Source organism: Elaeis guineensis, chromosome 10, assembly GCF_000442705.2.
Source record: "Elaeis guineensis isolate ETL-2024a chromosome 10, EG11, whole genome shotgun sequence".
Lineage (NCBI taxonomy): Eukaryota > Viridiplantae > Streptophyta > Magnoliopsida > Arecales > Arecaceae > Elaeis > Elaeis guineensis.
In genome coordinates this window covers 28,560,790-28,632,580 of record NC_026002.2, presented here as the reverse complement: position 1 = coordinate 28,632,580, position 71,791 = coordinate 28,560,790, and the positions used below count along the sequence as shown (strand labels likewise).

At 38.0% G+C, this 71,791-nt stretch overlaps 5 protein-coding genes across 6 annotated transcripts; 2 read left to right on the top strand and 3 right to left on the bottom strand.

Annotated features, from left to right (window-relative positions):
* Positions 1-21,148: 21,148 nt before the first annotated feature.
* Positions 21,149-26,025, top strand: LOC105052550 (large ribosomal subunit protein eL19y). The gene is made up of 5 exons (XM_010933390.2): positions 21,149-21,345; positions 24,360-24,482; positions 24,565-24,878; positions 25,707-25,756; positions 25,833-26,025. Exons 1-5 carry the CDS (start codon positions 21,234-21,236, stop codon positions 25,852-25,854), a joined length of 621 nt encoding a protein of 206 aa, XP_010931692.1. The 5' UTR covers positions 21,149-21,233; the 3' UTR covers positions 25,855-26,025.
* Positions 26,026-29,526: 3,501 nt separating this feature from the next.
* LOC105052767 (uncharacterized) lies at positions 29,527-30,567 on the top strand. The gene has a single exon (XM_010933706.4). It carries the CDS (start codon positions 29,878-29,880, stop codon positions 30,424-30,426), a length of 549 nt encoding a protein of 182 aa, XP_010932008.1. The 5' UTR covers positions 29,527-29,877; the 3' UTR covers positions 30,427-30,567.
* Positions 30,568-37,482: 6,915 nt separating this feature from the next.
* On the bottom strand, positions 37,483-40,231 carry LOC105052548 (uncharacterized). Of its 2 annotated transcripts, none has more exons than XM_010933388.4 (6): positions 39,912-40,231; positions 38,723-38,804; positions 38,557-38,613; positions 37,987-38,031; positions 37,841-37,897; positions 37,483-37,751 (listed from the first exon to the last, which is right to left on the bottom strand). In XM_010933388.4, the coding sequence occupies exons 1-6, from the start codon at positions 40,115-40,117 to the stop codon at positions 37,659-37,661; spliced, it is 540 nt and encodes a 179-aa protein (XP_010931690.1). In that variant the 5' UTR covers positions 40,118-40,231; the 3' UTR covers positions 37,483-37,658. The 2 variants fall into 2 exon arrangements, with proteins under 2 accessions (XP_010931690.1, XP_010931691.1); XM_010933389.4 differs by having other exon boundaries at positions 38,723-38,801; positions 39,912-40,227.
* Positions 40,232-44,679: 4,448 nt separating this feature from the next.
* On the bottom strand, positions 44,680-46,569 carry LOC105052547 (uncharacterized). The gene is made up of 3 exons (XM_010933386.4): positions 46,132-46,569; positions 45,963-46,002; positions 44,680-45,881 (listed from the first exon to the last, which is right to left on the bottom strand). The coding sequence occupies exons 1-3, from the start codon at positions 46,485-46,487 to the stop codon at positions 44,859-44,861; spliced, it is 1,419 nt and encodes a 472-aa protein (XP_010931688.1). The 5' UTR covers positions 46,488-46,569; the 3' UTR covers positions 44,680-44,858.
* A 4,980-nt stretch (positions 46,570-51,549) lies between these two features.
* On the bottom strand, positions 51,550-55,553 carry LOC105052546 (F-box/LRR-repeat protein 3). Its single transcript, XM_010933384.3, has 7 exons — positions 54,582-55,553; positions 53,890-54,015; positions 53,270-53,374; positions 52,783-53,182; positions 52,561-52,690; positions 52,164-52,458; positions 51,550-52,082 (listed from the first exon to the last, which is right to left on the bottom strand). The coding sequence occupies exons 1-7, from the start codon at positions 55,218-55,220 to the stop codon at positions 51,795-51,797; spliced, it is 1,983 nt and encodes a 660-aa protein (XP_010931686.1). The 5' UTR covers positions 55,221-55,553; the 3' UTR covers positions 51,550-51,794.
* Positions 55,554-71,791: the final 16,238 nt, after the last annotated feature.

The following is a 71,791-nucleotide window of genomic DNA, read 5'->3' as shown; positions in this document are numbered from 1 at the left end:
TTTAATTTAATAAAAATTTAATAAATTAGTTATATATGAATAAATTTATTTATACATTAACTATATAAATAACTCATCGATTTATAATTTAATTTAAATAGTTATTTAATTTTATGCAACTAGTTAACTAAAAATAGTAAATATGAATAAAAATAAAAGATAATTGTTGTTGGGTATAAAATACCCACAGCCGAAGTCCTCAATGGAATCGACTACGCGACAACTTCGCCCAGGCTCCGTCACCAAGAACTCCAACAACTTCAGCCGCAAGCAGACTCCGCCCGGACTTCTACGGGAGCCGGGCTCCGCCGCCGACATCAACTACAGGACAGCTCCGCCCGGACTCCTACGGGAGCCGAGCTCCGTCCTCAGCATCAACCGCTGGTAGGCCTCGTCCGAACTCCTACGGGAGCCGGACCTCCCCTCTGACTTTAATTGCAGGGAGACTTCGCCCGGACTCTTATGGGAGCCGGGCTTCATCCTCGACGCCAACAACTTCAGCCGCAAGCAGACTCCGCCCGGACTCCTACGGGAGTCGGACTCCGCCGCCGACATCGACTACAGGATAGCTTCGCCCGGACTCCCACGGGAGCCGGGCTCCGTCCTCAACGTTAATTGCTGGTAAGCCTTGACCGAACTCCTACGGGAGCCGGGCTTCGCCTTTAACCTTGACTGCAGAAAAACTTCGCCCGGACTCCTACGGGAGCCGGGCTCCGTCCTCGATTCCAACGGCTGCAGACAGTCTTCGTCCGGATCTCTACGGTGGCCGGACTCTGACCACTGCCGAACTTCAGCCGACAGATCAGCACTCCCAGGCCACAATCGCGGCCACGATTTTGCTACATTTCCTGCGGCGGATTCCGCGCAGCTCCACCACTCCCTGACAGGCCGTAGTAACGATCGCAGCGCTGCTCCACTCCCTATGACGGATCCCACGCGGCTCCATTACTACCTGACCAGCCACGATAAACGGCCACGATCCTGCTCCACCTCCTGCAACGGATACTGCGCGATTCTTCCATCCACTGGCAAGTCACGACGACAAACGCCGCTCCACTTCATGCAGCAGACTCCACGTGGCACGCCCCAGCGATAACCACGGGTCCGTTCCACTACGCTTCGCAGCAAACTCCGCCTGACCCCGGGCAGTCCACTACCAGACGGTTACAAACGTCGCCATCAATCCGTTGCTTCCTCCGTCTATAAAAGGGGGATCCAGATACGTTATTCTATAAGCTCATTTCTTATCTCAAAAACTCTGCTAAATTCTCCGTTCGAGCACTCCATTCTTGTTGAGGCAGAGAACTGACTTGAGCGTCGGAGGGTCTTACCGGAGCAACCCCACCTCCGGTTTAGACTTCCTTTGCAGGTCCCGACGGCGACCGCGGCTTCCCCAACTCCAGCGTCTCCGGCGCAAGCAGATTTTTGCATCAACAATTGTAATTATTTACTTACAATTATGAAATTATGTGTGGAAATTAAAATAAAAATTTAATAATATAGGATTAATAGTATAGGCAAAATAAAAAATATATAATAAAAATAATTAAAAATAAAAAAAATATATATTAAGATTTTGTCAAAAAGTTAATAAAGAGTAACTATGTTGATGTAGAAAGCCACTCGTCATATGCTTCATCTATCTTTATTTATATTCTTTTAATTTGGAAGGATGCAAAATGGTGGACTCGGATGGATGAAAAATTTCTTATTTTCATCTATCCTTTCTAAAATTTTTTGAACTAAATGATAAATAGAAGCTATCCATTTTTTCTCTCGTGACCCAACTAAACCCAGGGTTAGAAAGTGAAAGGAATGGATTGCTTTTTGATTACTATTATATGAAGCAAGAATTTGGCAGAAGCATTGTCATGCATCGATTTGCTTTTGTTCAAATTTTTTATCTAGAATTATACCAATGAACAACTAAATCTTTTAACAATTTAATCTAAATTAATTTTCCTTATATGTATATACTTATGTTGCTCCCTCATTTACAACCGTATGAGCTTGTTTTGATAATTAGAACAAATAAGTATTTAACAATTTAATCTAAAATAATTTTCCTTGTATGCCTATACTTATGTTGCTTCATTAGTATGTATAGTTTCATGAGCTTGTTTTAAATTTTTGTTTATTATTTTGTGAAATTATTTTGACGGGTATAGAGATAAAAAGGAAAGGGAATGATCGGTGGTGAAGGTGGGGGAGAGGGACAAGAAGAAAGAGGAGAAGATTAGGTGGGTGCCAGAGGACAAAGAAGCTAAGGCCAAGTAGAGGCTGGAGATAAGATGAAGGATGAAAGGTAAGACGGGAGGCAAACGAGTCACCTTTTTGTAATATTTTCGCTTTAGACCTTTTGAACCCATTTTATTAAAAAAATTTGCAGTAATGCTATTGATTTGTGAATGACTCACAAAGTGACAAGGTAAAACAAATCCATAATCCATCCTGATTTCACTGATTTATTTTTTAATATTTTTTTACATAACCATCCAACAGCTATGGAAGAATGGCTCTACTTTGAGTTTGTATTTGGCGTTTAAATAAAATACAATAAAATAAAACCTACCATTCATGTTAGCTATATAGTTGAAAGGATCCCAACATATAGTCTTATGTTTGGGGCAACAAGAAATTGATTACTAGTAGTATAATAAATTTCACCAATGTCTTCTACAGGGTTCCAATAGCAATCTACAATGGTTGTAGCTCAAAAGAGAGGACTACCTTGTTTTTCTTTTTCTTGATCCACGACAAAAATAACTTCGGTGGTAGCTAAGAGGTTGCATAAGTTGTGAACAGACCAAGAAGATCTCAATGACTGTTTGTTGTGTCTTTCGCTACCTTCAAATTGTTTGTTTTCTTTATATACTTAATAGGTGTATACTTTATTATTATGGTTGATTTTGATTTATTTATTCATTTATGATGCTTTTTCCCAAGTTACACCATTCTATCCTTGCGTACAAAAGTAGAGATAGTTAAAAATACCAGCAAATAATCAATCAAACAGTTGTTGAGAAAGTAAAACTCTAGTTGCAATCCTCATGTTTAATAGCCCAATCTACAAGTCAAAGCTTTAAGCATGTTATTAGAATCAAAGCTCTAATTCCAAAGTATCATATATATTCTTCACATTGGGTCTTTTTTTTTTTAATTTATTTGTTTTAAGATATATATATATATATATATATATATATATATATATATATATATATATATATATATATATATATATATATATATATATATATATATATATATATATCTTCTCGAAATCCTTGCTTTTAAGTTCTGGTAGTATGTTCTTATGATTGGAGTATGAAATTTGTTTTGATGTTTACCAAAAAAAAAAAGAAATTTGCTTTGATACCGTTGGTGCAATTAACCAACCTCTGACCATATGATAATATCAGGAAGCATTATCTGAGAATTATATTGATCAAGTCAACTTCAAAGTCAGATTGGTGAAACGCCGACCTGATTTGACCCTCAGCTTGATTGCATACTGATCTAAATCGATTTGGATTGACTCAATTGAGTATTATGGTTAGCTAAGCCACCAACCGATATGTCACCTGGGACATCAGTCCTAAGTCGATGTAATTCAAAATTAGATATACTACAATACTCTCTAGCTCTATTACAGCTATCTTCCAACTATATTACAACTACTTTCCACATGGGATGAACAGCCTACAATCTCTGGTTATTCTGTTATAACAAATTAATGGCTTAACAAATAGATCTTCTGAATCAAACGATTACTAACCATCTAACAAACTCTCTCCATGGCTTAACAACTAAGCAATCTCTTCTATATAAAAAGGTGGGTACTCTCCAGAAGGTAAGTCATAACTCAAAGAGTAGAGATTCTGTTGAATTCTTTTTGAGTTCTCTCGGAGAACTCAAGCTCTTACTCTTTCCACTTAAAATTACTCTTCTTGCTTTCTACTTCTTTAATTTTCATTATCTGATCTCAAGACTCTGGCTGATTTAATTAAGCATTGGAGGGTCGTAAATTGGAGGATATCCTATCGATTTTAGAATTTCTTTTGCAGGTTCATTCGTGATTTTCATCGATTTGACCCTTAATAACTCTCTAGCTCGGTTCAAGACTGACCTCATCAACTCTCTTCCAAAGCCTTGCAGTAATAGATACTTTATTTTCTTTGGACCATTAATGTGTTTGCGATGAATTATCATGAATATAAATTGAAACTATTAAAGTACGTTGAATGATAGATTAAGTAAGAAAGCTTCACACTAAACATGTCATAGCTACTTATCAAAATTATCCCATCTAAGCATGATTGTTGCATTAGTTACTCAGAAAGAAATTGAAATTGATTGCTAAATTAATCGAAAGTTTTAAATCTTATAAAAAAATAACTAATCCAATGAAAAACTCACATTGGCATATTTATTTTGTGGCAAGTTTATGTGTCATCGAGCATTTCTTAACCAATTTTACCCATATACACTATGGTAACATGCTTTCTTTTGCAAATCAAGTGGCCCTATGCAAATATGACATTAAGTAATTGAAAAAAAACATTTATGCAGTATTTGTCCAAAACTTGAATCAAGCAAAGTACTCATCATGAGGCACTTAAGGGTTTTTTTTTTTCTTTTCTTTCTGTTGAAGCCTGCAATATTAAGAAGCTTTAATATAAATACAATCATAAGCATCGAACAAAATCAAATCAGCCAAATATAAATCAAGTCATGGAAACAATATGGACTCTAGCAGTGACTCAAATTATAATATCTATATAATAATAATAAAATGATACACAGATATTAGGAGTGGCATTTCATATTGACACGTAAGATTATAGAATAATCTTTCATAACATCACATATTAAATTTTATTTTTTTATTTTTTATATTTTTAAATAAGAAATCAAAATATAAATAGTATGATAAAAAATAAAAAAATATTTTAAATTATTATAACTCAATTTTATTCTAAAAAGAAGAAGAAAATAAGAAGTAGACAGAATCGCGATCATCAAATTTATATAATAATAGTAAAGTGATACACAGATATTAGGGGTGGCATTCCATATTGATACGTAAGATTATAGGATAATCTCTCGCAATATCACATATCAAGTTTTATTTTTTTATTTTTATATTTTTTAAATAAAAAATATAAATATAAATAGTATGATAAAAAAATAAAAAAATATTTTAAATCTATATAATAATAGTAAAGCGATATATAGGTATTAAAAGTTACATTCCATGTTGATACATAAGACTATAGGATAATCTTCCGCAATACCATGTGTCAAATTTAATTTTTAATTTTTATATTTTTTTTAAATAAAAAAATAAAAGCACAAATAGTATGATAAAAAATAAAAAATATTTTAAATTATTATAACTTAATTTTATTCTAAAAAAGAGAAAAAAATAAGAATCAGACAAGATCGCGGTCATCAAAAGTCAGAACCTTTTGCCCTCCTCTTACCCTACCGCCAATGTCACCTCCAATACTGTTGGGAATAGTATCCCAAAGTCAATTGTCAGCCTGTTGACGGTTGTGCTCCTTTTGTATTAGTACATGAATTATAAATAAATAAAAGTTATTTTGATATTTTTTCATCACAAATGTTTCATCTTCTAATGAACTCCTGTGTTGTGGTGAAGTCCTTAGGACTATTTAGACTCGACAAAGGAGGATTTGTCGCTTAGTCCTTAAATCTGTTCGCGACCAAATGATACGTTGTTACCAAGGACGACAACGTTTATCGAGCATAGGTCGTTGTGTGCCATATGGGTTGGTTGTCCTTATAATCAACTTAGTAAATAGGGTGTCAACCCGTTTCCCAATACACAAACGGGTTGACAGTTTAACCCTGAGTCGTCCTAAACACAGGGGTCAAAAGGGATGAATTATACAGTAACCATATTCACGTAGGTTCTGAATGTTGCGATTGCGACTATTCGACCTATCCGGTTGTCGGGTACCATTGCTAGATGGTCACTTCGATTAGTACAGAAATTGGTTCCTGTGCTACCGTCTTAGGTTCGAACCTGCAGGGTCACACACATTAGAGGTTCCTTTCTGATCTGATGACTGATTATGAGTCTTATGTGTCTGGGACTCTATGATTGAGAATTAGGATTCTCTGATCATGAGTTCCACACATTTTGGGTACTGGGGTCAAAATTTTAAATTTTAAATTTTAAATTTGAAATATGAACTCTTTGATCAGGGTTTCATATCGATGGTCTCTGATGCCTAATTGCCCATTGGATTTGGACTCAATATTTATGAGAGGTTTAATTAGTGATTTGATCACTAATTAACTCAATTTGATTGAGTAATTATTTTTAGATCAAGTCCAATTGAATTGGATTCAGTTTGGATTGACCCGATTAGGTTAAGTGTTGATCTAATCGCTAAGGTGGTTTAGTCCCTGATTTGATCAGGGGTTAGGCTTAGTTAATTCCTGATTTGATTAGGATTTTATTGAGCCTAATTAAGCCTAATTGTGTTGGATTTAATCTGGTCTAATTGTGCTTAACCTATTTTATTAGGTTGGCTCAATTTGAATCAAACCATCTTGTTTTAAATTCCCTGCGCCACCCAACTTCTTTGCGCCCATTTGAATTCACGAGAAGAAATTTTCTCATGAATTTTCTCTCACGCAAAGCTCTCTCACGCCCATGTTTCTGTGCACCAATTATTTGGATTAACTTGGTTTGTTACCCATCCAAATTCAAAGGGGTTTTGAATTTGAATGGATAACCAAATAACCATGCGCCAGCTTATTCTCTTTTGTGCGCCCCATATTCCACACGAGAAATGGTTTCTCGTGAAAGTCTCCACGCACAAAAAAAAAAAAAAGGCCACGCCATCTCTTCTTTCTCGCACAAATGGATGAGGATAAGATTGGTTGACACTTGAATTCAAATTTGATTTGAATTTAAGTGAGCAACCACCTCTTCTTATCCACTCACACGCTTTCAACATCTCTTGCGATGTTTTATAAAATGAGAAAGGGAGGGGGCATGGGCAATGAAAGAAAGAAGAGATAAGGGGCGTGGGGAGGTTCTGAAAAAATTTTGAAGTGTTCAAAATTTATCGAGAGGAGAGAAAAAGGAGAGAGAAGTGGGTGTAAGGTTTTTTGGTGTGTACCCTAGGGTTTCTACCTAGGGTTCGGGAAGTGAGATTGGTGTGCCACGAGTGTCGTGAGTCCACCAAATTTCAGGGAGAGATCCATCAGCCTCTTAACCAACCGTGCAGATGATCCGAAGCATCCGAGGAGTCGGCACACATCGATCAAAGGAGTTCGATCAACATTAGCTATCAAAAGGGTGAAATCACGAACTAGCATTCGTGAGGAGCCGATCAGATGGGAGCATCGTGTGGATGATCCGCAGAGATCAGACACTAGTGTGGCTGCGACGTGACGATCAGAGCCGTCCGACGATGATCAGATTGTGGTGATCGACTACCCGCAAAAGATGATGTGTTCTGAACACAGTACAGTAAAAAGTTTACTGTTTCAAATTTGAATTTCAAATTTAAATGCATGCTATTGTATCATATTTAGATCCTAGTGTAGGGTTAATTAGTATTAATTAATGAGATTAATTAATAATTCTGCTGTAAAATAGTAATTTTGAAAAAGTTTTAAAATTATCATTTTGCTCCTGCACTGAATTTTCACTTCAAATGGTATCAGAGCATGGTTCTAGAATATGATATACATATGCATGCGTAGATTAAGGTGTAATCTATAAGTTTAAATTTAAAATTTGAAATTCTAAATTTGAAATTCAAAATTTAAAATTTAAAATTTAAAATTTGTTAGAAGTTTCAAATTTGAAATTCAATATTTAAAATTTAAATTTTGAAATTTAAATTTTAAAATTTAAAATTTAAAAATTTAAAATTCAAAGATTGGAAATTCAAAATTTGAAATTTAGTTGAAATCTCAAATTTGAAATTTAAAATTTAAAATTTAAAATTTGAAATTTAAAATTTAAAATTGGTATATTTAGATATACTTGATCCAAGTAGCAAGTAATCTAATTGGGTTGGTTGCCATGGCCGTCCGGTCATAGGAGAAAAGTAGAATTTAAAGGCCCTCTCTTCCCATTCGATGGAGTCTCCTATGGCGATAGGGGTGCCGATGCAATTATATCCCATGCCGATGAAGCAGCGAAAGGACTTAATTATAAAATTTATCATGAATGTGTTAGATTAGATCTAAAAGAAAATTCATGATTTATTTTGAGTTATTTTCTGTTATGAAATGAGCAATAGGATTGCTGTTTATGAAATGTGCTGATCCGTTTGTGAAATGAGTCAACACATTTGGTGAATAAAAAATAAAATCTTTCAAAATTTGAAAATTATTTTCGAAATGCCAAACCCTGACCCATCAGCCCAAGTACTTAATTAAAAGAATTAAGTATTGTCTAGTAGGTCTAGAATTGTGAATTAAGACCTAAGACAATTGCATAAACTTGTGGGTCAATGGGTTAGATGAATTAGGTCCATAATTGGGTTAGACCTAAGGTTAGCTTAAAAAATGGACTAAATGGAGTAATTGGTCAAATCTAATCAAAAGTTGAATTAGATTAGGTCAAGGATACTCTAGACTCAACTTCAATAGTTGTAGTTGAATGGGTCCATGTCTTTAACTAGACCAAGATGGACTTAATTCATGGCTACGCGGTGGAACCCTATTTACTAAGTTGATCAAAATTAAAACTAATGAACCGGTTGGTGTCTAAGGTAAGTTCGACAGTTTTGACCAGTGGTTCTTAAGCGGGAGCTACTCGCATTGATTCGATCATTGACGAGTTAATGGCAAATCCCCACCACTGATCTCACTTACCTGGCCAATCTGGTAAGTTAGATTTTGATTAGATCACTTGGTGATTAGAGCTCACCCATGTCATTAGGTAAATCTGTGTGACTGATTTAGGTGCTCCTAATGCTTTAATTAAATCCTTTTTAATCTGACTTGGTGAAGTCAGTGGGAGGATTGAAATTGGCTGGATGATTTCTTCTCTACTATCCTTTAATAAAATCCTCAAAAATTATTAGGTCCCTAAAATGATTAAGTTATAATGATAACTAAGTCAATGCCTCCCATTAAGTGAGTGATAATGAGTCCATTAGTTCAATGATCATTGGAAGCCCAAAGGCCTGGTGCTCATTGGCTAATGGAATTATCATTCATAATATGATAATTTGGTTGAGTCTTTCTGATGGTGGTTAGGTTGGCCGGCCAAAGTCGGGCCTGATCATTTATTGGTCTGATTCATCAAATTAAGTCATGTTAATGGTTGGACCTAACCAGATTTTTTCAGTGGAGGCCAAAACCTACTGATTAGGTTCTGGGGTAAAATCAATTACTAGAAATTGTTTAGAGAAACATCTGGTTAAGAACCTACCCATAGATGCACATGGGTTGACCAATTAAAGTTGGGCTCGTGTGTAGTCTGTGTGGATTCTAGTACCCATTAAGGAATTAAAGTAATTCCTCGAATTGGAGGTTGAGGCTACCAGTTCGTAAAAATATTGGAAAAAATTTTAGACTAAAGTCCAAGTCTTTAGTATTAATTTATGTACTAATAGAGGTCTGATTTTTCTTTATACAGCTATGGCCACTACCCTGTCGCTCCGGTCATTATTAGATAATGACAAGCTCATGGGACCTAATTTCGATAGTTGGTATCAAAAATTGAAAATCGTCCTTGAGCATGAGCGGATCCTTTATGTAGTAACGAATCCAGCACCTGAGGAGCCAGCTCCGAACGCTAGTAAGGCGATCCGAGACACTTACCAGAAGTGGCTCAATGACCGCACTACCGTCCGATGTATTATGCTGGCAGCAATGAATGACGAGTTCAGCCGCAGGTTTGAGAACGCCCAGCCACAGGAGATGCTTCAAATGTTGAACGACTCCTTTGGCATGCCTGACGATGTTGAAAGACACAAAACTTGTTGTGCCATTTTCAATGCTCGGATGAGGGATGGGGCCTCAGTCACTGATCATGTACTGTACATGATCGAGATGATTGAGTGCCTAAGCAAATTGGATTTTCCTCTGCATGAGCAGCTCGGTAAGGATGCGATCCTTAATTCCTTGCCCAAGTCCTTCCTCCCATTCCTTACTCATTTTTGAATGACAAAGCCTGCAGTAAACTACCACGGGTTGTTGGAGTTGCTGCAGAACTTTGAGAAGGATCACCAGCTCCATAAGGAGTCGGTGAATGTAGTGAGAGGATCTTTTTCTCATCGTCAACCCTTTGGGAAGGAGAAGAAGAACAAGAAGAAGAAGAACAAGAAGGTGCAACCTCATGCTGGGACGGTTGCACAGGGTCAGACCAAGAAGCGCAAGCCCGACCAGAGCCAGGTGGAGTGCTTCTTTTGCAAGAAGCAGGGACATTGGAAGAGAAACTGTCCTCAATACATTGCCTCCCTGGACCCGAACAGGCCGAAGAAGAAGCAAGGTAATTATATGATAACTCTTTGCAACTTTTCCATTTGTGATACTACTGCCTGGGTATTGGATACCGGAAGTCCTTATCATATTTGTAATTCGATGCAGGGTCTGCAGGTCAGTAGGAGATTTGATGAAGACGAAAGGTTCCTGAACGTTGGAGATGGAAGCAAAGTTTCAGTTCTAGCTTTAGGAATCATGAGTCTTGTAATCAATTCTCGTAATATAATTCTGAGTGAATGTCACTATTGTCCAAGATTTTTATTAAATATTATTTCTGTAGGCCTTTTGGCCATGTATGGTTATGATTTTTTAATAAAAAAAAATATTTGCAATATCATTTTGAATGGTGTTACAATGTTTGTTGGATAATTAAATAATAGAATTTACTTACTATCACAGCCTGTTAATGTGGTTCAAAACTTCGGTAAACGTCCTAGAATAGATAATGTGTCAGAAGTCTACCTTTGGCACTGTAGGCTAGGTCATATCAATAAGAACAGGATAAACAGGTTGGCTCAAGAAAGAATTCTTGAACTTGGTGATTGTGAATCACTTCCAACCTGTGAGTCTTGTCTTCTTGGAAAGATGACCAAGTCACCTTTTACTGGAAAAGGTGAGCGAGCCAGTGAACTCTTGGGTCTGGTACATTCTGATGTATGTGGACCTATGAGCTCAAGTGCAAGAGGTGGATATTTCTACTTCATAACCTTCACAGACGACCTATCAAGGTATGGGTATGTCTACTTAATGAAGCATAAGTCGGAGTCGTTTGAAATATTCAAACTATTCCGAAATAAAATAGAAAAATAAATTGGAAAGTGTATTAAAATTCTTCGATCTGATCGAGGAGGTGAATACCTTTCCAATGAGTTTCTGACGTATCTAGGAGAGAATGGGATTCTCTCTCAGTGGACTCCTCCTAGAACACCACAGCATAATGGTGTGTCCGAAAGGAGGAATCAAACCTTATTGGACATGGTTCGATCCATGATGGGATTTGCTGGTCTGCCGATTTTCCTCTAGGGATATGCGCTCGAATCGACTTGTTACCTTCTAAATAGAGTTCTGAGTAAGTCTGTAGCCAAAACGCCATATGAGATATGGATAGGACGTAAGCCAGTACTCTCGCACCTTAGGATTTGGGGGTGTCCGGTTTATGTTAAACGTTTAATTACAGACAAGCTTGGACCTAGGTCTGACAAGTGTAATTTTATAGGATACCCAAAAGAGACCAAAGGATATTATTTCTACCTTGCTGATGAGCAAAAGGTGTTTGTCAGCCTTAAGGCAATCTTTTTATAAAAGGAGTTCCTTAGTGAAGGAACTGTTGCCTCTAAGGTCGAACTTGACGAAGTTCGACAGGTGGAAAAATCGACACATGTTACTGAACCTGAACCGAATTTGATTAGATCAGATCCAGAGCCCATTGATTATGCACCCTTAAGGCAGTCTGGTAGAGTACCACATCAACCGGACAGATACTATGATTTCTTGGTTCGGGATGGCGATCCTGTCGAACTTGATGAAAACGATGAGGATCCGATCACCTACATGGATGCAATGCAGAGACCTGACTCTGAGAAATGGCCAGAGGCCATGAAATCCGAAATGGAGTCCATGAAGGTCAACGATGTATGGCCATTGGTTGACTCACCCGAAGGAGTGAAACCCATAGGGTGAAAGTGGGTCTTCAAGAGGAAGAGGGGCACAGACGGAAAGGTGGAGACCTATAAAGCCCGTCTGGTTGCCAAAGGATATCGTCAACGTTATGGTATAGACTATGACGAGACGTTTTCTCCTGTGACAATGCTCAAATCTATTCGGATTATGCTTGCGATAGCTGTCCATCTAGACTATGAAATCTGGCAGATGGATGTGAAGACAGCTTTCCTAAACGGAGAGCTGGACGAAGAGGTGTATATGATACAACCTGAAGGGTTCACATCCACAGATGAGTCTAAGGTATGCAAGCTACAAAGATCCATTTATGGACTTAAGCAGGCATCTCGGAGTTGGAACATACGTTTTGATAGGACGATCAAAACATATGGCTTCGTTAAGAACGGAGAAGAGCCCTGCATTTATAAGTGGGCTAATGGTCCAGTAGTAGTATTTCTTGTATTGTATGTGTGTTAGGATTTGACGCCTTGAGATTCAGCCCACATTGAGCCCACAGCGAGGTTCGCGGCAAAAAATGGAGTCCAACGAGACCAAGATCACCTGAAACGGAGCTCGGATGGAGGAGATATGAGCTTATGAAGTCGGCACGAGAATCGAGGCGGCGGAGGACCGCCGGCGACCGGCGGCGGGCACAGCGGCGCGGCCGCAGGCGGTGGCGGTGCGGGACGCGCGGCCCAGGCGCGCGTAGGCCCACGTGCAGGCGCGGCCCAGGCGGGCGTGCGGCCCAGCCAGGCGCGCGGCCCAGGCGGGCGCGCGGCCCAGGCGCGCGCAGGCCCGCGCGCAGGCACAGCCCAGGCAAGGGTGAAGGACGCAGACTGCAGTGGTGGTGAGCAAGACTGAAGATGGAGAAAACAAGAACAATCAAGATGGAGATCAACAAGTTCGATGGTAAGAGCAATTTCTCCTTGTGGCAGGCAAGGGTGAAGGACGTGCTCATCCAACAGGGGTTGATCGATGCTCTCTTGTGCGATGAGAAGCCGACCACCATGGAGGTGCAGGATTGGAAATGGCTACAGATGCAGGCGGTGAGTACCTCCGCATGTACCTGACGGATGAGGTGGTGATCAATGTGCTGAGCGAGACTTCTCCGACGGTGCTGTGGTCGAAGCTCGAGAAGTTGTACATGGCGAAGTCTCTCACCAACACTCTTTTCCTCTGGAGGCAGTTTTACCAACTGCGGATGACTGAGGGACAGAGCGTGCAGGAGCATCTGAGCCACTTCCAGAAGATCCTCACCGACCTTCTTAGCGTTGGCGAGAACGTTGAGGAGAAGACCAAGGCGCTGGTTTTGCTGGCGTCGCTTCCTTCTTCGTACGAGTCCTTGGTGACTGCTCTTCTAGTAGGGAAGAGCACTATCAAGATGGACGAGGTCACCGCGGCGATACTCCAGAACGAGGTTCTCAGGAGGGAGAACCCAGCTTCGAGCTCAGGTGGCAGTAGCTCAGCTTTGGTGGCTTCTGGAGGAGCAGGAGGCGGTAGACGGAGCGACAGGAGATCGCATCGAGGGCGGTCTAAGTCCAGGAGGGACTTGAGCAAAACCAGGTGTTACCGGTGTGAAGAGTTGGGGCATCTAGCCAGAGATTGCCCTCAATTGAAAAATCGGACGGTGGCTGCTGTAGCGACGGCCGGCAGCGATTCAGATGGAGATGTCCTGGAGATATCTGACGAGGTATCTACTTCTTCCCAGCAGTGGATATTAGATTCTGCATGCCCCTATCATGTGTGTTGCAGAAAGGAGCAGCTTGACTCTCTGGAGAACAGTGAGGGCACTGTATATCTGCCGGATGGATCGAGCTGTGCGATTAGAGGCATTGGGACGGTCAGCTGGAGGACACATGACGGTGTAGTGAGGAGATTGGGGGAGGTCCGATACATACCCGATTTCAGGCGGAATCTTATCTTACTTAGCAGACTGGATTCGAGAGGCTATAGGACGGTAGCTGGTGGAGGAATCCTGAGGGTGTTACGCGGCGATAGGATTGTACTGGAGGGGAAGAAGGGGAGCAGAGGACATTATTACCTGGCAGGGAGCCCAGTGCGAGGTGAAGCATCGGGAGCCAGGTGGAGCCCAGAGCGAGATGGAGCTCCAGGAGGCGGATCGGGCACGAGACAGGAGACTCGGGAGGACGAGAGGCGACGTCGCAAGGTAAGATTCCTATTGCCGCAGGATGATGCCCCGAGCAGGTCTCAGGTCAGGAGGAGCACAGCATACGACGGAGATGGGATCGAGCAGCCTGGCTCGACTCCCATGTTTGCCCATCCATGATCAGCAGGCGATTGCCCCAGGGCATGGGGGCGAGGAGATCCAGAAGCTCTCGGAGTTTGGAGGAGGCCGAATATCGAGTCGAGGTGGAGATTGTTAGGATTTGACACCTCGAGATTCAGCCCACATTGAGCCCACAGCGAGGTTCGCGGCGAAAAACGGAGTCCAACGAGACCAAGATCACCTGAAACGGAGCTCGGATGGAGGAGATACGAGCTTATGAAGTCGGCACGAGAATCGAGGCGGCGGAGGACCGTCGGCGACCGACGGCGGGCACAGCGGCGCGGCCGCAGGCGGTGGCGGCGCGGGGCGCGCGGCCCAGGCGGGCGCGCTGCCCAGGCCGAGCGCGCGGCCCAGGCGCGCGCAGGCCCGCGCGCGCGGGCCGGCCTAGTTGCCCCGGTCCACCGTGGACCGGGTGGTCCACGGTGCGGTCTGTGGACCGCGTGGGTGTTTTCCACGCGTTTCTCGCGGTCCACGGCACTATTCCGTGGATCGGAACGCGATCTGACGGCCCAGGGGGCTCCCGATCTTGATCCGACGGTCCAGGAGGTTTTTTGGCTTTGTTTAGGACTCCTAATCCTTCTCTAATCAAGGTTTAAAGTCCGATTAACCCTTTAAAAGGGCTGTGCGTGAAACAGAGAGGGGTGTGCTCGGGATTCTCATCGTACAGCCGTACAAACCAGCGTGAAGAGAGAGAGAGGCACGGGCGTGCTGTGAGAGAAGGAGCAGAGGCTCCTGGACAGCGGTCGCCAAGCTCTTCAGGGGTTCAGGGGGGTCTCCAAGAGAGAGAGAGCTTTTGTGAGGGAAACTTCATGTGAGAGAGAATTGGGTGTACAAGGGTTGAGGGTGAGGTCTCCTCTTGTAAAATTTTTTTTTTCATAGTGAAGTTTGCATGCCCCGTGGAGGCGAGCCCTTTTGTGGCTGATCCACGTATTTTGATTGTTTTTTCTTTTATTTTGTTTCTTCTTTCTTCCTGCTGCATCGCGTGGTACTGAAAGGATCTTGGGAGGTGGTGTCCTGGCCAGACATCCACCCAACAATGTGGATGACATTCTCTTAATCGAAAATGATGTCCTTGCATTACAGGGAATAAAGATTTGGCTATCGTCACAGTTCTCCATGAAGGATCTGGGAGAAGCTTCCTACATCCTAGGGATGAGGATCTATAGGGATAGATCCAAAAGGTTGCTTGGCTTATCCCAGTCTACGTACATTGATACTATGCTGAAAAGGTTCAGCATGGAGAATTCCAAGAAAGGCTATCTACCGATAGGCGATGAAATTTCTCTCTCGAAAAGAGATTGTCCGACAATACCTCAAGAGAGAGAGCGTATGGGTAGGATTTCATATGCTTCGGCAGTGGGATCTATCATATACGCTATAACATGTACACGACCAGATGTGGCATACTCACTAGGGGTAGTGAGTAGATACCAATCTGATCTAGGGGAGAATCACTGGAAGGTTGCTAAAACCATCCTGAAGTATTTAAGAAATACTAAGGACCAGTGGCTTGTATATGGTGAATCGGACTTGAGACTTATAGGGTTTATAGACTCTAGTTTTCAGTCTGATCGCGATGACAGCAAGAGTGTGTCAGGATTTATTTTTACCCTTAATGGTGGGGCTGTCTGCTGGAAGAGTTTCAAGCAGCACACTGTGGCTGATTCAGTATGCGAGGCGGAGTATATTGCTGCATCAGATACTCCCAAAGAAGCAGTGTGGCTGAGAAAATTCATCACCGAGCTTGGAGTAGCACCCTCCCTTGTTGGTCCAGTTTTGCTCTACTGTGACAGCTCTGGAGCCATTGCTCAGGTGAAGGAACCGAAGGCACACCAGCGGACGAAGCATATTCTGCACCGCTACCATCTCATCCTGGAGATCATGGATCGAGATGACATCGACCTTCAGAAGATCGACGGGAAGGAGAACCTGGCCGACCCATTCACTAAAGCCATTGCGGTGAAGGAGTTCAACGACTACAAGTCGAAGATGGGTATTAGATACTGCACCGATTGGCTTTAGGCCAAGTGGGAGATTGTTGGGAATAGTGTCCCAAAGCCAATCGTCAGCCTGTTGACGTTGTGCTCCTTTTGTATTAGTACATGAATTATAAATAAATAAAAGTTATTTTGATATTTTTTCATCACAAATGTTTCATCTTCTAATGAACTCCTGTGTTGTGGTGAAGTCCTTAGGACTATTTAGACTCGATAAAGGAGGATTTGTCGCTTAGTCCTTAAACCTGTTCGCGACCAAATGATACGTTGTTACCAAGGACGACAACGTTTATCGAGCATAGGTCGTTGTGTGCCATATGGGTTGGTTGTCCTCATAACCAAGGAGTGTGGAGACATTGGTATGGCATACAGGTGAGATGTAATGGTACATCTGCACTGAACGTGACCTACTCCGGAGCTATTTCTGCTGTCAAGATTTGCTTCGATGGGATATGGGTATAAATATCCCTCTGACCTGAGACCGTCACGGTGACTTGCAAGCAACTCACTGCACTTAGGCACTGGACTACCTGAATTTCTAATTCAGTGACGGAAGGCTGCTGGGTATAGTCAAGTACTTGACTTGTCGGTGCGTGTGTCAAGATGGGATTGACCACTCCAGTTTAGGAGCTGTGTACAGTCGTGTTTCAATTTAGTAAAATCTTGACCAGGGTAGTCCTAGTGAGGAGTCACAGGACTAATTGAGTTGAGCACGATTCGGATGATCTCATCAGGGTTGACAGTTTAACCCTGAGTCATCCTAAACACAGGGGTCAAAAGGGATGAATTATACGGTAACCATATTCACGTAGGTTCTGAATGTTGTGATTGCGACTATTCGACCTATCCGATCATCGGGTACCATTGCTAGATGGTCACTTCGATTAGTACATGAATTGGTTCCTGTGCTACCGGCTTAGGTTCGAACCTACGGGGTCACATACATTAGAGGTTCCTTTCTGATCTGATGGCTGATTATGAGTCTTATGTGTCTGGGACTCTATGATTGAGAATTAGGATTCTCTGATCTTGAGTTCCACACATTTTGGGTACCGGGGTCAAAATTTTGAATTTCAAATTTTGAATTTGAAATTTGAACTCTTTGATCAGGATTTCATATCGATGGTCTCTGATGCCTAATTGCCCATCGGATTTGGACTCAATATTTATGAGAGGTTTAATTAGTGATTTGATCGCTAATTAACTCAATTTGATTGAGTAATTATTTTTAGATCAAGTCAAATTGAATTGGATTCAGTTTGGATTGACCCGATTAGGTTAAGTATTGATCTAATCGCTAAGGTGGTTTAGTCCCTGATTTGATCAAGGGTTAGGCTTAGTTAATTCTTGATTTAATTAGGATTTTATTGAGCCTAATTAAGCCTAATTGTGTTGGGTTTAATCTGGTCTAATTGTGCTTAACCTATTTTATTAGGTTGGCTCAATTTGAATTTAAATTTTCTGCGCCACCCAACTTCCTTGCGCCCATTTGAATTCACGAGAAGAAATTTTCTCGTGAGCTCTCTCACACCCATGTTTCTGTGCGCCAATTATTTGGATTAACTTGGTTTGTTACCCATCCAAATTCAAAGGGGTTTTGAATTTGAATGGATAACCAAATAACCATGCGCCAGCTTATTCTCTTTTGTGCGCCCCATATTCCACACGAGAAATGGTTTCTCATGAAAGTCTCCACGCACAAAAAAAAAAAAAAAGGCCACGCCATCTCTTCTTTCTCGCACAAATAGATGAGGATAAGATTGGTTGACACTTGAATTCAAATTTGATTTGAATTTAAGCGAGCAACCACCTCTTCTTATCCACTCACACGCTTTCAACATCTCTTGCGATGTTTTATAAAATAAGAAAGGGAGGGGGCGTGGGCAATGAAAGAAAGAAGAGATAAGGGGCGTGGGGAGGTTCTGAAAAAATTTTGAAGTGTTCAAAATTTATCGAGAGGAGAGAAAAAGGAGAGAGAAGTGGGTGTAAGGTTTTTTGGTGTGTACCCTAGGGTTTCTACCTAGGGTTCGGGAAGTGAGATTGGTGTGTCACGAGTGTCGTGAGTCCATCAAATTTCAGGGAGAGATCCATCATCCTCTCAACCAACCGTGCAGATGATCCGGAGCATCCGAGGAGTCGGCACACATCGATCGAAGGAGTTCGATCAATATTAGCCATCAAAAGGGTGAAATCACGAACTAGCATTCGTGATGAGCCGATCAGATGGGAGCATCGTATGGATGATCCGCAGAGGCCAGACACTAGTGTGGCTGCGACGTGACGATCAGAGCCCTCCGATGGTGATCAGATTGTGGTAATCGACTACCCGCAAAAGGTGATGTGTTCTGAACACAGTACAGTAAAAAGTTTACTGTTTCAAATTTGAATTTCAAATTTAAATGCATGCTATTGTATCATATTTAAATCATAGTGTAGGGTTAATTAATATTAATTAATGAGATTAATTAATAATTCTGCTGTAAAATAGTAATTTTGAAAAAAATTTAAAATTATCATTTTGCCCCTGCACTGAATTTTCGCTTCACATGCCACGTGTCAAGTTTGAAAGTCACCACTTTGGAGAGAGACGTAACTCTGATCTCTTTCCGTCTCCTAGGCTAGAATTGAAGGATTTTAGAGGAAGAGATGGGAGGAGGAGCAATGAGAACCGCTATGACATTCATCATAGTTGATGGCTATTGGATAGCTGTGGATGTGACATTGATAGCCCGAAAGGCTTCTAGTCCGTCCCAGCCACCATCGCCGTCGTAGCAACGGTGGCCGAGGGGTTGCCATTGGTCTCCATCCTTTCGTGCAAGAACAGTCGGACAAGTGTGCCAATAGTCTCTGGGAGCCAGCTCTTAGCAAGGGAGATTGATGATTGGGTCTTTGCCGAGGAGGAGCTCCTTGATTCGCTGCATCCGATGCCCAGGCTCATGTTCGGGCATGTCTCGACCCTCAAAGAGGCCATGGCGGTGTCCATGAAACTCAAAGATGCTGTCGAAAAGTAAGCTCTAAGTTCCTCTTGCTTAATACTTTTTTTCTATAGTTTAATTCACAATAATTCTTCTGATCTTCTTTCTTAATACCTTTATTTAGCTATAGTTAATTCATAATATTTTTTTTTCATGATGTCTTCAACAAGATTCTCTTGGGACAATAAAACAACTCTAAATCATGCCCAATTCCAAAAGATTCAATTTTCACATGAAAAAATGGTTTTCATTGGAACCCATGTGATCTTTTATACCAACCTTTCTGATGTAGTTTTGTAGTACATTATGATATTCTTGAATGCGGTAATGATCACTCAAGAGTGGATGATATAAAAATAACTTTTTATTTAGAAACGCTCCATGAAGTTCATAGATGTAGAATTTAGGTTTTTAGAAAAGATTTTGGTTTTTCATCTATCTTGAAAAATATATTGCAGTTAGTGTATCATTACAAATGGGCTTATTCAACAATTGGTTATGAGTAGTTGGCGTGTCGAGATGCTTGAGGAGCCTCAATCAGGTGGAAGGCTTGGAGCGGCCGAAAGGAAAGCTTAGATGATGGCTGGGTTTAATTAATAATGATGATAATATTTTTTTTGCTATTAATATTAGAGGAATCGAGCTGTGCATCGAATTAGGACACCGGAGGAAGGAAGGGAGATTGGGAAAAGTTGGGGGAATAGGAACGGAGGGGATCGAGGTGACTAAGGGGATGGTCTCGAGCGAACGAGCGGTGAGGGATCAAGTGGAAACATCCAGAAATAAGTCCACGGATGTATAGGATGTGTACATGTGGCGTCATACGTGACTCCCATACCAGGGTGCGTAATGGCCTCCATGATCGTCTCTAAGCAGAGTGATGTAAGGACATAGTTTGTTCATATATCATATAAAATTATTGTATAGTAACTTTTGCATTTTGCTCTAGAAGATGTCTGGGTTAATTACCTACATTGTGTCCTTTAATTTTTTTTTTTTAAATTTTAGAAGCCAAATGCACCATCCTTTATAGCTCTCATTTTTACTCTCTATAATATTAAATTTAAAAATAAAAAATCTTTTTCATTCTCTGTTATCAATAGAAGAACTCAATCAAAAAAATCAATAAAAAAAAAAAACAAAGAATATTGCTATGGTTCCTTATAGAATGTATTCTACAAATCTATCCTGTAACATTTTTGATTTTTAGATTTACTAACATTAATAATAAAAATATATTATCATTATTATCAATTAAACCTCTGCAACATAAGTGTTAAGTGCTAGTTATCTACTATCTCAAAACTACTTACACACCAATTGAATATTACCTAGCTTATGCATCAAGTAATAAAAAAATATATTTAATTTAATTTTATTTATACTGTTTAATTTTTGACCATTTAATGCATCGGCTATTCAAATCATATGATTTTTTTTGTGTGCAAACGATTTTGAGTTAGTAGATTATATTCAACAGTTTGAAATATTAATATAGGATCTTTATTATATAATTTTAATCTGATCAAATTTGAGTTCAAATCCAAATAACTTGATTCTAATTAGTACTATCAACTATTAAGGTTGCTACCTAATCAATCGTGCTATTTTTCTCTTTGTAGATGGAGGCAAGGATCAGAGTGGATCGGACCAACGTGAGGGATAAGCCCACCTGCAGACCAGCCCAGCCCAGCCCATCAATCCGCTGGGCAGCGTACAAGAACCCTAGAATCATTGCCCCAGCGATAAGGTATATAAGCCTCACCCGCCGGTGTTGAAAGGCCTTTCGGAGAGTGGCGGCGAGGGGAGGGTGAGAGAGAGAGGACGAAGATGGTATCTCTGAAACTCCAGAAGCGGCTCGCCGCGAGCGTCCTTAAGTGCGGGAGGGGAAAGGTCTGGCTTGATCCCAATGAAGTCAACGAGATCTCCATGGCCAACTCTCGTATGCTCTCTGTCTCTCCTCTCCTTCCTTCTCCTCTTACCGATCTTATGACCCATGAATTCGAACCCTCAGGGTTTGGGTTTATCCTTTTCATCGTCGTTGATGCTTGTTATTTTCTGCTTTTATCGGATGTTCCAATATCTTATTGAGTCTCCTTTTGTAGATCGGCCGGCAGAGTGATTTTACTTGATCTTGTTTTGTTTTGTTTTGTTTTCAGAAGTATTGTCGTTTACGTTTTTTTAGGAGATTTATACTCTTGATTTGCTCGAAAATATATTCTTTCTTGAGATGTATATGACTTGGGGTTTTGGTTTGCTGGTGGTAATTCGTGTTTAGAGTAATTTAAATCAAACCAATTACTTCACATTTGCTATGTATAGATTTCTTTTATGTGGCATGACTGTGGGTAGAGTGTGTCGGTGGGAGTGGGGATTTCGGGATCCTCAGTTTTAACAGTCATGTTGTTGAGATTCTCTTTCTTTGTGCCGACTATTATTCGATCTTCTTAAATAAGATGGATGAGATGTTGTTTTCGTGTCATGCTGAGGTTGATATGATCACTGCTTCATGGCTTTTTACTGAATGAGTAGTTTTCAAGTGGAAACTTATAATATCAGTATAATCTTTTGAGTTGATTCTCTTAACTATTGCTTTCGAGCAATTCTAGATTTCCTGTTAGGTTTTATGATTTTTTTAATGCATAATCTTTTCTTAGCCATGATGAATAACGTTGCTTGGTGTACTTTGTTGTCTCTATGGTTAATGTGCGATATGTGACTCCTGGATGAAGTTCATGAAGCAGTTCTAGTTTTTGATCCTTGCTATGATTCCTATTGTTAATATACCATGTTTCTCTGATCCTACACGAATTTCGAATTATTCCTGTAATTTTATTATTCCTTTTATGCATTTAATCATTTAATTTGTAAATTTTCATGTCAAGTGGTGAATCAGTCTATCCAAGCTATTTTTGAATGCACTAAAATAAAATTGCTGTTGGCTAGGATAAATTAACAGAATTTGCACAAGTGACCTGTTCAATCTTGACAAAAGTAATTAAAATACCTGTTGATGCTAATTGCCATTTTTGTGAAAGGATGTTTTCACTTTGGTATTTCTGATGTGAAATTTCACCAACTAAAGTGAGTTAGAGTAACTTTAAAACCTGCTGTGTAGAGCATGTGCACCCTTATTTTGCACCTTTTTCTTCCATTTCTTTTTGTTGGGGTGGGGGGTATCTTTAAAATATTAATTCTATCAACGCTCTTTTTAAACTCCTGGAACTTCATATTACTTTATATAGGTTATATTAGGGAGCACTTTTAGGCTACCTAATTCATAGGCTGCTTTGTTATTTCACAAACCATGGTGTTGTATTCATGATAAAAATCATGCTTGTATTCAATCTTCAGCTCAGGATAAGTCATAAAGAATTTGCCAAATTTTTAATGTTATATCCTCAGGAATATGGCTTCGCTTGTTATGATTTATGCAAAGTTAACAACTTTACTGTTGCTCATACAATTGCATAAATTGTAAAAGATTTGCTTGATTAGCTTTAATATTAGTCAATAGCTTTCTAAGGAGTCTTGGGGAAGGAAGAACTTCAAATTTTCAATCATATTTCAACTTATGGTTTAATTTAAAAAGAACATATGCTTTAATTGGTTAAACAAGCATGTAAACCCTCGAGAAGTATTTAAATTTACAAACTCTTCGTAATATTTCATTTTAAAAAAATTCTATTATGTACGGTGTTATTATTTTTAAAATTATTTATATGTGACAAAGTTTTGTAACTTGTTTAAATTTGTAAATTTACCTGATTATTGGCTCCAAAGAAACATTTTCTCAGTGACCAAGTTGACTTGCTTGAGCTGAATATATAAGAGAAGACGAACTGAGAGAGTCACCAGTCTTCCAAACTCTGGAGAAATTGACTCTTGGAAGCTCGAGAAGAATAAGCAATTAATGTTTTATTTTTCGCATAATGAAGCATATGATTTATATGGTGGATTTCTAAATCTACTCTATGATTTATGATTTGCTCTAGGATTTATAATTTGGAGTATTCAAATCAAGTAGGAAATGTTAAGATGTCAGGTGTGGGTAAGAACATACTTTTTTCTATATTGAGGAAAATGAATCAAGTCCAGTAATGATATACTGGTTCAAAAACCATATTGTGACCTTTTCTTGTACCAAACAGCTTTTTGGCTAATTTTTCAGCAATAGATTCTCGTTGTTGTCTTGGAGTAGCTACAAGATACATGTTCATTATCTCGTGGTTGGGATAAGATTCAGAGAAGGAAGAGAAGAGGCTAAAAGGAATCAGGATATCCTCTTGAATGGATACATCATCAAGATTGGGTTTTTCAATTGAAATATTGTCACTGAATGTTAAGTAATACACCCTTTATGTCTCTTGATGCTATGTATGGAGACATTGTCCAGAGGAATGCATTATCAAGTTATGGGATTTGTTTGTGTTTTTTCTCAATTAGTTTGATGTTAAATCTCTTTCTACCTCCTTTGATATTTTTTTCACCAATGCCCGTCCACTTCTTTTTGGCAAAAAAAAGGAAGAAAAAGAAGATGTTTGTGAAACTCATTATCCTTTTTTAGCGGCCACCTCCTTTTTTCTCCTTTAGAGTCCTGCTTCCTTCACCATTGTGGTTATGAGGGTTCATTATTTTCTTCATGGTGGTCGTATTATAGAGGGATGATGTTAGAAAGAGTTCTGGTCTTTATGTTGCATATGAAGATCTGACATCATTCTTTATGAATACTGGAAGCTGAAGATCCAATTTTACTGGTTTGAGCGATCATTTCATTCTTATACATAGTTCTTTAATATGTATGCATCTGCATCCAGTGGTTTGTAGGCCTAGTTGAATTTGTTGTAGCATCAGTTTGTCTGAATGCTGTTTATGATGTGTAATTGAATGTTTACTTGGTATTGGAATAGTTTTTGTGATCTTGCTCTTGAATGATTTCAATGCTTGTCAATGCAGGCCAGAATATAAGAAAGCTGGTGAAGGATGGATTTATCATTAGGAAGCCCATGAAAATTCATTCACGATCTCGTGCAAGGAGGGCATTGGAAGCAAAGAGGAAGGGACGGCATTCTGGATATGGTATATCTGTGCCAAACGAGAGTGTACAATGTATATCCGACTTTGAGTTGATTTTATTCATCGATGTTTCTAAATGCTGCAGGTAAGCGCAGGGGTACAAGGGAAGCTAGGCTTCCCACCAAGATCCTCTGGATGAGGAGGATGCGAGTTCTGAGGCGTTTGCTGCGAAAGTACCGTGAATCGAAGAAGATTGACAAACATATGTATCATGACATGTACATGAAAGTGAAGGGTAATGTCTTCAAGAACAAGAGGGTGCTGATGGAGAGCATTCACAAATCCAAAGCTGAGAAGGCAAGAGAAAAGACTCTATCTGACCAGTTTGAAGCGAAGCGGGCAAAGAGCAAGGCAAGCAGGGAAAGGAAGTTTGCCAGGAGAGAGGAGCGTTTGGCTCAGGTGAGATAAAGTTTTATCCCTTCTGTTAGTGGATTCTACTATCTGATGAACAAAAATAAGGTTTTCTCTTCCATGATTTGATTTTTTACTTATCAGTTCTTCAGGAATAACTTCCCAAGAGTAGGCTTGTTAGATCCCAATGTGCTTGATGCTAGATGGTTATCATCAAATGCCATCAAGAAAATTTATATGTTGAGGATAACCTACATAAGTGTCAATTGTACGGGTTCCTCAGAGGCATATTTAATTGCACTCACCACTTAAATCTTTTAGTCTTAAAGAAGTTGTGGTGTGTATGATGAACCCTGTTAGCCTTCCTAGATGTTGGAAGGTTGGTTTTCCCAGAAGGGTACAGAGAGGTAAAGTTAAATTCCGGCTCTCTGGGACCATCATTAGCAGATAAATCAGTTGAGGGAAACAAAGGAGTGGTTTAAGGTAACAGATGGTCTTGCTGAGCTGGATTTATTGATTATAAACAGATAGTTGGCATTACGACTCTGTTATGAGGCCCATCTTCCATTGGAGTGTTCATACTCCTATTCTTGCTTGATTTGTGTTCTAGAGTGGAAATCCAAATGCTCTATCATATTTATAATCCTAGAATCTTTCACAACCTTCAGCCGTCCCACAAAAACAAGAATTTGTTTTCATGATGTCGGTTTTTCTGCCCGGCGTTTACAAAAGATTGAACAATAACTTACTATTGATATAGTTTGTCAGGCACTGTAACAGATTTTGGTTCTTGCAGTACGCAGTGTACTAGGTTGGGAAACCAACTACTTTTATGTTCTGATTTTTCTTGATTATGTTTGTCTTTTATGTACATAGGGTCCTGGAGAGCGACCACCTGTTGCACCACCTGCGGCTCAACCTGCAGTGTAGGGATTCTTGCCTGTTCTTTTTATGCTTTTAATATTTATTGGATTGTGGGTTAATGCTGTTTTTCCGTTGCAGGGCTCCCAAAAAGGCCAAGTGAAGATCAACTGCAAGTAGTGCTCAAGGACAAACTATATTTTGAGTTGCAGGATAGGTGTAAGTGGGAACTAATGAAGCATTTGCTTTTTGTCTGTTTTGTTTTTTCAAACCATGAGTTGGTTGTTTAAAATACTGAAAGATTTTAGTGGAGACTTCTTTGTGGTTTCTTCGATGTTGTTCCGTCTGGTGTTTGTTTGGAGAAACTTGCATGCTTGTTCTTTTTAATTTTTTTCCCCTAAAAATGATGGTGAGTTCATAAGACCCTGGAATGTGGTATATGATTTATAAGCCATGTGAAGACCATTAGATGGCCATCATTTTTTAAAGCTAGCAATTGGCTAACCAAACAGCATTCTCTCTGTGAACACTGCATGGTTCTGTATTGGTAGATGCCAACATCTCGGTTTCATGGTTCCGTGCCATGTAAGATATCACTGATGCTTGCTGGGATCATCAACTCAGCGTGATGGGTGATTTATTCACTCGATTATTTTTCAGGTTATCACCCTTAAATATCTTTACCATGGAGAAGCTTCTGTTCCCTTATTTGGCTTAAAGTAGTCAGGCTTTGGTTGCATTCGGAAGAGTTTAACCCTTTCTCTACATTGTTCTTTTTGCAATGATGTCGATTATCTGATGTTAGTACTGTGCTTCTAAGCACTCATGTTGTCGGAAGGATTGAAATTATTCGATAAAGCAGAGCACTGGCAAAATAAAATCACACCCTAGGGCTTCGGGTTAAACACCTACTCTTTTGGTGGGGACTGAATTTTTATATCACTGACCTTTATATTGGTATTCGATCTATCTTTGATTCGATTTCAACTTAATGGTGTTGCAATAGCCTTCACCAATTCCTTTGAATCCCTTTCCCTTTCAACCGTGCCGCATGTTCGTGTAGTGGAAAAAAGTTTTTGAAAAAAAGGGTGCATATAAAGATCTCAAATGATCGGGTGGCCATCCAAACACGTCTTCACTGTAAGTATAATCCCTGCGTACTTGCTGACCAAGGCAATGGCCGTAACTGCTAACAAAGTTCCCATCACGAGACTTTTTGTTTCACCAATTCTATTTCATTCCCTCGCGAACAGGAACATCACCGTTCCTTCCCGCCTCCCAGGGCTTGAACCTCCAGTCACCAACCCACCCAGCTCTGCTTATAACCCTCACCAAGCCAAGCTTATCCACAGAATCCCAGAGCCTTAACCATGACATCAGGTGGATGTAAATCATTCCGGAACGTGGTGAACATTAACTTCTCCAGCAGCATCGGCTTCCCGGTGGCAAAGCTCCTGATCATTGGCGGTTTCATCGCAATCACTACTGGTTTCATCCTCTTGATTGCTTGCTGGATGGTCTGTTTGTTCTGTCGAATGGATAAGCCTATCGATATTGCCACCATCGATGCAACTACTGCAGCCTTGATCTCTACCGCTGCCACCACCACCATCAGGTTTTCTAGCTCTGCCACCTTTTCCTGCCATGGTGGAATTAACCCCAAGGTCAGTGGATCTCTGGAGGTCTTTGTATGCTCCTCTTCATCTCTAAAGGAGAAGATAGAGTGTGCCGTCTACCTCATGGTGATAAAAAATGGTGACAGGGGGAGGCTCCTCTCAAGGTGTGGCCATGGGTTCTATTGAGGTAAATACTCATATACCCGACTTCGATAGCAACTGAGAAGCTAATTCGGTATTTAGCCGAGGACGTTTGGACTCACCCTGTATACTATGATTGCTCATTGATTCGGCAGCTAGCCAACTATTCTATTCGGTGGTTGGCCGAGTATTCACGATGATTTGATGGGAAGCAATAACCCTCGATCCCGAGTGATTAGCGGTTAGAGAATGGTTACTCAAATGGGCATTAACTGCTCATAACTCCCATGTTCTGGTATCGAAACCGAAGGGAGTTACCAAATAACCGCCACTCTACCCTATACAAAGGGAGGTAAGGAGGGGAAGAGATAGGTTTACTTTCTGAGCTCTTATATTTTTGATTTTTTCTACTATTTTTTTTACTCTGACTATTTAGGTATCGGAGGATCCCCATCGAAATATCTCCTGCAAGAGAATTTATTTTGCAGGTCCACATTTCGTTCGAAAGCAAGGCGCACTTACTCGATAACTATCCGACTCGTCGGAGTTTAGCGGCAACAGATTTCATGCTCCGTGCATTGACATGTAGATCCACTCCCACTTTACTTGCCCCCTCTGCCGATCAAATGTCGAGTCTGAATTCACTGAGCCCCTCATCTGACGTTTGCCGGAGATGACTTTGCTGATTGGAATTCTTTCAAATGCCATCACTCAAATGATCTACATATTCTCGTAGCGTGAGATAGTGGAAGTGTCTTGCAGTGCAGCAACTTCTTAGAGACCATAGAGAAAAGTTTTTTGCAACCTGCCCTTGCAAAATTATAAAGCATCTTCCTCTGTGACATTTTCTTGTTGGATCTCAGAAGTAGCCAGCATAATTTCTTATAAGATTGATTGATGTTCTGCTAAAATAATTATACTAACCTAGATCAAATAGGGATTTCATAATTTTGTCATTGCTGCTACTTTTAGCTGTGCCAATGCACTAGCGCAGACCCTGTTAAAGTGAACAATAATGGCCTCTAGTTGTTTACGCTGCAAGTTTCTGACCAGGTCCTTGAGAGCAAGTAAAATATTTAGCCTGTTTTTTATGGGAGAGATGGTTAAATTTGAATGCTTAGTGGTTATTTTGAAGATGTATTCATGTCATAATTTTTACCTTGTAGCTCACCTGGTGCATGATTTAGAACATATGAGGAGACTAGAATCACAGATCAATGTTGTCTCCCTCTTCTTTTACCCTTCTCTCCGGAAGACCGGGTCTTTTATTTATTTATTTTGCTTCCTTTCTTGCTTCCTTACAAGGAATCAGTAAGCACGTTGGTGGAGATAGATGCAAGCAAAAGACTAGCCCTCTGCTATTACAGACTACCTGTTCATTGGAGGAGCTCTAGCTGCAAGGTCCATGTACACTCTCCTCTTTTTGATAGAAAAGGAGGCAAAAAGCCACCTATCTTTTATTTAGGAACACAAGTTATATACAAGAGAAAAAATATCAGACTCTCTTCAGCACTCTGCTATATATATGCTCTTCAGCACTCGGGTGTGACACACATACTCTGCCTGTACATACCAATGAGGCAATGAAATGGGACAATCAGACTATCAGGATGGTGACCACTTTAAGAACAAGAACTTCTCAGTAGGCATTATTCCTTATTTTGAAGATCTTAGATGGTGTTCAAGGAAATTTTGAATAAGGAAGGTACGATTATACTGTGATTCTTCGGATTTATAAGGCCCAAATCACTGACATCTTGTGGTAACAAGATTAATTTTGTCTTCTAACACAGGATGAGTTAAATGATTTGGGGCACATTTTTGGTGCATATTACATGAATGATGGACCAGCATTATCTGATATTTTCATTGTTTATTTACATATTTTGAAATTTTAAAATGCTTAAGTCAATTGGAAAAATTAATATAACTCCATGCAACATTGGCTCGAGCAAATAATCCCATTATATATTCTTCCATTATTTTCCATTTTTTATAAGTAAAAATTATCATACAAGTTATTACATTATTAGCAAATAAAGAATTGAAATAGGTCTACATATGATGGCCATAATTTCTGTTATAAAACTTCAACAGATTCCTTGGAGGTCCCCTTTTTTAGGATCAACTCTCCTTACTTGTGTCCCCCCCGCCATTCACGCGCTCCCATGCACAGTTATTCTCTCCTCACCACGCCATTATTTGTGGTTAAGAAACCTAAAACCAAAAGCAAAATTAAATCCATTCCCCCTGGTCCAAAGCCACCTTGTTCCGCACGACTACCAGCCATCCTCTTGTGCACCATCATACATACCACTCCCAGCTCCAAATCCCCTGAAACAATCCTTCATACAAGTTTGGATCTCTTTTCTTCTCTTCAAGTTTGATAGCCACCAAAAGAAGAATAAACTCTTCCAAAACCTATACACATGGCGACCATCCTCCTCCTCCTTTGCCTCTCCATCGCCATCCGATCCACCGCCGCCTCCGAAGCCAATTGCAGCACCACCAGCCACCTCAATGAAGCCTGCAAGCAGACCTTCGACACCGACCTCTGCGTCAAGGCCCTCTCCATTTATCCCGAGAGCCAAACCTTCGACTTCCATGGTCTCGCCGGCCTCGCCATCAGGGCCGCCGCCTCCGCTGCCGCCGACACCTCCTCCTACATCTCCGGCGTCCTCGACGAGGGGAGTGTCGAAGATGAGGACTTCCAGCAGTGCCTCTACGACTGCGAGGAGAGCTTCGTGGATGCAGTCGATCAGCTCGACGAGTCGACGGTGGCGATGGACAAGAAGGCGTACGAGGACGTGAACTTGTGGGTGACGGTGGCCAAGACGGATGGGCAGGTGTGTGATGAAGGGTGCAAGAATGTGCCATCGGACACGAAGGTGAAGCTTGTCGCCAAGAGCGAGGAGTTCAGCAGATTGTGTGGTATTGTTCTCAACATGACCAGCTTCCTCGCCGCCAATCATTATTAAGACTTTTCTGAAATATTTTTGTGGCTTTAATTAGATTTTGTTTAACTCAGGTTCTGTCCCGACCATTTAGATTCCAAGATTTTGGATTCGTTCCAATGTTTCAAATGTTGTTCTTATAACTGCAGGATGTCTGACTTGATAGTTTTTGCGTTTGCTGGACACCATTTCAACTATGCTGTTCTTAATTTTTATAACTCTTTTGTGGTATTGAAATTAATTTTATAGTAATTTTTTAAATAAAATTATAAAAATATTTTCTTAATTTTAATTCAATTTTACTTACCTCTTTTATATTTTAAAAAATATCAAACTGTTCTTTTTAGCGATCGTTATTTTTCAATACGATCCAGCCATCTATCTCTACTAATAAAAATTTATAAAATGACGAAAATACACTCATCTCTTATCCTTCCTCCTCTCTCTTCTCCGATTGATCCTCTTCTCCTCCATCGCGAGCGTCCCTCTTTCTCTCTCTTTTTCCTCCTCTCTTTTCTTCTCCTCTTCTTCCTCCTCATCCATTTTTTCTCCTTTATGGCGGCTTCCTCTACCTTCACCAATTCCTACATCTTCTCTCCTTCTTCCTTATCCACCTTTTTTTTCATCATCATCCTCCTCCATGCTGCCCATAAACCATTCTCTTCCACGATGGCCTTCTCCACTTCCATCCTTTTGTGCTTTTCCTCTTTTCTTCCTCCCCATCTTCTCCTTCTTGTCCTCTTCCAACCCATTCTTTGTAGGCGGGCTCTTTTCCCTCCTCATCTATTTCTTCTCCTCATCCTCTTTCTCCTCTTCATCCTTCCAACCCATCCATCTCTTCATGATGATCCCTTCCATCGCTGTTCCTTCTCGTTGGCAACCCATCCTCCCCCCCCTCCTCTTCCTCTTCAACATTTTCTCCTTCTTTTGTCCTCCTCCTTTAACTCATTCCTTGCCGGTGGCCCTTTTCCCTTCCTCTCCTCTCTCCTTATCAATTTCTCCTTTTCATTCTCTTCCTCTTCTAAGCCCAATCAAGTGAGGGGTATTTCCATCTATTGAGAGGGAATGCTAATACCGTTTATTGGTAAAGCTCCATATCGATAACTAGAAAGGTCAGTTTGATATTTTTTAAAGTACATAGACGTAAATAAAATTGAACTAAAGTTGAGAAGATATTCATGTAATTTTTTTAAAAAAAAATTTGAATGTATTATAGATTTAAATTTCGGCTACACGGTGTTGCCTGTTGTGGTCAAAAGGTCATGACTTAGCATGTAAAATATTATCCGCTCTGCAGGTCTCATGAGCATCATAATTTTGTCCTTCAAAAAATACCTCATAAAAAAAAATAAAATCCCATCATCTACAAGCTAAAACCTCCTTTGACTCACAATCAATATAAAAATAATGATGCCATCCCTCCACAATATTGTCGATGATTTATAGATGTTCTAAAAGCCACATCTCTCTCCCAAATGAACATATTCTTGTCTACCAACCATTTACAAATTCCAAAATACTGTAGACTAATCCTTTCTATAAAATTTGGCTCCTTCCAATCCGGCTCTATATCTCCACTCCCTCTTCCTCAATAACGAGGCCCAAAGAACTGATATTACTTCAAAAGCCAAACCAAATCTATTTGGGAGAAATTCTTTGCGCGCTATGGGTGGTGCAAAAAATCCGACGTGGAGTGCACTATTTTGTATGATTGGTCCACATAACCATCGCTTCTCAATGCACATTTAATACCTACAATTTTATATTTTTATTTAAAAATTTTAAATGATGAAAATACTCCTGCACTTTAAAAAAAATTATGACATCCCGTGCATATTATGACTAATATTATGGCTCAGAAAATTATAATATTCTATGGTATATTATGACATTGTATATCAAATTATGATTTTTTGCATACAAGATGTTATAATATGATTCAAAATGTCATAATATAGAAGGAACATTTTTGTCCAATCACTTTTCAATGCGTATTTAATGCCTGCAATTCTTCTTTTTCGTTTGAACATTTTGAATGACGAAAATATCCTTGTTCTTTGAAAAAAATAATGACATTGTATGACATATTATGACATTCTGTGTCAAAATTAAGATGTCATAATATGGGTATAAAATGTCATAATTTTTTCAAAGAATGATATTTTCGTTATTCAAAATTTTCAAACAAAAAAATGAAACTGCAAGCATTAAATATGTATTTGAAAAGCGATGGTTATATAGACTAATCATATAAAATGATACGCTTCATATCGGATTTTCTACACCACCTGCGGTGCACAAAGAATTTCCCATCTATTTGGTTTTATTTTTTTAACAATTATATGCATCAAGATTTTTATCCAAATTATTGGAATTCAGGTACTTGAACTTTTATTTTCTACATACTTGTTGATGTTGATCAAATTAATATCAACCCTCCATCTTTTTCATCAAAGTATAAGATTAAATTGTAGTCAGTCATGGCATCACCAACACCTGTAAATTTGATTATATCCTCAAAGGAGTTAGACTCTTTGGTTTCGAGTTGTCTGCAACAAAAGCTGTGAGCTTTATTGCAGCCTGGGTGATCATTCCACAAAAAGAGACGCAAAATTTCCTACTAATGCACAGGATTTTTGCTAGGGCTGCAAGTGATTGTAATCAGCCTGAATTCAACCATAGAGCAACCAATGCTTGTACAACAGTGGTAGCTTTTAGTATATTTCTTCTTACGAGATTGCTGGACCAGCCTGGAGCACCCTTTGCATGATTACCCTACTTTTGAAGCACTTTGTTTCTGAGGGTTGCTCAAAAATGTTCTCAAGCCCTGCAATCACTGTGCGACCAAGAACAGTTTTGAGAGAGCTTGGGGAGATTGAAAGCCAAATCCTTCAATTTTAAACAACCGAGGCTGATTGATCAAAACTTTTATACTCAAGCCTTATGTCACCAAAGCAACTAGGCCTGGCCTGATAAATTCGCTGCTTCTTTCTTCAAGACATGAAGGGAGGAGGTTCTCTGATGCAATCTCCAACTTCTTCCAGATTGAACACGCCCGAATGTTTGGCAACCCAACTTCTCCAAGGTTGATCCATTTTGTTTCACATCTAGCCCTAGAGTTATTAGCATGGTGCTATTAACTGTTTGAACTTGGGTAGTTGATCCATTGCACGGCAAGACAAAATACTTGCAACCATTGTCCACAGCTAGTAACGCCTGTTAGTAATATTCCCAGCATTCAGTATTTGCTGCGGTTGGCAACTCCTAAAGTAGTATTTCCCCTATGCTCATGTAACGTTGACCGGTGAGGTAGCAGTCAGCAAGATTTGTGCTTAAGAGGGCATTAATCCAGGTTGCTAAGATTGCAAACGTATCATTATCTAGTTAGACCTTGAAGACTTGGGACATCTAGGACTCTCCCTGTACTCATATAGCATTCATGGGATCTTTTATCACCTGAAAAACCCCATTTGAATTTTTTTAAGATCAACTTTGACAATAGTATGATCGGCAACAGTGATGAAATCAGATTTGTAATTCTGATGGCTGGCGGGATCCACCTTTTGGAGACCATTATGTCTAGAGTGAAGCTATAGACAGCCTAAGAGGGCATAACTCGTTGATTCTAAGAGATAGATTGATTTTAAGAGCTGATTGATTGGTTGTTGAGGATAACTCTGCCACAATAATGGGTTGGATGTGGAGGTAAGTGGGTGCCATTGCTCTACACCTACTCATTTGTAATATCCAAAGATTGCCAAGATAGTGCATCTTCATGAACATCAGACATACCTATTGTGGGACAAACAACGTCATATATTGTTAATATTCTTTTGGGATATCTTTTTTCTAATCTTTTTGATTAGATTCGTACTAGATTTATATGAATGCTCAATCTTAACAAAAAAAAAAAAAAAATCCCCAAAATAGCTGCAATTTATAGCTCATGAATTACAAACATCAATTAACAATCATAAATGGGCTTTGCACCACGTTTCGAAAAGGAACCATAGTAGTTCTACCAAAAAAAAGAAAAAGGAACCATAGTTCTGCCACCTCAACCACTTGATATATCACTCCACTACACGTGCCTAAGGATGCAAGTTGAAGTTTTCAGATGTTGTGCCCAAGGATGCTTTGTTGTAAGACGCTAATGCACTAGCAGACATTATAATTAATCATGCTACATTATCGAAAATAGCAATAGAAAAATATGGACTAAGTAAGCTGCATCATCAATGCTTAAAGCACTGGAACAATCGGGAAGAATTGTGCACTAATTCCTGTAACATGACACTTTGTTGCCGGTGCACGTAATCCCTGTAAAATTAATAAGATTTAACACAAACTAAAAAAGGAATAAGGCCAGCATATACATGGTAGATACCAAGAAAAACCAAATTATATTCCACCACCTTCCAAAAGTTGATGGAACAAAAACTAAGGCCCATTCTAACATACAATTTTTTAAAGAGCTACTCATGAAACCAAGAAATATCAAGTTGATGCACACAATATCCGCTTCTTTCTCTTCTTTCTAACTTGATAAGAGTGTTTCTTAACAAATAGTTCATCAATTGCCCTGATTGCATAGCTATCACAATAGTAACTGATACAGAATATTGTTCTAAAATAATAAAAATAATATAACAATATTATCAAACTATAACAAACAGCAATGAAAAATAGCATATGCTTGATTACCACACTCGATGCATACAAGAAACCGATTGGCATAAGAAGCCAACTCATATACATCATCTGGTATTCAGAATGTTGTCCTCTGTTCAGTAATAAGATAGAACTTTAACTAGCGAAACTTAGAACCAATATTGATCACTATAAGAAATCAAAGGGAAAAGAAAATGGATATACATCTCATCTAAATGAGGATGCAGAATTAGATTATCACTATCATCAACTCCACTGCATATTGTTCAGTCGGGCATCAACAATGTGAGGAACAGCAGAAGGTTCATTCTTGCCTGCACGCCCAAATCTATCCATCACTGCTTTTTCATGTCAACCTCTTGCACTATAAGGTTTTGCTGACATATCAGCAGGACACAGATAAACATTTATAAATGGCCCAGATAAGCAATTTGATCTATAACTCTAATTGAAAAAATAAGGAAAGTGGAAGCATCTGCTGTCTGCTAAGAACGCTAGTACCCTACTTTCAATCTGAAGTGAAGCCAATGCCCAAGTTGGCCACATTGCTATAACTTGGCATGGCTAGTGCATAAGAGTTTTGGAAATATCTCTAATATTATTAGTTTCTCTTCCTTGAAACCAAAGTTGCTAACTCCAAAATCTCGAGTAAAGAACAAACTTGTTCCCTGGGGATGCACAACACCTTGTTTGGGGTTAAATATGGTGGATTTCCCAATAATTTGGCTTCTCATAGCTGGAATATTTTGAACACCATTATGACATTTGTGTTCTATGATGGTATCTTCATGACTGTATTAGCATTCACAGAGTTGTTGGCTGCAGGAGAGCCCATCCTGAGATTATATGCTGTTTACTATAATGGATGCAATACTCTCACATAAGCTCATTCGATCAAATAGTTGTTGCTCATGTTTTGTGCATTTGTTCCCACCACCTTCCACACACTCCTCCCCATCTCCCTCCCCCCCACCCAAAGTACAACAAAAAACACACACACACACACACACACACACACACACACACACAAAAAAAAAAAAAACAAACAAACAAACAAACTAATGAATGAACAAAATATTATGCATAAAAGTTCCAAAATAATAAGGAAAAAAAAGGCTCTGACAATTTAAAGCTACATTTTTGAAGATGAAAATTACTTCTAAAAATCAAATAAAGAATTTCAATTGTTCCATCGAATAGGTAGTAACACACTTTGGTACATCTTCTATCACTTCAATTGGTTGAAGTTCGTTGACTCAAGCACTTCATATATATGCTACCAAAAAACTGGTGAAACCAGTTTATACACACTACATATTCCTACTAATTTTGAGCGAGAGAAAGGTACCAACTGAACTCTTATTAGCAGAAAGAACCTCAAGAGAGTAAAGAGAGATCCATGAGGAACTGACCCACGTACAAAGAACATCCATAAGGAAGTCCGAAATGAACACCAAGCACCATGTGTGATTTAAAGAGAAAAATGCAAGTCCCCCACCTCCATAGTAGATCGAGTTCCATCATTCTGAAAGTTATCAAAAATTCAGCACAACTCAAAAGCAACACCTATACTTCTTGGAGAATCATTTCTGCCTCCTAAAATATGCATATTTCAAATCTGTGCAATTGAGTAGTCAAAAGAATCTCAAACAACCCACAATCCAAAACAATTCTGAAACCTTTTCTGTAGGTATAGAAAGTGAAAACTCACAACAAGCAAGTTTCTTCTCTTCAACACAGCAGTGGGGAATCTAATAGCAGAATACCAAACTCTCTTCTAGGAATTAGAAGATTGTCATCTACAGACAACTCAAACAACAGGCTGTAAAATCCTACATTCCATATAATTAGCCAGTGCAAAACCTCAAACACCAAGAACCTTAAACATCTATTTTGAACTCACTATATCTAGAAAAGTCCATGAAAGCATCTGATATCATCATAACACTGAAGCCACAAAATCAACATCCTCCTCTTAGCCCATTCAAAGTTCCTAGTAAATTGAGAATTATCATAAGGCTACAGCAGTAGAGAAAACGGTTCACACTGCACCTTGCACATCACTACAAGTCCAATCAAACATCTGATATGCATCCACCAAGAAGCAAATCACAATTAATCATGGACATCCTTTTACAACATAGAAGATCAAGAAAATCATAATTATTAGTAGTAATATCAAAGGTTCAGGCTAATCAATGTAGTCCATAATAATGGTTCGTGGTCATCATGCTGTTAAACACCATAGTGTCCATGCTACACAAGACAGCGAAGCTGTAAATCGTTTTCAATAAATGCAAAGTGACAAAATAGGACTGAGAAACACAAAAGGCAATACCATGTAAGGGATTGTGAACAACAAGAAATTGGTTATACAACACATGAAAAAAAAAATTCATAAAAGGCAGCTGCAAGATAAAATAACATTTAACATTCAAGAAATAAGAAAGCAAACAGAACATGCATACAGTTTCTGAAGAAGTTTGTAGATTGTAATGAATCATATGCAGCAATTAAGTTTCATAACAGCATTTTCCAACACAACACTCAATATTGCATAATTATGATGCCACCATCCCCACTTATCAATCATAACTAGCATTCAGAAACTTGAGCAACTCATTACGGTTGTTTTCTGCCAGCTTGTCTTCCTTTGTTTTCTCAACCTTCAGCATAATCTAGAGAAAAAAAAAAAAAAAGAAGAAGTCTAGGAATAATTTGATCTTCAAAAATTTCTAGCAGTATATCAATAAAGAAAAGTTCACACCTTTTTGCCAGACACAGCACTGCGCCGAATGCCATCATCTTTGTCACGGCCAAGAAACTGATGAATATAAGAATTTTCTTTTTAAATAAAAAGAATTTATTGAAATCCTTATAAAGCCTGAAATGAGGACTGCCGATTTCAACTACCTTTGAAAGCTGGATAGGACTGCTGCACCGCTCAGGCTGCAGCTTCTATATATAGCTCCCATAGCCAAAATCACCAAGCCAACATGATAGCCAGCAAGCCAATCCAACATCCAGTTATCCGTTTACAGACCCCAGCTCCAATGTCAAAGAGCCAACCCAGAAACAGGCAGCAAGTAATATAAGGATCCCTTGCTATAAGTTTAAAAATCTTGGAAACAGTATCATTAGGCAGTTGCTTCCTATTTATATACAGATGAAATGAACATGCACAAGTATGCAGGATGGCAATTCTAATTATACATACAGCTGGCAAGGATTTTACCAAAGCAATACTGTTAGCTACTGACTTGGTTATCATGAATCAAAGCTAGAATACTCTACGCCATTAATCTCCAAATGCCTACATCTGTTATGCACCTTCATCTCATATTTTACAAGTATATTTAAGCTCACTAAGATCTCACGAGCTCAACTATGCCATCATCCTTAACAACCCACTAAGTCTAGAGGGCAATCAAAAATCACCTGAATATTTTCCCAAAAAAACCTATAGATAACATAACAGCCTACCTCTTTATGCCTCTGTTTGTGCCGCTTGTGCCTCTTGCTTCGGTCTTTATCCTTGGTCTAACAACAAAAATGTCAATAAAAACTTCAAAAAAATGTACATAATGCTGAAGAAACTTTGAACATAGATGTGTTAATAATAAATATCCAAATGCATATCAGGGCGCACCTTCTTTGATCTTTCATCATGTTTGTGCTTCCTTGGATAATTTGATGCCTCATATTCACTATCAGAAGAGCTCTCACTGCTGCTGTAAAATCATACTCAATGTTCAATACTAAATTAACACCAAGACAAATGAATGATAAAACTCTACAGAGATGAAAGAAATCATCGTATAAATCATAAAAGCTGGGTCATGAATATCCTAAAGACTAGAAAGTCTTTCTATGGTAAGAACATTATGCAGCTTTCCAATAGAACCTATAAATTTGTATTGTAGATTTCAGATAATTCTCATCACATGATAATCACCACTAACAAAAGCTTGTCTCATCAACAAGAAGTATACTGCAGAGATTCAAGAAGACTCCCCAAAGGATTGAGAAAAAATTCTATTACTGGCTGTTCACCTGACATCTCCCACAGTAATTGGTGTCATATCTCCTGTCAAAAGACCAAGAAGCCTAGCTGGCAAGTAAACAAGAAACACCTTTTGGATCAAACAGCCTTAAGCTTATGCACCAAGAAGATGATTCTTCAGAATTTCATGCACAAAGAAAAATCTATCATGTTTTGATTCAGGGACCACATTCATCTCTTAGGCACAAGCTTTAAGTAAACAAATGAAAATGATCCCCAAGTCTGTATCTCCTGTCAGCCACCAATATATTTGTTTGATAGGAAAATACATCACCATCACATATTCTTAAAGATTACAAGAACAGCAGGATTGAGCAAAAATAAGTATAAAAAAGAAATCACTATTATAAGCACCATCCAACAAGCAACCCTCCTAATTCTTTGCATGCACTATTCCCTCTTTAAATGTAAGAGGTACGGCAGAATGCTTGCCCATCCTTCCATAGAAGACGTTTAAAATTTCCATAAATCCCCTCTAGTCGACGCATTGCCCACTTCCAAATCCAGGGGAAAAAATAACTTTTTATCAAGAAACATTCTAATTCACAGATTCCAACCAAAATAATTCAACAATTTACGAAATCATGCAGAAGGCCTCAAAAACCAATATTTAATAGACATCCTCAATTTTCCAGCCACGAATGTCCATTATATACAGGAAAGGAAGATTCTGCATCGAAGGGACGAGACTCTGACCGAATAAAAAGAAGCCACAATCCTAACTCTAACCTTAAAATTCCTCATAGAGACCGATTAGGTTAAAGAAGCGACTCGCCTGTAACTATCACTGTATGAAGAAGGGGAATCGCTGGGAGATCGGTGTCTCCTCCTCCTCTTCCCCCGAGACCGGTGATCCTTGCGAACCCTGAGGGCGTCTCTGCCCACACGGCGGCGGTGGCGTCGGCGTCGATCCCGGCGAGAAGAGGAGGAGGAGGATGAATACGAAGAATCGGAAGACAAGGAAGACGAGGAAGCGACCATAGCGGACGGGTCGAGTAGGCGTGCTTCTCTCCGGTCTTCTTCAAACCCTCGCTCCCCGATCGAGAATCGCCTCGCGTAACTCGCGTCAGTGGACCGAATTCTGAACTACTGTATAATGGTCATGGACGTGGGTTGGCCCGGTCCATGATGGCCCTAAGTGCCACTCTTAGATGGACCAAGACCAATGGCCTGGGTCGTTTGGGCTCAACAGTTAGCTGTCTGAGGAGAACTTGGTGGAGCCTACTAGACTGACTCGTGGTGCACTGAGTGCACATGTGCAATAATGATATTATTCCAAGCATATAGTAAGCTTAGGTTGTAGCAACATGATTAATATTTTAATAAAACAAGATTTTGGACATGAATGTTTGAAAGTAGTCTATTTGGCAATCTGTTTCAGCTCTTAGGGCTTATAATGCTGCATAATAGGTAGAGCATTGTCTCACATCTTTGTGAAATCAGAATAGATCATGTTTAAAAAAACCCAAATAAAAAAAATAAATATATGCAGGGTTATATATGTAAATATGAAGATAGGACCGACCATTCTATCAATGTTGTTTGGACTGACCTTGGGAGTGCTCTAACGGGACATTATTTTTTCAGATTTTCTTGGATGTATTCATGCTATAATGGCGTAAATTGCCCACCATTCAAAAAAAAAAAAAAAAAAAATCACGGGGACTAGCATGCAGAAATCTCAAATAAAATAAATGAAAGCCAAAATGACACCGAACATGTCTTGAGAATAATCCGCCACATTGTGGGGAAAATCTTTACTTTGTCGGTTATAAGATGTAGTCAAATCTTGGATGGTAGACTGTTGACCTAAGGTAGAAGAATTTAAGCTCCAGCATGTGGTTTGAATTAGTGGTTTGATGTGACTTGTCCCTCTTGGAAAGCTTGCCTTATATTGGGTGAGGATAGTGAGATAATAAGTTTTTCTAATGTTGAACTTTGAAAACCAGTACCAGTAGATGATAAAGACTGAGCAGCTGTGAGAAGAGTCTTAACATCCAACTGCTAGTCTTCTTTGGTTGCTGGAGTGGAATATCATGAGCCTTCAAATATAATGCATGTTTCCATCGGGAATCTAGTTTATATTCCAAAGTTGCGCAGGTCAAGGTTACATTATAGATTGACTTGACAAAGAAAAACAAAGTCTTCTAGGATGTCACCTTCTGTAACAAATTCAGGGAAGTGGAGTGAAGCTCCTTAGTGATGAATTTCTTCTATACTTTTGAGGATAAGAGCTGAGATGTATGGAAATTAACATGGATGGTTGCTACTTTGTAAAATGACTCTTTGATTGAAGATGGTGTTGGGAAGAAGTGCTTCCTTTCCTTCTTAAGTAAGCTATGGATAATATTCCACGAGTACAATCAATAATGGCAAACAATAATTTACTAGAAGTAGAAAAATCAAGCAACCAAGAGAATGGAAACATCAAACTTTTACATAGAAAATCCTTCAATAATAAAAGGAAAAAACAATGAGCACTAAGTGGAAATCCACTATCCATGATATGAAGAGTACAAGATGTTTACCACAACAAGATAATACAAAAGCATAAGATAAATCTCTAAAGGAAAAATATCATCAAGCTTCCAACTTATAAAGTTTGTAGACACATCATCAAAGAGAGAAATCTCCAACTTTGTAGAAGCTCTAAACACTCTTGTAGACGAGATGAGCGAAGAAAATCAAACTCTTGTATCTTGAACTTCAATCAAAAAATAACTTTGTATGAGAAGCCTTTGTTGTATGTAGAAAATCAAGACCCTACATCTTCTCTATTTTTTTCTTTCTCTTTTGCTTGTTGTATAGGCTATCACTTAAAAATATATGTGCCATGCCCAACACCTATAAGTTTGGTGTAGGCTACTCTAAGGCTAGCCCAAAATACTAGTAAGTCCAACAGCAGTCTCTCGCAGTTAAAAGAGATGTGCTGGTGAATGATCAGGAAACTTGAGAAGTTACTATCTACAAAGTTCACTGATAAATTAAATCTATCAAAGATCTAGGGTACTATAACTGGAAGGAAAGCCTAAAAGACATGCAAAATATTTTGAAAAGAATCATCATGATTGACAGGAAAAGATTCAATTTTTAAGGTTTGAGAATAAATCCAGAATATCTTCATTTTTGTTCAAAATTATTGGGGTGCCCCACCATTACTCGGGAAAAAATACAGAGTTTTTAAAAAAAAAAAAGATTTTGCTGAGGAATTTTACTTCTGATTGTGATTTTAAATAAGCAATTTAATACAACTCGACTGTAAGCTTTGTTTAGTTCATTTATGTTCAATGAGGATGATGAGGATGGGTAATCTTGCTGTTCATGATATAATTTAAACCAGCTCGTGACTTTGAACTTTGAAATTCAGAACTAGCAGCTGAGTTAGACCGGGCAACTGTGAGAAGAGTCTTAATACTTAGCTGCTAGTGTTTTCACCAGCTGAAGTCAAGTTGTTTGCTTTAGATTGAAAAGGTCAAGCAATTTGACAACTTAAACTGCTTTGAAAGTAAAGAAATGATGGTAAATGGCTATGGAGGTGTGTTTCTTCTCCTCTGCCATCCCAGTTTTTGTCCAGGACAGGAATCAACAGCGATAAAAAATTCACTCGAGACAGCAAAACATGGCCTGCAATGCATAATGCTTACGAAATTTCCCCTGCTGTAGCGAACTTAGTGGTGCTTATGACATGTCTAAATCTTTTTGATGGCGATGTTTGTTCTTGAATTGAGACAATAAGTGAAATCAGAGATTCTGAAGCTTCTGAATGCAGAATTCCATGTTTCTTTCCTGAAAGTGGTAGGATAGGTTATCAGGGTGCATGGAAGTCTCCATGGTACAGTAATAGGATTGCTTCATTGATGACTTTAGGATGGTAATATATTCGCAAAATAAAGACTTTAGGATGGCAATATCATTTCAATGCAGACGTAAAAGTTTTATTCATGTTTTATAATCCTCAATGATTTGACCAACGACCATTTAGGAATCCTGAAAATGTTCCCAATGAACTACAGTTGCTGTTGTTGCAGAATTTAAACTGGACGACAAATTTATCAAAGTGCTAGTTATCCCTTTCTTAAAAAAGAATTTTGAGCAGTAGGGGTACCGAAGAGAGCTAAATAAACTAGATCTCATGAAAAGAAAGCATGCAGTTTTGCCAAATCACTGATAAGTCTTTCTTGTTCGATTTTTATAATCATATTTCTGATTTTTTATTTTTATAGTAATTCATTAGTTTGAATTATTTTATTTTTTATATTAATTTCCTCTGGGATATCTCAAAGTGACATATTTCTTGATAATATGATAGTTATTCTACCAAAAGATAAACTCACTCTTCTTCAAACTTCTTTTTATGAAAGGCTGTGCTCTTTCACAAAAGAGTTTGCATAGAAAAATGCATCTAAGCAATCACAACTCTTGACATACACCCTTTTTGAAATCTATACATAGGGATTCATAAGATGGAATTCCTATTATGTTCACCCCCATTCTTCTAATGTTTGATTTTGCATTATTTTCGTCAGTGTCTAGGCTTAGCCTAGTCTTGTTTCATCCCTGAATCATCTAATTGGAGTCTACTATAAAGAAATAATGAAACAGTTTGATGTATCTTGAGAGTGAACCACCAGAAATTTTTTTGCACCAGGACATGATGAAATACACTCTGAAAAAATTGTCGACCATAATGTTCCTCCAACCATATGATATGTTTCTAACTTCTTTTTATTTATATAAAAAAATGAAGTATTTTTTATACTAATTATATTTTATATAATATTTTTATACTAATTATATTATTATACAAGTTAGACAACATGATTTTTCTAACATTTCTGATATGGCTCAACAAGAGCTGCTTTCTTCATAGCCCAGAACTTTTTGAAGGTTTCATTTTTTTATCGCTTTTTGACTCTCTTTTTGCTGGTTCAACTCCAATGATTATGCTTCCAATAATAAGACTTCCAGTCCTCAAGAATTCTAGTGTGACATTTACTACTATCACATGTCCTTCAGTTCAATATACAAAAGGAATTCAGTAAAAATTCATTATGTGGTAAGGGACAATGCTTTCTAGATTTGGAACCAATCGCATTATCAGAGAGCTTCTGGTTTGCTCCCATATGTGTATAAGAGAAGACTATAATCAAAGTTACAAGACATGCTTTGCAAAACTTTACACAGTGCCTTTAGGACTCTGAAGATACATTGTTGCATAGACTTATGTGAAGCAATTTCTATACATATGCAAACTGATGCACAGCCCACCAAGTCTAGGTTGTTTCTGAGGATTTCAGAGCTAATTCCCACATGCACATATTCACTCCAACCTTTCTCGCATACATTCTTCCTTTTTCCCATGATATACATTGATTATTCATCTGATAGAAAATATTCACACCTTTAATGGATCATTCTTGATGTTATACCCCTGACATGTGGAGGATGGTAGTATTTGCTGATGTATCAGTCTTTATCTATGGTCTCGAGCCAACGAAGCATAAGCTTATAAACAGAAACAAGATGAGATAGAACAAAACTCATAGCAAGGTTGAATCTAGGTATTGAATTTTCATTCATCATTTTTTAGATCACCTGTTCATTATATTCCTCTTGAGACAAACAGTAGAAGGCTCAAAAAAAAAATTGGCATGTGCACTGGAACAAAACTCACCTTGAGCTACAGCCTTGACATACTCCTGAAGGACAACAGTTCACAAGTTCATATAGCATTGTTAGAAGAGAAGAAGACCTGATACAAGTGGTGACAAAGTTTGGCAAGGCAGAAGTGATGGAGGTGGTCACGACGTGCGAAAGAGATCAGACTGAGAGCTAGAGCCAGTGCCAACAGAAGCAGAAGGAATCTGTTGGAATAATTCACAGGCATAAGATCAATTTTGGTTTCCCTCTTCATTGTTTTTAGCCTTGCTCCGATCTTCATTCCTACTGATTCTTCTGCTGATGCTACCTTGTCCACAAACTTTTCCTCATACTCTTCTATTTCTTTCTCTGCTTGCGCTGCGGTGACCTTTTCTTCGCAACTTTCTTCTTCGATCTCCTGCTGGTTTTCCATAAACAATAACTCCTCTTGTTCAATTACCTCAGCTGGCCAGACTGCCTCGGCACTCGACTCTATGGAAGAAGCCCTTGTGCCGTCCGATCCCTCCTCTTCTCTCTCACTCTCTCCTTTCGCAGATGACTGGGTTTCATCTTCTTGAGATTCAGATGATGGAGCTCCTACATCATCATTGCTTTCTTCTCCTTCTTCTCCTCCACCGTTTTGCTCCCTGGCATGAGTGATCTTTGATTCTTCCAGAGTCTGCTTGGTTTGGTTTTGGATGGTATCTGATTCAACAGCTCTAAATGAAAATTCTTCTACTTCTTCAGAAGTTTGGACTTCTCCACCTTCGCGGTCATCTTTTTCTTCTTCGTCTTGGACACGATCAAGCCCAGATTCTTCCAACTTTTGGTTGATTTTGTCTTGGATTTTGGTGAATTCAACAACACTGAATGAAAATTCTTCTTCTTTTGATTCTTTAAGGTTGACGAGCTCCGGTTCTTCTGAAGGCTGCTCTTTTTGGTTTTGGACCATGCCAGATTCGGGTCCACCAAGTAAAAATTCTTGAACAATACTATCATGACCATCAGCAGCATCAGTTTCCACAATTCTCACCTCTGTAGCCACGCCGATCTCTAAATGCTTGAAGCTCGGACTGTGATCAATCATGATTTTATCTATATTCTCCTGAGTAGATGATCAAGAATAATAAGTTAAAACAGAAGAACGGCACCACTTGATTGGGATAAAAAAAAAACAACTAATTACCTGAGTTTCCACTGGACTATGAACCATAAACTCCCCTTGCCTGCAAAATTAACTCACAGTAAGTTGCCAAAACAGAAGTCATGTTTATAGGAAAAACTTTTTGAGCAAATCAACGAATAGAGAAATAAAAAACTACAAAAAAATTCATCAGTTTAAATATACTAATCACCACTCCTCAGCTAGCTTTATAGTTGGACTCGACAGGATTGGATCGAGAGCCAAAACAGATGCAAGCCCCCTGGCTGCATCACCACAGACCTCATCAAGCTGGCCACCCTCTCCATGGCAGCTAATTCCCTCGTCTAAGCTCTCTACCACCTTACAGACTTCATCAGCCGGCCGTGTCGTTGCCGATCTTCTTCTTTGGTTGCTAACATGAGCTCGGTGTGCCGCGAAGGCGGCTCCGAGACCGGCGGCGATGAGAGCCCCACCAAGAACTAGAAGACCTCCCCCACCCCTTACCTCAATTTGCATCCATGGCTTCCTCCTCCTCTCCTCCTTCTCCACCTCCGAATTTGCTCCCATAGTGGTCTCCAAAGGAATTTTTGGGCACTTTCTTCTCTCCTCCACTCTTCTTATAGTCTACTTTGTGTTTCAAAGTCGTTGATAACGTATTCGTGCGGTTATTAGTCTGTTTGGAGGAGATCATAATGATACCATCTTCGTTTAGGAGATGGAGGGGAATCAGCGTAGAAGTTTGCGCTAACCGCGGAGATTCCATTGCGTCGGCTTCTGGATCGGAGAAGACGTGATCTGGACCGTCCGACCACGTCTCGGATCCGGGTCTCATCCCCGAATCCTACTGCACTGGGGACCGTTGGATCAAGAGCGACGCGTGTCACGCGACTCACGCGTCTTTGGGAGAAAAAAAAAAAAAAAAACTTTTCACGTTGTTCACGCCGGGGGAACTGGGGAAGGGCGACGTCTTGCTTTCAAGTGGGGAAGGGCTGCCAATCTTAGGGGACTTTGTGGAAAAAATACCATACAGGCAAATGGTAATAGCCTCACCTACCAAAATAATAATGATAATAATAATAATTTTATGGCTCATAAAATTATAGTCACCAATTCAGGATTTGAGGATAATTTAGTTAAAGGCAAAAATATGGGATTTCAAAGAAAACTCAGAGTTGAGGAAAAGGGTAAAATGAAAAATGCATCACCAATTTCACAAGAAATAAAAGAGGATATATATCATCATCATGAACAATATATAGCATTACAAGGTCCTTCATTTGTAAATGTTTTTTTAAATTAGTCATGATTAGTTGCAAAATAACTATATAATATTTGACTGATTTAACTGTATAAAAAGGTTAAAAAAGAATTGCTTGAATGAAAAGTAGAAAAATAGTAAAAAAATTTTCAGGGCATGGATTCAGCATTTGACATCTTACAATCCATCTAAACTATTGTATGCATGGATGGATGTAATTTTCTTCTTTTTTTTTTTGGCAAATGATGGATGTCATTTCCGATGAAGGCAATGGATATGGATTGACATAACAAACTTATGGCGTTGGACTATTCCACTCATTTTAGGCTAGAAATGGGTTTGGGCCGACCCAATGGGCTTTGGGCTAGGCCTCAACAGAATCAGACTAGGTTTGGGCTCAAATATAAAGTTTATTTTATTTTCGGACCGGGCTTGAGCTATCATTGACCCAGTCTAGGCCCGAACCCATTTTCAAGCCTAATTATCGTCCGAATACATGAGACACATTGCCTTGTTGTTTGCTACCACTACATCCCTCGGATCTCTCTAGATACAATCATTGTACTCCCTCGCTGCCAATGTAAAGTCCTTCGCCACCAGGAGACAGTGGACCACATAGGCATCGATGAGGTAGGGGGTGTTGGCGACGATAATGAAAAGGTTGAACAGTGCCCAAAGTACGTCATCCCTTGCTTGAGAGGAGCCTCTACCCTTGGCAGTGGTGCTAGGGTTCTTGAAAGCACCCACGAGGAATGGTATTGCGTCAGAGAAGCCGATGACAGACTTGTTGGAATCTAGAGCATCGAGGCCAACGAAATCATCAACGATCGCTTTGGAGACCAATGAGGAGCTCCCCGATTCGATCAAGCTCAGCATTTTGTGCATAGCTCCATCCTTGGTGAGCCGCCGCACCTCCCCCACGGCCTTCCCACCGTCGAATTAGAGCCTCCCCACCACATGTTGGAGCTCCTTGAAGATCGTGATCCTCCACCTTATCTCTCTGCCTTTGCCTCATCAAAGCCAGCCACCAAGACCTCCGCTCACAGCAGCTTCACCGATGATCAGAGAGCGCAAGAGGGCAAGGGAGTAGGAGTGCTCGCGCCAAAGCAGGAGTCCTTAGAGAGGTATGGAAGTTTCGAGAGAGAGAGAGAAAGGAAGGAAAGAGAAACAGAAGGAGAGAGAGGGGGTTTGGGCCGAGTCTTGGGCTCAGGCTTGGGCCGGCTCGATTCGGTTCGGGCTTGGGCTCCGACCGGGCTCGAGCCTTAAATGTTAAAATATTTTTAGGCCTAAGCCTAATCTGAAGTCCAAAAATATATTTCGAGCCAAGCTCGAGTAAGGGTGTTGGCCGGCCCAACCGAACCCATTTCCAATCCTACACTCACTATATAATTTCTATTATGAGAAATTTAAGCCAGACAAAAACCATAAACAATTGTTGGTAATTTTGAAGTTGGCTTTCAATTTTTTCTTTGCGGTGTAAGTAAGATCCCCATAATAGTAACATGAGAGGATTTAGATTCTGTTTGGGATTGTTGTTGGCAGTAGAGTTTTTAAAACTTTTAAAAATAAAATTTTTTAAAAATTAAGTTTTTAAGAAAAATTATTTGCTGTTTGATAATCACATTTATAAAGTACTTTAGAACTTTAGTATATATTTGACAACTAAAATAAAAAAATATTTTTGATATGATAAAATGATAATAAAAGACATTACATAGTATTGTATAGTAGAGAATAATATAATATAATATATTAAAATATTATTATACTATATAATATTATTATCATATAATATAATAAAATAATATAATATAATATAATATAATTATAATTATAATATAATTTATAATGTAATACTAAATTATAATATAAAATAATATTATAATATAATTATATTATATTATTAAATATTATTATATTATATTATATTATATTATTATAATAATATAATAATAGGTTATATTATATGTTTATAACATAAATATTATTATATTTTAAAATATTATTTTATTACATAATATTATTATCATATAATATAATATAATATAATATATTATTATAGTATAATTATATTATATTATTATTAAAATATTATTATGCTACTTTAACATATGTTTGGTAACTAAAATAAAAAAAGTACTTTTGGTATGATAAAATGACAATAAAAGACATCAAATAGTATTGTATAGTAGAGAATAATATAATATATTAAAATATTATTATACTATATAATATAATTTATTATATTATTATTAAAATATTATTATGTTATATTGTATTATTATAATATAATAATATTATAATAGATTATATTATATGTTTATAAATTAAATATTATTATATTTTAAAATATTATTTTATTGTATAATATTATTATAATATAATATAATATTATTATAATTATGATGTAATATATAATGTAATATAATATAACAGATTATATATGTAATCTAATAATAAATTATAATATAACAGATTATATCATATTATTAATAAATATTGTTATATCAAATTATATTTTAATAATATAATAATATTATAATAGATTGTATTATATATTTATAATATATCATAATATTAATTTATTATTATATTATATTTATAGTATAATAATATAAGCCAAAAAATATTTTTAGAGAAATTTCAAAATATAACTTCCTTCAAATAAATCTTTTAACTTTCTGATAAAATTAAAATAATTTTTTAATTTTTTATCAAATATTATTACATCACTTCAAAATACTTTCTGAAGGTCAGAGAATATTTTCCGACACTTCAGCCAAACAGAATCTTAAAGGATTGTGCGCCGTTAAGGTGCTCTAGTTCCATTAATCATGAATAACATGTTCTCCTAACAGGCTTCCGTGGCACAAGACCATTTTATGCTAGATATCATCTTGCAACGTGACAAGAGAATTTTATGTTTACCACATATAGTTCTATGAATTTCAAATAATAGTTCTACATTTTTCATCCATGTCCTTGGAAAACAAACTTTTAATCACCAATAATGTGTAATATTATTAATCCTCAAACCCATATCCTTCTACCATATAAAAGCAGCTTCATGTCTTAATTTTTTAATTCAAAAGTAACCCTAATCAGATAACTCCGATAAAGATTTAAAGCATCGTTTAATTTTTCCATTCCACCGATACCGGCCATCAGATGACTCCATTAAACATTATAAAGCATTCCCATAACGATTCAAATTATATTTCTCTTTAACAAGGTTTACACTAACCTAGATTTCTAGGAAGAAGGAACTCTCATGACAATAAACAGGGTAGTAAAATATAAACAGAATTGCAACCATACCATAGAACCAATACGCTAAGACCCAAACACATAAAAACTCTAGAAAAATATTTTATGCACCATGGGGGATGCAGCTTGACGTGCATCGCTCACGGTGATTGATTTTTATATGAAATTACTGAAAAAAAAAATTTTTTTTCTGCACTGCATCTGACTCCGTGCATGAGCCAATCAACACCGCCAGCGGTCCACAAAGTATTTCTCAAAAACCAAGCTAGCAGGAAAAGATAACCTTGTACACATAAAAAGATATCCTAGTACACATTTGAACTTCAGGAACTTCAAATGAAGAGAAAAATACTTCGTTCCAACAGACAAAGATCAAATATAATACATAAAAGTAATTATGAATTAATTACTTATATATTTTTTTTTTAAAATGCAGGTTCGTAGGATGATTAATCTCCTTCCGAACTAATGATGCTCACTAGCAATGCATCTGTTTTCTCGAGAACCATTATGAGAGTGGAGGCCAACACTTGGGACCATCAGGAAAATCCACTAGGAGAGTCAGATTTTCAGTTGGATTCATAGAGCAGGCAGCCTATTTGAGTAGATCCATGCCAATCCAAGAAGGAAAAAAACTCAGGATCTCTTTGGATTGAACCAAAAATCTCATTGAATTCGTAGATTTGCCCAATGCAACCAATTGGACAATAGGATTACAAACTGAACCAGACCTATACCCATAAATAGACAAAAATGATTTCGGAGTAGACCGATCTAAATCTGGTAAGAAGAAAAAAGATCTCCGCTCGGCCACTTCAAAACCATGCCTACCTCTTTATAGATATAGATCTAACGAAACCTGTAATCCTATCATCTAACTAGTTGTACTGACCTAATCTACAAATCCAACGAGATCTTCGGCCCATTCCCCCAAACAAGTCCTCATGAAAGCATTTTGTTTCTTGTAAGCCAACAGGCCCACATATAGGATTAGCATGCCTTTAGAAGAACATAGGCTGAGCAAGCCTACAGACCTAGTTTCTGTAGAAAATTCAGTCCAGTCCTAACAGATTTTCCAAATAGGCCGTGAAGGACAGAATACTCTTTGAGAAGAATACAGCCAACTCCAGCTGATATCAAAACAACCATCTTTCAGAGTATAAGGTGGCATAAGCACAGATTTGCAACAAATTTAAGTATTTGACTAGGCTCTCACAGGGTCCTATCTATGGCAAAAAGCATCCAGGACCAATGAACTCTGAACAAAGGCACCACCTTTAGCGGACGGCATCAACAAACAAAAGAAGAACCACACATGCAAACGAAGACATGTTCCTAAACGCAATATCTTACAGAAGCAAGCTGAAAGGGAGGCAGAAACTCTCAGGCTTGTCCACCCACCGGATCCTGCATCCACGAGCTCTCAGCATCTGAAGTAGCCCGGGGGAGAGAAAATGTCTCAACCCACTTAGCAACTTCAGCTTCTTCAGCCTATCCCAGGAAGCTCTCAGTGCAATCTCATACCCCTCAACCGACACCCTTGTAAGGTGCACCAGCTTCGCATCCTGCAGGCACCTTAGAGACCCTAGAAGCTTGCAGAGACCCACGCCGGTAACCGGGCAGTATGATATATTAATCTACAAATGAAGAACCGAATAAGATTGTAAGCTTCCTTTGTGCCCAATAGAGGAATAATGGAGATGGTCGGGTTGCTTTACCTGTCTGAGCTTCTCTGAGCATCGAGAAAGAGCCCACAAGCCTGCATCGTCCACAGAGTAGCAGCGCTTCATGTCCAGCTCAACTAGACTCTTGCAACCAACGGCGATTGCAGTTATACCAGCACTTGTGACATGAACCAGCCCTCTCATCTCTAAGTCCGATAGCTCTTCCAAAAAACTTAGATGCTTCAGCCCTTGGTCGGTGATCCGTACGCAATAGCACACATTTAACTTCTTTAGACTCTTGCAACCAGCAGCTATGGCAGCCAATCCACCATCAGCAATACCAGTGCAACTGTAGGAGGAAACAGACATGCATATAAGCCATGAGAATTACTTTAAAAAAAAAAAAAAAAAGAATCAACTGAAAATGATGACCTACAACCCATAGAGTTACCGATAGAGATCAAGTTCTAGGATCTTTCTGAAGTTGGATCCAATATGGACAAGGCCTTTATCAGAAATGCTTGGACAAAGACCTAACTTCAACACCATTAGCTCTAAGCATGGAGACAAGCACCTCAATGCTGCCAACAATGAAAAAGTAGGATAGCACCTAAGCTCAATCGGTCCATGCAAAAACAAATTCGCCAGAAGGAGAAGAGAATATTGAATTTACCTGTATCATTGACAGCACAATCAGTTAGATCTACCTTCTTGAGATCGGTGCAACAAGTTCCAATGTGATCAAGACCCTTCTCAGTGATTAATGAGCACGACTCTAACAGGAGGCATGTAAGTTTTTTACAATGATCTGCTATTGTAACAAGGGCATTGTCTGTGAGCGAGTGGCAGCATGTGAGATCAATGGTCCTTAAATCAGCACGGTATGTTACGAGCTCAGAAATGCATTCATCTGTCATGCCCCTGCATTTACCAAGCCCAATTTCCCCCAAGTTCTTGCAGTGGACGCCAATGATCTGAAGACTTGTAGCCGAAACTTGAAAACCATCGAGTTTTAATACATTCAAGGTATCCCTTAAACCACTCAACTTGGTGAGAAAGAGTGGAACTAACTCCTACAATAACCAAGTTAAAAGTAATTAAACAATAAGTGTGGCAAAAAGTATATAACTAAATTGGTGTAAGCTTAAGTCTTGACTCACAGGAAAGCAGTCCCCAGCAACAATCTTTTGGAGGCACTTGTGTCCTTCAATGACTGAGACTAAGCCCCATGTGCTCACATTGTTGCATCGTGAAACATCAATGCTCTGAAATAAATCATATCAATCAATGAAAGCTCCCTAATCTTCACAATACATTCCAAACTATTAATTAGAATCATGGCATTAGGCAACGTTGAAGCTTAGAGAAGTGCCATCTTCAATGACTTTCTGAGGAAAAAGAAGCTTTTAGAGATCAAAAAGAAACAAGAAGAAAAACTAAAAAGCACTGAAAAAAGAAACTTCATTGGGCCCACATGATCTTTATATGATTTCAACAAGGTACATGATCCACCAGACATAGGCCGCTATTATAAACTTCAGACCTAATTCTCTGTACATTATTGAACCTATAGCTCCATACATCGTCAAGACCATTTCAAGCAAGCAACTTATATCATTCCATACTTTAATTACATTGAAGGAAAAATTAAATGAATATAAGAAACTCCAACAAAATACTTCTTCCTTCCTCAAATTCTCACGCCAACAAAAAAATTACTGATACTTAAAAGAGAATGACCGACAAGAGAAGACAGAAAACAATAAAAATTGTAAGTTACCCGCAATGAGTTGCTTCCATTGTTGAGAAATCTCAGACCTTCATCATTTATCTGAGAACATCCAGCCATTGTCAGATCTTCCAACTTTTCAAGGCAGGAGACCGACTGAAGACAAAAATTCGTCACCTGAAGTGAAGAAAAATGTCTTTTTAAAATCAGGTTCTCTGAGTTAAGCATCCAACATCAAAATTTACTCACCTACAAGAACATACATTTTTTTACAACGAACTTATCCATTAAAACCTATGAATTAGAGATTTAGATAAATAAATTTAGAAGACAATCCACTGTCCAATAACTGCAGAAAAACAATCAAAAGAGTAAAATAAAATCCACTAAATATCCCAATAGATTAAGCTTACATGAATACAATATACACTCCAAGCCTTGAAATTCATTGGTACAATTCAGTTGATTAAAAAAAAAAAAATTATATATTTATGACTAATAAACTATAATTATAACTATGAATCAATTTATTTTTTTTACGAGTACATATCGAACATATCCAGCATTCAGTCATAGCTCTCCACAAAAATAAATAAATAAATAAGCTAATTAAAGATTAAGGTCACGGATCATAGTTAAACAATCATCAGCGACCATGCTAATGAAACGAGCGAAAAAAAAAAAAAGCGAATTTTCCAACCAAATAGGAGAAATAGAAGGAAAAGAAAGATCTTGGAAGCCACCTTGAGATAAGAGATATCTAACACCTTGAGATCCCGGCACTTCTTCGACAGGAGATCGATCCCCAGGTCCGAGATCTCCATGCACCACTTGATTCCGAGCCTCTCCAGCACCGCGCACCCCACTGCCAGCTTCGCTAGCCCGACGTCCGTGATCCCAAGGCACTTGTCCAGCCTCAGCTCCCTCAGCCCACCGGCGGCCGCCAGCGCCGCTGCTTCCCGGTCCCCGATGCCGACGCAGTGCGAGAGGTCCACCACCTCCAGCCGTGGGCATGCCGCCACCAGCACCTCCACCCCACGCCACCTGATCCCGGTGGCCCGAGCGAGGCACACCGCTTTCAGCCCCTGGCAGCCACCGGCAGTGTGGAGGGCAGCGGCGAGGGCGGTGTCGTCGAGGGCAGGGCAGGCGGAGAGGTCCAGGGATTCGAGGGCGAAGTAGCGGCGGAGGAGGAAAGGGAGGAACTCCCGGCGGAGGACGCGGAGGGCGCGGCGGTGGAGCGCCTCCGCGCTGAGGAAGCCGCGGGAGACGAGGCGGAAAGACTTCCGGTCGCCGGAGTCCGGCAGCCGGTCCAGGATCTGGACCAAGAGGTCCACGGAAAGTACGGCCATGATCAAATCAGGGGGCTGGGGTGTCCTCATCATCGCGATTTTTCCCGGCGAATCTTTCCGGAAAAGGGCAGCCAACTTGGTTTCTTAGGTGGGGATAAAGAGAAAGGAGGGGAAAGGGGCGAACGGATGGAGGAGAGGGAGGAGGAATTCGAGACTCGTGTTCCGGCGGAGCAGCGGTGTTTTGAATGCCGACGGCATGATTGGCGGAGAGACGGCGACGTGTTCCCTACTTGTTATTCTTCGCCTCTTCTACTGCGGGCCGGGGGTGCGGCGCGGGATAACAAAACCGGCGGCGCACCGGAAAGGAAAGAGGAGACGGAGCGAAAAGGAAAGGTGGCGTGGAGTCCGGGAAGAAGGGGGAAAAAAAAGCAAACGCCGGTTCCGGAAACCGCCTCGTGTCAGGTCATCACTCAGGGTGGTATTAAATGACGGAAATATCCTCTATAATGATTTGATGTTGCGTATAAACATGCGGATAAGGAGGGTAAATTGGAGAGAATAGTAAGGGCATTATGGAGAAGGAGCAAGTTATGTGAAGGTGAAGGTACCGCGCCTAGTACAGCTGATGGGTGATGAGTCATTTTCTTTCTAGCGCTTTCGGATACCTTCAGTTTGCAATCAAGTCCATTCCTCTCTGATATTTTCAATACTTCAACTTAATATTTGCGTTAATTTCATGTAAATGCCCTTTTTTTTCGGTAACATGTAAATGCTATTCATTTGAGTCCCCTAGACTCACATTTAAAAAAGAGATTGCAGCTCTTTAACATATGTATTTTTATTTTTAATTACTTACAATTTTATTCATGGTTAACACAAGTAAAAATTAATGGAGAGTGATATTATATCAGCACCTATGCCACCACGGTCTTTTTTACAGATGTAAAAATATAATTAGCCATTTATAAGTTAAAAAAATAAGTTATAATCGATAAGCATGGTCATCTCCACAAACTTGCAAATGATAAGTAAAAAAAGAATAAAATATAAAACACCATCTTGATATTAGTTTAATCTTTTTTTAGCAGAGAAAGAAATATTTTTTTACATAAAAATAGTAATAAAAAAATCTTTACACATAAATAACAAATTTAACACCATATATTTCATATCAAGATCAATTCTTAATTTGTTGATATTTAAGTATAAAATAACGAGCTATTAAAAATTAAAAAGAATTTCATCACAGCAGAAATATAAGCCAAGTTGATTCATTACCATCTTAAAAAATTCAAAATTTATATTAAATAATTTTCTGATAAGCATCAACAAACAACTAAAATTTATATTTTATATTTAGTTCTAGTTAAGTGATCATAACTTGGACTTATCTTGATCCAAATTATTGAATAAATGGTAATCCTTTCAAAATAAAACCTGATTTCTAGTATATATAAATTAAGTCATGCTTAATCCATTTTTGCATTAATAAAAATCATTGGTTGCCATTTCTTAGCACTGAATTAGTCTGATATCCATTTTCTTTCCCAAAAAAAAAACCTTCCATCGAGGATGTTTTCTTTAAAAAAAATAATATAAGAAAGGGATTTTGGCTCCCGTCTAAAATATTACAATAATAAATATCTGTCTCTATGGGAGTGCCTTCGAAGTCCAGGCCCTGCCATTACGTTATAAATCCTAAGTTTAACAAGTGGCAGCGGGCAAAAGGAGGACCCAATTTCTCTTTCCTTGCCGTCCTTGAAATTATTGTTCTGTAGGTCATACCGTACTGGGCCCCAACTGACGTGGGCAGCCCGTACCCATCTAAAGACGGCGGTACCCGTGGCGGGCCCACCGATAGGTATGCCCTCCCCGCGTTCCTCGTTCGATCCGGTTTCGGTCCCTCTCTTCCTATCGATTATTAAATAGCCAGTACCTTCGTCTTTATTGCACCCGAAATCGGACTCGCGGAGACAGACCATCTTTCGTGGGAGATGCTGGGCCCAAACGGTAGGTTCCGGAGATTTTGATTTCTCCATGTTTCGGTCTGCCAAACTACGGGAACCATAAAATAAATGGTTCACATGAGCATGATGAACATGATGGGCCCGATTGCGGCCTGGACCACCACGGATATTACTTTTAAAAAGACATGTAGGACACGGGACCTTGGGAGTGATACATTTTTCTTTTTCTTTTTCTTTTCTTTTTTTCCTACCCCCCAAAAATGAAAACCGCACACCTACCCACTCGAGCCTCAGCATGATCAATAACCGACAGCTACCTCATGTACATGAACATATATAGTATTACTTGTTTATTTTATTCAATAATAGCACCCATATTTTCGCTTGGGTGAGTAAAAACTATGGATGGAAGGCTAATTCCAAAGTCATTATCCTGGGAACCCAAGGAAAGGCACAGAGTAGAGACTGCTCTAATCTTTGACATGTTTCTTTTGTTGAAAATATAATCTTTGCCATTTCTTGCATAAAATATAAGATAAAAAGCAGCATTATTATCCTTATCAATCCAAATTTTTTATCACACTAAATAATAGCCTCATAAATAGTACCATAGATTATATATATATATGGTAAAATAAATCAAATATAAAAAAATTTATATTACTCTCACATAACATTTCTATTACCTTCTTTTATTGAGAGGGGGGAAAAACAACTAGCCCAATGAGTTGGTCAGAAGCCCAATTAGAGGGTCTATACATATATTTTATATAAAATTTTTATATTATTTTATACTTTAAATGATATAAATTTTTTATATTATTTTACTAATTTTTACATGTCTACATATCCGTGCATTTATATATATATATATAGAGAGAGAGAGAGAGAGAGTTGGATTGGGTTTCGGTTAATCGGATCCCAGTCCATATCCGGCCACATCCTCTTTATTGGATTGGTGTGCATTCCAAAGTGAGGCATAAATGGCTAATGATACTGTTTGAGAGCCGTTTGGCTAACGTGATGGAGTTAAAAAAAAAAAAATTTCATACTTTGGATGGCTCCTCCTATCTCTTCTCTCCTTCGACGATGGAGAGAAAATGCATATTGAATATGATGCGATGGCAGCACATGCACACGCATTGAATGTGACACAATGGCAACCCACATAAGAAAAGAGGATAAATACACAGTTTTATAAAAATAAATATAAATTATTGAAGAATAAATATAAACTCTAAATAATAAATATAAATTCTAAATAATAAACACAAACATATTTAGGTTAAATATAAACTATGCAGATTGCTCTCTGCCTTTCGTAAACTCATGGTAAGATAAATATAAAATATTTTAAAATAAATACAAATTTTTTATAATAAACAAAAATTATACACAATAAACACAAACTCTAGAACGATAAAAAAAACTGTCCAGGATAAACACAAACTCAGTCGCATCACATTCAATACGTACTTTCTCTCTGTTATATTTTAAAAAAAAAAAAAGCACCGTCGCATCCATAGTTAGCTTTTAGGGAGGAGCTTTGAGATACGCATCGATCCACTAGAGAAGGATCCAATCGGATGAATGCTGAAATCTGATCAACCGGAGAAAAGTCTCTCTCTCTCTCTCTATATATAGAAAAAAAAGAAAAAAATTATTTTGTAGGAGTCTAGAATTGTCCATAGGATACGAGGAGATTTAGATATTCCAAGTGGTAGCAACATCTTCATCATTTTATTTGTCGTTGTAGTCCCAATCTAATAGTTTTGCTCGTTGGAACATACTTAAAAGATGTATGCAGAATTCTCCATTATAGAGAAGAGGACAAGGTTCTATAATCAAAGTCAAAAAAGCAACAAATAATTATGATACATGTATTATGATCAAATTAGTGTTATTTTCTTATCAATTTTTATGATGGATATCATATTTTTAAGATTGGCAAATGGATTAGGTTGGATTGGACATGAGTTAGATCGAATTCAAGCCGGCTCAAATAAGTGTCCATCTAAATCTATCGAGTTTGTTAAATGGATCAAAAATTTGAAACCAAACGTAGCATGTTAACTAAACATCTAACCCAATTCACACATAAATAGTTAAGCTGAGGCAAGTCTAGAGATTGAGCGACCTGTTTTAATTTTCCACCCTCTCTCTAAAATTATTTATTACTTTATCATAAACCCGAAACCCAAATTTAATGGGGATATATTGAGGGTAACATACATGGAATCCTCTATGCGAAGAGGGTGTACCAATAGATTAAAAAATTCTTAAGGTCAATGAAATTGAGGAGGTCATCGAAACAACCGAGCTATCTGGGCAAAGGCTATATGATGGACGATGTGAAGGATCATGGTGCCGATGGGAGCGCCAACGGGCCAAACGAAGGATGGTGAGATCATAGCAGTCAGCCTCCTCGTAGGAGATCGTTGATGAGCGGATGGAGGAATGGGGATGCCGAATAAGGAAGGCATCGTACCAAATAGGACATGGCAAAGTCACAGCAATAGCCTCTTCACACGTGCACTCACCAGCTCTTGCTAAGCTAGGTTTGGCATATGATGGAATTAAAGGGAGTAGTGTTGCAATGGAGTGGGGTAGTGTCTAGGTGCTAAGAGAAGAGGAAAATGGAGAATGAAACGAGGAAGAAGAGAAGAAGAGAAAATGAGATGGATAGGAGAATGATAGAACGAAGAGGATGAAAAAAAGAAGAGGCTCGACTCCTGTTGAATATTCCTAGGGTTCCCAGTGGTCTAGCCCCAATTTAAAGGCCTGATCGCCAAATTTCTTCCTCCCAAACCGGTCCAACTTTGAACAAATTAAAAAATGGATCTAGGTTAAACAGGTTGACTCAATCTGCCAAAATTATTAGATGTGTCACACCCATCAAGCCTCTACCTGACCTGACCATATATAGGTCAAGACAAGTCAACATGTTTATGATTTGGACTGGGTATGCCAAATTCGAACATTTTTGGCGCAGGTTGGGTGCAAGGTCATAGATTGCCATCTGTGCATGTATTTAGTCTAAGCATAAATGTAGATGATCACAAGCTGGAGGAGAGGCAAGGCGTATGAGCCCTCCAGTCCACCTGGCTGGCCAATGCCCGTTAAGGATTAGTTGCTATCGCAGTCGTTTCAAATTTAAGGATGGTTTAGAGGGAGTACACATCTCATCAAGAACATGTCCCAAACATTCCACGGTGGTTGGATGGGTGACGACTAGAGGTGCAAATAAGTTGAGCTTCTCACTCGCGATACATTCGAGCTCAATTTGAATCCAAATTTAACTCGACTCGATAATTATCAAGTTCGAATCAAGTTAGAGTGGTTCGAATAATTTTTCGAATTGAACTCGAATAGCAGAATATTCGACTCTAAAACTCACGAGCCTAATCAAATTTATATATTTTTTTAATAATATTATTTTTATTTATAATATATATATATATTAATATAGATATGATTAATAGGTTATAGCTCAATTGAATATAGCTTGTTTGATATTCAAGTCGAATCGAATTGATCTCAAGTTTCACTTATTTTTTTATCGAATCAAGTTCGAATTAGAGATATTAAGGCTCGATCAATCTTAAGTTGAATTTTGAATCCGAATATTTTGAATCGAGTTGAATTCAAATTTTTAACTACTCAGTTTGGCTCGGCTCGATAGCATCGGTGAACTAGTTACAAAAGATGAACGAGGAGGATAGCTAATTTGCCACTTGAAATAGTTTCACCTTCCATCAAAGTTTCAGGACTACGTCATTGATGATTGGAGCCATCAATTTTATAACATGAAAAGCAGAAATCTTAGCCATGTTAGTAGAGATTGATACTAAGATGCATTAAAATCTCAATTTATCTCAATTGTCTTAAAAATTTTAAAAACAATAAAAAAGTTGGTTATGTTAAGTTCTCAATTAGTATTATACAAACAGAGATTTGAAATCTTAGTTAATAGAATAAATATGAGAATAATTATTATTTTGGCATCAATTTTCTGATATCATATTAGTATAAAATTTTAAGATAATTGATTAGAAAAGCTTAATTGGTATTTTGATATCATATTGACCAATATGTCAGCATACGGCATTTTACATTAAACAATGTAATAAAAGGCATCTCAACCCAAATTAAAAATTGAGTATGGATTCTTAAGTTTTCTTTAATTTGTTGTTAACTAATCAGTTAACGAATCATAGCAATGCCACCAATAATTCAATAGTGGTGGGTTTTTAACGCTTTTTAAAAAAGTAGAAATTTATCGTTAAATAATGACCAAAAAAAAGTGACACTAGGATTCCTCAGAGTTTAAGTACAGAAGCTGACCAAGGCATAACTTCAATGCAAATATGTTCTTTATTGAAACGTTGAGATATTATAACATCATCCGCACCAGCGCAGGTTTGATTTCTTTTATTTTTCTCAGCGATTTTTCTCATTTACATAGAGAGTTTGGATGTTGTCTTCCAATATTAGAGGTTTTCCTGGGTTAGATTGCTCGGAAAGTTAGCACTGCTGGTACACCGTTATGCATAACGGGACATTCTAGTTCCAGTTTTTATAAGAAAATTTTGATGAGTTAATGTAATATCAAAAGTAGTACTGAAGAGATGTAGTTCGATTTGCTTTGGCCTTCTCTGTGGTCCTCAATGTGTTTTAGAGTCCCGACATGCATCAATTTGGACTCTTCTAGAGAAAAAACCTTCATCATTTCCATCTCAATTTTGAGCAAGATGACTAATAGGAGTCCATGGATGTGTCTACATTTCTAATCCAACCCATGATTGCTTCAACCCTACCATGCACGCGAGTAGGAGTGTAGTTGAGCTGATATTGATCGAGTGCATAGATGTCATCGAGCCGGGCCGAGTTAAGTAATTAGAAGTTCAAGTCCGATTCGATTCAAAATATGTAGACTTGAAAGCCTATTTTAGATCAATCAAGCCTTATCTCCAGCTCGAGCTTGATTTAATGAAAAAAAATAATACTCGAAATTGACTTCATTCGAATACTAGCCAATACATATTTGAGCTTGAAGTCAAACTCGAATTCAAACCCTAATATATTAATAATATATATATATTATATATATATATAATCAAATAGGCTCACGAGCTTTTGGGTCGAGTATTTGACTACTTAAGCTCGACTTGAAAAAATATTGGAGCTACTCAAGAAACTATTCGAGCTATTTAAGTTTGACTCAAGCTCGATAATAGTCAAGTCAAGTTGAACTTAGATACGAGTTGAGCTTGATGTTAGAAATCACTGTGGTTTTGTACGTGTAGTTTAAAAAAATTTTAAATTTTTATGCAGCGAAAATAAATAAATTAAAATATTTTTAATTTAAAATACATATCAGATCTGATATGAAAATCATGTTTAGGATCTTGACACGAACATGCTATCTTCATCTGAAATCTGAAAAAAAAATCAAATGTCAGCAAAATAAAATCGGAGATCAGATCTCCATACCTTCAGATCTTGCGGATGTCCGGGTTTGCAAAAAACTCTTCACGCCCATCATATTTTATCATACAAAATATCATCCCCTCTTTCTTAATTAGATAAGATCTAATTTTATCAAATGAATGGATGAGATGAAGAGATGATAAGGCGTGAAGAAGGAATGTCGTAAGAAAGGAACAGTCCAAAAACTTTCTCACGCACGCACACCCTTTTCTCAACAATTTTTTGTTGCACAAAAAAATGATTTCCTTTTTGTTCCATGCCTCAATTAGATAAGATTTGATCCTATTTTGAATCAAATTCAAATAGAAATTAAATCTGAAAGAAAGAGAATCTCAGATAAGGTGGGGCACCAACTATTGGCGCCCCCTCCCCTTCATGCATGCAAAAACAAAGAGGATGCATCTTCACGCGCTCCCTCGCCTTCTCTATATGAAAACTGGAGAGAGAGTCTCAAAAAATCTGGGCTCCCTGAGTCATAGTTCATCTAGTTCAAATTTGATCTCAATTGGATTCAAATCGAATCCGAAGTGAATCGAATTCGAAAGACTGTCAAGCTTGATCCAATCAAGTTTGAAATCCAAATCTGATTTGAATAATTAAACCGAATTAATATTAAATTAAATTAAATCTAATTAAACTAAATCTGATTTAAATTAATTAAAATTTAATTCATAATTTAATCAGTCTTAATAAAATTATAACATTTACAATTAAGTCCCTACACTAACAATTAGTAGCTACTAAAACTGTAATGCTTACAAATTTGCAGTTTCTAAACTTTAAACTATCAATCCAATTGATAATTTGATTATGATCCAAGCCATTGATCATGTCATACTCTTTTTGTGTGTGATCCCTCAGGTTCTATTCTATCTGATAGTGAGACATACCATGATCCCCATCACAGTATCATCGAAACTCTTTTCGATGGGTTAGAACGATTCCAACTTACCTCAACAAAGATCGTTGATCTGAAAACGAGCTTAGTGAGTTCTCACGATCCACCAGTGATGTCTAGCAGCATGTAGTGGCAATCCAATAGAACAAAAAAAATGAACCCCTGATACAGTTATCGTGTAATACAATTCTTCTATCGTGAGTTCCGACTAGACGAAGGTCATGGAGGACTCGTCAAACTCCATCGTCAGTCATATACTAGATTAACTCGACTTGAGTTCATTTGTGAATTTAATGAAAATTTTTTTCAGTATTCACTCTTACTCTGGTCAGAGATTTTCTAAACTCAGTCTTATGAATCACATAGGACATTTTCTTTTCTACCAAGGTCGATAGATTCCATCTAGGTGCATCCTACTCCAAATAGCGAACCTGAACCTACAATAGCCAACATATACAGCAAGAACCCGAATGGCTAAGGATCAAGGGAACGTGCAATCAAACTAAGTAGCCTCACTGTGAATAGCCAACATACCGTAGGTCAAAAGACCAGTCACACCACTGCAACATTGAGAAAATCACTGACAAGTGAGTAGATATTCAAGTGATTTTTCGTGTTGGTCACATTCAGTGCAAGTTATTCTCTAACAACCACTTGCACTCTCACTCTAGTGTCTCCACACCACAGACTCGAGACTTATCTGCCCCATAAAGAAGGTGATCTATGTATTAATCTTGAATAAATTGATCACTGTCCTCCGTGACGATCCTTCGATCAAGAGCATTTAGAAATTAACCACTAATGATGTATGTCTCAAATTCTCAATACCTTGAGAATATACAAAATTATTTTTATTAATTTTTAGGATAAATCATAAATAAATATGACATGATTGATTATAAAGACTGTCCATCAAGTATAAAATATGCCTTAGAGAAAGATATATGTCAGTCAAGATTGACTTCTAGGGCACACATCTAACACTTGAGTAGCTTATGAGCAGCTCAACTTATTTGCACATCTAGTCAAGCTTACGGGCAACATTGTTTTGAAATAATATAAATAAAATCTCAAGCCTAAATTTTAAGAGATTTAAGTCAGCTTCAAGCCAAATCGAATAACAATCCATTATGATCAAATAGTTATCTAAGCTTGAAATCTAAAATAGGCTTAATTCAAGTTCAGATAAAATTTTAAGTTGATTCTAGTAATTTAAATAATTTTTTTTTGTGTATATACCCTCTTAAATATTAAAATTTATATGAATATCTGTTTAAAATTAATTTGGCATGTATACCCTTCTTTTTTTCTTTTTTTTTTTTGCATATATACCTACATCATCTAATGCCATTAAAAAATTAATGATTTAAAATTAAAATGACTAAAATACTTTTATGGGTATATATAAAAAAAAATTTATAAGGGTACATATGGAAATAGTAATTCTACGAGGGTATTCATGCAAATTTAAATGTTTAGAAGGATATACACATAAAATATTTTAATTTAATTTATTTATTTCATCTATATGGATTCAGACCCTTTATAATGTAATAATATATTATATAATTTAACAACATGACGATGATATTATATAATATATTATATATTAAAATATTATATTTTATTTTATTTTTAAACAAAAGTGGGATGGCTTATTAAAATTTTGATTATTCAATAAATAAGTACAAAAAATTCTTTAGATAAAAAAAAAGGAGAGAAAGTGAACAGAAAAAAGAATTACAAATATTATTTTAAACCAAAACTAGGCTACTTACCAATAGCTAGGGGATTGATAGAGATTAATATCCGGTATAGTTTCCTCCTATGAAACTTTTTATAGTTTTCAAAAAGGGAGCGAGCTTCATACATGCCACCAGCAAGCTTTAATCATATCCTCAAACAATTTCTTCTTGGCTTCAAAAGATGATGGTGTTGGCATTTCTCATGCCTTCCAAATATTCCAAAGTAGAGAACCTATTGTAATATCCTGCCTATTATATTGCTCTCTTCCAACACTGCTATAATATCCAAGCTAAAACCCAAGAAAGGTGGAGAGGCCAAGGAAGGAGGTCTACCTCGTCTTCTTTAATCCAGCAAAGCAAACTCCGATAAAGCACTCGACAGGCAAACTCAATAATTGCTCGGTGTGGACAACTTTGACATAGTATCCAGTGTGAAAAACTCTTGCAAAATGCTTGGCTCAGTGTGCAAAACTACGATGATGTACTTGACATTGTCTGATGGAAAGAGGATCTGGCTGGTCGTCATTTACAATGTTGATAAGCTGGAGTATGTTTGGTGCCGAGGAGATCTTCGATGAAGGAAAGAGAAGGAGAGTCTGGCTGGTTGTCCTTGTGAGTGGCATGAGAGAGAGTAAAAGTTCAACATTGAGGAGATCTTCAACAAAGAGAGGGAGAGTCCAACTGGTCATATTTGGGAGTAGCGATAAGAGAGATTAAGTTCGAAAATGAGGAGATCTCTGGCAAAGGGAATAGAGATGTCAACGATGAAAAAGAGAATCAAGGGAAAGTGCTTAGTGTTGTTGATGGTGGCTTCAAGAAACATCCAATTGTCATCCCTAGTAACAACTTCATAAAATCTTGAGAAAAACTTAAAAAAGTCCAACTCGATCCTGCCGATATGATCCAAGTTTTCTCAAGAATTCTCTATATGGTATAATATATATAGTAGACTTAATTTTATATTTCATATGGTATGATATACCTTATACATTTCACAAAAATATTTTTAAAAATTTTAAAATAAAATATAATAAAATTATAAATTTTTATTATTACGTAATATGCGATCCATAACTATATCCATTCTGTGCAAATGTGCAAGCAACTCATTTAATATTAAGTTTAAATATCCTTCTCATAAGCATATTATTATACATTAGAGGAAACATAGATAGTTGTGATCTATCAATTTTTTAGATAAAATAATTTTGATCTATCATTTAATAAAAAGATCTTTTATCTATGTAAGTCAATAAATTAAATATATTCATTAAAATAAAAAAAAATTAATAAATCAAGAGAGATGTATTTATATTTAGGATTTTTTTGTGTGTATACCTTTCCAAATATTCAAATTTACATGAATATCATCGCAAAATATTTATTTACATATATACCCTTATGAATCTTTTGCATATTTACCCATAAGGATATTTTAGCCATGTTAATTTTAAACCATTTTTTAATGATATTGGTATATATGCAAAATAATAAAAAAATATATATATATAAAATAAATATTTTATGAGAATATACATGCAAATATCAAGTTTGAAAGGATATCCATATAAATTTGAATGTTTAGGAGGGTATAAAAAAAAAAAAAATCTTTTAAATAATCTATTTAAGTCTTCATCATGAATCAAAAATGAAAGCATAAGATATTTTATTGCATGTATTATCACTCCATAAAACATATATTCGTGTATATCATTGTTTTCTCAAAATTCTTATATAATTTAGGTATTGGAGGGTCTTCCGTCGGGATAAACTCCAGCAAGTGGATTTCTTCTTTTTGTTTTCAGATCCAATGGATTGCATTAGGTAAGCTTCTTCATCTGAGCATAGCCACTGCCGACCACTTGCCAACCAACCTCTTTAGCTCGGAGCTCATCTAACGTCTCCAAGGACCAAGCTCCGCACTCGGATTTTGATGGCAATAATCATGAATCAAAATTAGTGTCTCATTTTCCCCTTTCATCCTACACATCTAGTGCATATCTGGGCCAGGCAAATCCAGTCTTTAGCATGTCCGGTCCAAATCCGCAAGCAGTCACCCCGGCAATCGTAAGGTGATCCATGTGGCCACATGTGATTCACTAGTTTGGAACACATGGAGACATTCTAAACTTGTATCTCCACTGGCCAATGAATGGCGGAAGATTCAGCTGGTATCGAAGATAGACAATAACAAAATTCAGAAAAAAAAAAAGAGAATTATTAAGTTGTATTTTCAAAAATGACCAAGATGGGTAAATGATTTGCAACAGTTTGAGAAAAAAATCTTAGGAGCAACAAACCATGGTGTAGTGCAGGCAAACACAAATGTGAGAATAGTTTGAGAACTAAAGAATATTATTTTACTATATTGAAAATTAGGTCAAGTCAGATATAAGCCTGCTAAGACCAGCATGATGTAGAAGTCTACCTTTGCTCTTTAGGTAAGGTTACAACTTGGGTGGGTTGGGGAAAACTTTAACCCAGCCCAACCAAACCTCTATATGCCCCAACCCTTACTCAACCTAACATGGTCTCATGTTGGGATTTGTCCAACACTGCTCTACAAGATTCTCTTTCAAGCAAAAGTCAGGTTGGGTCAGATTAAATGGGTTGGCCTGGGTTATGTAATATTAATTGGGATGGATCAGGTTGAATAGAAATTTAATAGAAGGGAAAGTTAAAGGATGAAATTAGATTAATATTTATTATATTGAGGTCATAATCAGTGTATCAGTTTCAATGGTATACTTGTGCATGATTTTACAAGATTAAAAAATAAAACAACTATATAAACAGATAAGTAATTGATATGAAGTATAAATATAGATTATATATTTATTTATTTTACAGATGGGGTGAGTTTAAGTCGGATCAAGTCAGGTTAAGTTCATATTAGGTTCAAGGTCAACTCTAACCTGACTTTATTTATGTTCTGATTCAGATTATAATGATCCCACACCTAATCCAAATTTATCAAAATACAATCCAACCCTCAGTCTGGGCCAAAGTTGCACCCCTCAGTTTTGGGAAAATCTCATCTATATAAACCTACTGGCATAGAAGTTAAATTTTAAGAAATAAGGGGGTGTTTGGTCCATAACCGGAATCAGAATGGGAATAGAAATCAGAATGGCTTAGAATCAGAATCGGAATGGCCAAATCTCCCGAAGCATTTAGTTCATGATCGGAATCTAAATTGAAATGGAAAATTGAATCCATAGAGAATAGTAAGGATTGAGTTCTATATAGATTGATCCATTCCCATTCCATCCCGAAATCAAAATCAGAATGGGACTTCTCCCAATCAAATGGTTGGAATGGAAGTCACCCATTCTGATTTCGATTTCAGACCCCCACTCTCCCCAACCAAACATCCCCTACAAGTAGATACTAAGGCTGTACTTGACAGACGGAATAAATTTCGGAGGAATACCTTTTTTACTGCTTAAGAGATAGGCCATTTCATCAGGTAAGTCATCTTTTAGCATTATGTTTGAGAGATAAGTTCAGAGAATAAGTAGGTGCATCAATTTTTTTTATAATAATTTAGATTTTACCATAAGGATAAAATTGCCTCCCCAACGTATTTCTAAAGTCTTTTTTTTTTTTTTTGGGGTGGGGGCAAGTGGGTTGGTAAGTAGAGGGGGGTTGGTAAGTTGACTTGTTTAGGTGGGTTGGGCTGGGTTTGGAACGAGCTCAGCCCACGGGACAGAAGCCTTTTGTCAGGCCCAAGCCCTACTCGGTCTTTAGGCCTCCTTCCCAGGTCCAAGTCCACTCCATAAAGGATTTTAGGCTTTCAGGCTGGGCCTTGGTCTTTCCTGGACTAGGAGAAGGTGCGAAGATAAGGAGGTGACAAGGAGGCAACTGAGGCTTGGGAATCAAGAGGTTAGAATGATGCAAGGAGGATGCATGGAGACTGGGACGACTTGAGATTGAGGACTAAGGAGGACTCCGATATCGGGATGATGTAAGGAGGAGGTGAGTAGGTCAAAACAACAAAAGAAGGTGGTAGAGAGGACTGAACGATACGAGGAGATGGTGACTGGTGAGAAGATGGTAATAGGGAGGAGTAGCCCTAGGCCTTCATTATGATAAAATCATGGATTAGGATCGGAAAGAGCTGAAGACTTGAAGAGGAGGAGGCCTAAAAGATGGGATGATACAAGAAAGCTGGGAAGTTGGAAAGGAGGTGAGAAAAGGTGACCAAGGAAAGAAGAGGGATATAGGATCAATTTTAGGTTGCATTCGGTAGTTGGCAATCTATCCAGATTGCTGACAATTTAAATGGGTCCCATCAGATTATCATATTTGGTATGCTTTTTGGGTTGGTAATCTAGATTATCAGATAATCCAGATTACCTCATGGCTGGAAAGTCAGAAAAGAGGTGAGAAAAAGTGACAAAGGAAAGAAAAGGGATACAGGATTAATTTTAGGTTGCGTTCGGTAGTTGGCAATCTATCCAGATTGCTAGCAATTTAAAAAGATCCCACCAGATTATCATGTTTGATATGCTTTTTGGGTTGGTAATCCAGATTATCAGATAATCCAGATTACCTCATGAAGGGGAGGGGTAGCTATCCAGATTATCTCTCATGAGGTAATCTTGTAATAAATTTTTTTGATGAAACTACCCTCCTCCCCTCTCCCTTTCCCATGCGGTGCCACTCGTGCCTCCCCCCAACCCCCCTAACTCCTCCTTCGGTGGCCCCTGTCGCCTCCTACGTCGCCTTCATGGCCCTCACCGAAAGCAGCACGACGGGCTATCGGGGGGCAGGGGGCGATGGCCAGGGCAGCGCGGGCAGTCGGGTTGTAGGGGGCGGTGGCCAGGGCAGTGCAGACGGCCAAAGGGCCGAGGGGTCGAGGAGGGGTGGCAGTGCGACGGGCGGACGGGGTGCCGAGGAGGGGGGGCAGCACCACGGATGGCCGAGGGGTCGGAGTGCGGTGGCCAGGGCAGTGCAGGCGGCCGAGGGGCCGAGGAGGGGTGGCAATACGATGGGTAGCCAGGGGGTTGGGGTGTGGTAGCCAGGGCAGTGCGGGCAGCTGGGGTCCGGGGTGCGGTGTCGGAGGCACGACGAGCAGGGGCCAGGGGGTCAAGGCGTTGCATGTGGAGGAAGAAGGAGAAAAAATAAAAAAAAATAGTTTAAAAAATATTAATTTTTATAATAATAATAATAATAAGTATTAAAAAATAATAATTTTTTTTCATATAATAATTTTTATCTTTAAAAAAATAAATAAATTATTTAAAAATATTAAATTAATAATTTTATTTAAAGATATTTTAAGAATTTGATGTTACAATACCTGTAATCTGATTGTTATACCAAATATGTCAATTAAGATTCTCCATAATTTTTCTATAATATTATCTATGTGTACTAAATACAATAATCAATGTTACTGACAATCTATCCAAATTGTAGAAAATTTAGATTACTAGGTAATCCAAATTACCATTGCTAGACAATGCACCAAACGCAACCTTAAGTATTGTTTGGTATATCACTAATAATGTAATCACTGGAGTAATGTGATCATTGGAGTGATATGAATACTAGGTGATGTACAAATATTGAGGTGATATGTAATCACCGTGTTTGGTATATCAGTGAAATATCACTAGAAATAAAATTTTATTGTGTTTGATATATCATCAAATAGTGATAGTGATAATATATAAAATACCATAAATAATCTTATACATTAGTACATAATAATTATTCTATAATTTGATTAAATATTTTTCATTCACAACTCCTCACAAAAACATATAGCAGTAGTAATAATATTATTTATTTATTAATTAATTATTATTATTATAGATATTTATTTTGATGATGCTATTAAAATGATATTACGATAATATTATATATAATCAGGTTTGACTAAGCTCAGTCAATTTTCACTATCAATATCAGGACGGCCCATTAGGAATGATTTAGTCCACTAAAATAAAATGAGAAAAAAAAAAGAATGAAGGATTTAGTATAATCCGTCCATACCAATTAACCATATCTATCTATAGAAATAAAATAGATATCTAATAAATAAATAAAAGATATCCATGTCATTTAACTAAATGTGTCAATAAAAATAAAATTGATATATAGTAGATAGGCATTTATAGAAAAAGATGATGAGGATTTTTATTTTCTTCCTAATTTACTGACTAGGAATATTTTTGTCCCAAAATAATTTCAGTACATCATCAGTATCCGGTGATGTATTATCAACTGAGGTATGTATGGTGATAGAATTACTGCACATATCTATAGAAAAAAATGATGAGAATTTTTATTTTCTTCCTAATTTACGGATTAGAGATATTTGAAGCGAAAATTTAGTGCAGGGGCAAAATGTAATTTTAAAACTTTTTCAAAATTACTATTTTACAGTGGAATTATTAATTAATCTCATTAATTAATACTAATTAACCCTACACTAGGATCTAAATATGATATAACAGCATGCATTTAAATTTGAAATTCAAAATTTGAATCAGTAAATATTTTACAGTACTGTGTTCAGAACACATCACCTTTTGCGGGTAGTCGATCACCGCA

What these genes read in the sequence shown, in the direction of transcription:
- LOC105052546 (XM_010933384.3), bottom strand. Translation starts at nt 55,220, where the DNA reads ATGATGAGGACACCCCAGCCCCCTGATTTGATCATGGCCGTACTTTCC. An exon ending in TTGTGCTGTCAATGATACAG is followed by an intron (nt 52,691 to 52,782) that starts GTAAATTCAATA and finishes CATTGTTGGCAG; the next exon opens with CATTGAGGTGCTTGTCTCCA. An exon ending in CTAGAACTTGATCTCTATCG is followed by an intron (nt 52,459 to 52,560) that starts GTAACTCTATGG and finishes TTCCTCCTACAG; the next exon opens with TTGCACTGGTATTGCTGATG.
- LOC105052548 (XM_010933388.4), bottom strand. Translation starts at nt 40,117, where the DNA reads ATGGTCGCTTCCTCGTCTTCCTTGTCTTCCGATTCTTCGTATTCATCC. An exon ending in GTCCTATCCAGCTTTCAAAG is followed by an intron (nt 37,898 to 37,986) that starts GTAGTTGAAATC and finishes TATATTCATCAG; the next exon opens with TTTCTTGGCCGTGACAAAGA. An exon ending in GTGCTGTGTCTGGCAAAAAG is followed by an intron (nt 37,752 to 37,840) that starts GTGTGAACTTTT and finishes TTTTTTCTCTAG; the next exon opens with ATTATGCTGAAGGTTGAGAA.
- LOC105052547 (XM_010933386.4), bottom strand. Translation starts at nt 46,487, where the DNA reads ATGGGAGCAAATTCGGAGGTGGAGAAGGAGGAGAGGAGGAGGAAGCCA. An exon ending in ATAAAGCTAGCTGAGGAGTG is followed by an intron (nt 46,003 to 46,131) that starts GTGATTAGTATA and finishes TTAATTTTGCAG; the next exon opens with GCAAGGGGAGTTTATGGTTC. An exon ending in ATAGTCCAGTGGAAACTCAG is followed by an intron (nt 45,882 to 45,962) that starts GTAATTAGTTGT and finishes TCATCTACTCAG; the next exon opens with GAGAATATAGATAAAATCAT.
- LOC105052550 (XM_010933390.2), top strand. Translation starts at nt 21,234, where the DNA reads ATGGTATCTCTGAAACTCCAGAAGCGGCTCGCCGCGAGCGTCCTTAAG. An exon ending in GGGACGGCATTCTGGATATG is followed by an intron (nt 24,483 to 24,564) that starts GTATATCTGTGC and finishes TAAATGCTGCAG; the next exon opens with GTAAGCGCAGGGGTACAAGG. An exon ending in CCTGCGGCTCAACCTGCAGT is followed by an intron (nt 25,757 to 25,832) that starts GTAGGGATTCTT and finishes TTTCCGTTGCAG; the next exon opens with GGCTCCCAAAAAGGCCAAGT.
- LOC105052767 (XM_010933706.4), top strand. Translation starts at nt 29,878, where the DNA reads ATGGCGACCATCCTCCTCCTCCTTTGCCTCTCCATCGCCATCCGATCC.